Source organism: Heteronotia binoei, chromosome 17 (assembly GCF_032191835.1).
Source record: "Heteronotia binoei isolate CCM8104 ecotype False Entrance Well chromosome 17, APGP_CSIRO_Hbin_v1, whole genome shotgun sequence".
Taxonomy (NCBI): domain Eukaryota; kingdom Metazoa; phylum Chordata; class Lepidosauria; order Squamata; family Gekkonidae; genus Heteronotia; species Heteronotia binoei.
The window spans coordinates 42,968,826-43,039,662 of record NC_083239.1 but is presented as its reverse complement, the minus strand read 5'-3'; the positions used below and the strand labels follow the sequence as shown (position 1 = coordinate 43,039,662).

Genomic DNA, 70,837 nt, shown 5'->3' with positions numbered 1-70,837 from the left:
ACCAGGCAGGAGGTGATGGGAAATATCTCCGCTTGTGACCAATGTTCCTCTAAGCTGCAGAGTCTTGCGAGCAAAAATTCTACTTTGTGAGCTACCGGCATTCAAGTTGTGAGCTACTGCATACATTAGTGTGCTCTGGGGTCATCCTTCCTGAGCTAAGACAAAAATGTGTGAGCTGGAGGCTAAAAAACTGTGAGCTAGCTCACGCTAACTCAGCTTAGAGGGAACACTGCTTGTGAGCCTGGAAAATTGCTGCCAGTTTAAGTAGACAATACTTTGATGAACTAAAGTTGCCAGTTGGAAAATACCTGGAGATTTTGGGGGTGGAGCCTGGGGTTTTTTTCCGGGGGGGGGGGGAGAAACCTAGCAGAGTATAACTGATCTTGGTTATCTGGAGATCAGCTGAAATAGCAGGAGATCTCCAGGTGCCACCTGGAGGTTGGCAGCCCTATCAGATGACCTGAGGGTCTGCTTCATTATAAGGCAGCTTCATGTGTTTGTGTGGCTGCCAAGATGCAGAGAAGCTGGGATCCTATTCATCTTCCCCTCAGATAAACCTTAGACTAATCCCACGTTTGAGACAGACACAGCTTGAAAACCACTGCTTAAACAACAGTAACAAAAAACTCAGCCTCAGACTCTCCAGACAGAGGAGAATCTACTGTTGAATGTCTACCTGCAATATGACTCCAACTTTTAACGTTTTCTGCCCCTCTATATTAATTTACCGTCTTGTTTTCCTTCTCTATTCACCTTCCCCCATCTTGCCACCCCAAATGATAGTTATAGCATCATGCTGCCACTCTGTGACCCAGAACAATCCTATTGGGCGTCCTGAAAACCAACCTTCAGAAGTTCCCAGTGAGGGAAATAAAACTGCCCGTGGGAATCTTACAAGCAGTGTTCCCTCTAAGCTGAGATAGTGTGAGCTAGCTCACAGTTTTTTAGCCTCCGGCTCACCCATTTTCCCCTCAGCTCAGGACGGGTGGCCCCAGAGAAAACTAATTTATGCACTGGCTCATAACTTTAATGCCAGTAGCTCACAAAGTAGAATTTTTGCTCACAAGACGACTCCACAGTTTAGAGGAGTATTGTTTACAAGCAGTGTTCCCTCCAAGCTGAGTTAGCGTGAGCTAGCTCACAGATTTTTAGCCTCCAACTCACACATTTTTGTCTTAGCTCAGGAAGGATGACCCCAGAGCACAATAATTTATGCAGTAGCTCACAACTTTAATGCCAGTAACTCACAAAGTAGAATCTTTGCTCACAAGACTCCGCAGCTTAGAGGAGTATTGCTTACAAGATGTGCATTTTGCAGCCCAAACACCACAGCCTGGGCCTAAAACCACATAGGGATTAGCAGCTGTAATTGGCAGGCTCCAAGGATGATTCAACCTAGAAATAGGCCAGCAGGTGGTGTGAAATTTCTAGAAATGAACTAGGGATTAATCTTCCTGTGGCTGAAAGTAGAACTAATTTAGCCCCATCCTTTTCCCAAGCAAGACAGCGCACTGCTGAGGTATTCTACCTACTTATTTTCCCCTTCCGTGCCCGAGATGGGTGAGAGGGAGGTTGTATAGCCAGGAAAACAGAAATGGTCGTGAAAAGCCCATTCCACGCTCAAGTAGGTTTTCTAGGGCACTGAGAACGTCTTGTTTTTCCAGTGTATTTGACATAAACCCGTTCACCTTCACAGGGAGAGTCATTCTGGGTGGCTGCCTCAAACGTGAGTGGGAAGGAAACAAATGCTTTGCTCAGATGTGGGCGCTTTGTTGGAGTTGTTGGCCACGAGGGAGGGAATGGCTCATCTCAGTGAAACTTGGCAGGGCCCAGAAGGGTAGGAGGCCTTGCAGAGAAGCTGCGCTATCACTTTACTGAGGAAGGTAACAATTAGTCATCATGGGTATATGGAATCAACTTCCATGGAAGTTCTACCTGGCCTGGATTCTGCCATTACAGATATAATCTTTAGGACAGTCAACTGTGGGTTGGGAAATCCTTGGAGGTTTGGATGTGGGCCCTGGGGAAGGTGGAGCTGAGGAGGAGAGTACGGCTGCCAACTCCAGGTTAAGAAATACCTGGAGATTTTGAGGGCAGAGCCTGAGGAAGGTGGGGTCGGGGGAGGGAAGGGACTTCAGTGGGTCGAATGCCATAGAGCCCGCCTTCCGAAGCGGCCATTTTCTCTAGGTGGACTGATCTATGTTGCCTGGAGATCAGTTGTAATCCTAAGAGATCTCCAGCGAACACCTGGAGGCAACTCTAGAGGAGGAAGACCTCAGCAGGGGATAAGACAGAGATGGGCGAACTTGCTTAGCGTAAGAGCCACACAGAATAAACGTCAGACGTCTGAGAGCTGCAAGACATGAATATCAGATGTTTGAGAGCAGGAAGGAAGGGTGGAAAGAAAGCAAATAGATGGGGGGAGAGAGAGGTGGAATGAAAGCAACTTTAAATGCAGTGATTTAAAGAGACAAACGATTTAAGTGATTTAAAGAGACAAATGCCTTCTCCAAGACAGCTCACAGAGCCGCACAATATGTGTGAACAAGCTACAGGTGGCTCCCGAGCCGTAGTTTGGCCATCCCTGCTATAAGGCCGTAAAGCTCGCTCTTCAAAACAGCCACTTCCTTCAGGGAACTGATCTCTGTCATCTGGGGATCAGCTGAAATTGAAGAGCTCTCCATTGCGCACCATGTGCGTCCAAAAAGAAGACTGGAGAGGGAGAAACATTACCACTAAATACCAGTTAGTCCAGGGCTTTTTTTGTAGCAGGAACTCCTTTGCATATTAGGCCACACCCCCCTGATGTAGCCAATCCTCCAAGAGCTTACAAAAAAGAGCCTTGTAAGCTCTTGAAGGATTGGCTACATCAGGGGCTCTTCATACAGGGCCTACTGTGAGCTCCAGAGGGATTGGCTACATCAGGGGTGTGTGACCTAATATACAAAGGAGTTCCTGCTACAAAAGAAGCCCTGCCCGTTACTGTCCAGTGAGAGGGAAACTTAGGCCTTTATGCATTACTTGTAAGCTTTCTTGAAGCTTTTGGTTGGACTCTGTGAGAAAACAAGATGGTTGAGTAGCTGGACCTCTGCGTTGGTCTGAATCAGCAGGGCCTTTTCTGTGTTGGAGGGGAGGATTCTTTGCTACTTTGGAATTCTCAGAGATCCTCATAGCAGTGGCAGACACGTGGCTTCCATTCTGCAGAAACAGCAAAGATAATGTGCTAAATTTTCCATACGAAAGCGTTTCTCTTTTAAAAAGACAATTCCTGTTTGCAGGAGTGGAATTCTAGCAGGAGCTCCTTTGCATATTAGGCCACACACCCCTGATGTAGCCAATCCTCCAAGCGCTTACAAAAAAGAGTTTTGCAAGCTGTTGTAGGATTGGCTACATCAGGGGTGTGTGGCCTAATATGCAAAGGAGCTCCTGCTAGAATTCCACCCTTGCCTGTTTGAGAGCTATGGTTGCTGCTCAAGCAAATATCTGACAATTATGGATGGGCATGGACCAGGAGAATGTGGTTCGTGGCAAGCCCGGTTTGCTAGCCGCAAACTGTCACGAACGTTTTGGTGCCAAACAAAGCAGTTCAGTTTGTGAACTTCGTGAAGTGGTACAATGACATTCCCACTCACCCCGGTGTGCTAGAGACAGCAAACTCACAGTGGATCTCTGGCTGACTCTTTTCTACCTGCCCTACATGTTTGGTGAAGATTGAATGAACAGGATATGAGTTCTGGCCATCCAGCGAAGGCACCCCCAGGAAAGTGTTTTGTAGGGAAATGACAGGTGCAGGTTCGGGGTGTATGGAACAAACCCTGGGCAAGCAAAAGAAATCAGACTGGCAGGAAATCTCCCTTGGATGCTCCTTTACATGCCCTCCAAGTTCCACCCCCCATTGCTTTGAACTTTGGTGAACATTTTGATTGGGTGGAGACAACCTGGCCTGGATTCCACCATGACAGAATGGAAACGCAGATAGATCCCGGTGGGCAGCCGTGTTGGTCTGAAGCAGTAGAACAAAGCAAGAGCCAAGTTGCACCTTTAAGACCAATAAAAGTTTTATTCAGAGTGTAAGCTTTCGTGTGCTCTAAGCACACTTCATCAGAAAGCAGGATGGAATGGCAAACAGTCCAAAATATAAAGTGGGCAGTGAATCAGCATGCAAAATCATGGAAATGTCCCTTAGCACAGCGATCCCCAACCTTTTTATCACCTTTTAGTTTTGTGGAAGACAATTTTCCCCCGGACCAGGGGTGGGGGGGATGATTTCTAGATGATACAATTGTGCACTTTATTCTATTAGTTTGGTGTGGTGGTTAAGTGTGCGGACTCTTAACTGCGAGAACTGGGTTCGATTCCCCACTCCTTCACTTGCAGCTGCTGGAATGACCTTGGGCAGGGCTTTTTTTGTAGAAAAAGCCAGCAGAAGGAACTCATTTGCTTATTAGGCCACACCCCCTGTTGTCACCATTGTTTCACGCGGGTTTTGCAGGAAAAGCCCTGAAGAACCTCATTTGCATATTAGGCCACACCCCCTGACACCAAGCCAGCCGGAACTGCCTTCCTGTGAGTTCCTGCTCAAAAAAAGCCCTGACCTTGGGTCAGCCATAGCTCTCTCAGAGTTGTCCTTGAAAAGGCAGCTTCTGGGGAGAGCTCTCTCAGCTCCACCCACCTCACAGGTTGTCTGTTGTTGGGGAGGAAGGTAAAGGAGATTGTGAGCCACTCTGAGACTTATGAACATATAACATATGAAGCTGCCTTCTACTGAATCAGACCCTTGGTCCATCAAAGTCAGTATTGTCTTCTCAGACTGGCAGCAGCTCTCCAGGGTCTCAAGCTGAGGATTTTCATGCCTACTTGCCTGGACCATTTTTGGAGATGCCAGGGATTGAACCTGGGACCTTCTGCTTCCCAAGCAGATGCTCTACCACTGAGCCACTGTCCCTCCCCTTGACTCTGAGATTCAGAGTGGAGGGCAGGATAAAAAATCCAATGTCATTATTATTATTATTACTACATTGTAATATATAATGAAATAATTATACAACTCACAGCCCAGTTGCTAACAGGCCACGGACCAGTACCGGTCCACAGACCAGGGGTTGGGGACCCCTGACTTAGCAGATTAAAAGAATCACAAGCTGGGACCTAGCGACTGCCAGCCTGGGTCCACTGGGCTCAAAAAACAAAAACAGCAATAAATGCCAGAATAGCAGATTGATGTCCATTAAGTATCCTGGAACAAATGAGAGTCTGCTCTAGGTTAAAAGGAGGGCATAAGATTCTCAGAGGCTTAATTTAAACATGTAACACACATATAAAAAATCATTCTAGTTTGCCATTTTTAAAAATATGCATTAAAATAGTGGATTAGTATATGTAATAAGATAAACAGCCAATGTCTCTTATTTGAGTATGTCGATACAAAAAGCATTTTTCTGATACACTATTCTAAAAGAGAAATACATTGGAATATTGTGGATATATAGCTATACTTGGTGAAAGTGGGTTTAGTATATGTAATGGAAATGCATCCATTCACGGACACCCCCAAAAAGTGCTTGAAAGTTTGTGGAAAGTTCATGCTGGCTGACCTGCCATGAACTTCACAAACTGAGCAAAATTTATCATTTTGTGAGTCGGTTTGGACACATCCCTACTGGTATTCCCTCTAAGCTGATTAAGTGTGAACTAGCTTGGAGTTTTCTAGCCTTCGGCTCACACATTTTTGTCTTAACTCAGGAAGGATGGCCTTGCTTGCTCATAACTTTAATGCCAGTAGTTCATGAAGCAGAATTTTTGCTCACAAGACTCAACAGATTAGAAGAACATTGAATGGCCGGAATCCAATTTAAGAGGATAAACACAATAGGTAACAGATACTCTCAGGTTTGTTCCAGTGTCCCCTTTTTCGTCAACCTCAGTCTGTACACCTCATAGTATTATTAACTTTTAAAAAAGGGAGCTCTAATCCTGGATCTCTGATTGTTGCGCCCAGTTTGCCCCATACTCACAATTTGCCTTCCCTCTCTCTTGCCCTCTCAATGCTTATGTTTGGCTGAGGAGGGGATTCTGGTTCAGTTTAAGGAATATGGCAATTGTTCACGTAGCAATGGAAAGGATTGTGTGGCGGATGCATGCACTATATAGGATTATCAACTCCAGGTTAGGAAATTTCTGGAGATTTGGGGGTGGAGCCTGGGGAGGGCAGAGTTGTCTTAGCAGGTTATAAAGCGAGTCCACCCTGCAAAACAGCCAGTTGTAATTCTGGGTGATCTCCATACGCAGGGGTGGAATTCTAGCAGGAGCTCCTTTGCATATTAGGCCACACCCCCCGATGTAGCCAATCCTCCGAGAGCTTACAAAAAAGAGCCTTGTAAGCTCTTGGAGGATTGGCTACATCAGGGGTGTGTGGCCTAATATGTAAAGGAGCTCCTGCTAGAATTCCACCCCTGTCTATACCTCATCTCAGGGTTAGTGACTCTAGTGCTGCAGGTCTCCACTACAACTGTTAGAGAAGCAGATACCCAACCAAATCTCTTTGACATGGCATCTTCCCAGCTCTTTCCTTAAATTGTCACCTGGAGACCAAGCCCTGTGAAGAAAGGCTGAGGGACTTGGGAATGTTCAGTCAGGAGAAGAGGAGGTTGAGGGGTGGACATGGCTGCTCTCTTGAGGTATTTGAAGGGGTGTTACGTAGAGGAGGGCAGAGAGCTGTTCCTGTTGGCAGCAGAGGAGAGGACTCGCAATAATAGGTTACGTAAGAACATAAGAGAACATAACAGAAGCCATGTCGGATGAGGCCAATGGCCCATCCAGTCCAACACTCTGTGTCAAACAATGACAAAAAACCCCCAGGTGCCATCAGGAGGTCCACCTGTGGGGCCAAGACACTACAAGCCCTCCCAATGTTGCCTCCACCCAGCACCAAAAATACAGAGCACCACTGCCCCAGACAGGGAGTTCCATCTATACTTTGTGGCTAATAGCCACTGATGGACCTCTGCTTCATCTTCAAATTTCTTACAGACAGAGTTGCTCAACAGTGGAATCAGTTACCAAGGGAGCCTGTGAGCTCCCCCTCACTGCAGTCTTTAAGTAGTGGCTGGACAAACCCTTGTCAGGCATGCTTTCTAACCTGACTCTGCATGGAGCTGGGGGTTGGACTAGATGGCCTTTGTGGACCCCTTCTAACTCTGTGATTCTATGATTTCCTTTTGGAGTTCAGATCAGGGGTTTGTTAAGCCAAGAAGAGCACTGAGTTTTGTGAGAGTTAATAGTGGGTTAGGGTAATCCTCAGAATAGCAGGGATATCACCAAAGCCTTTCCTTGTGCCCTGCTCACACTTTCCATTGCAGAAGGGGCCACTGGAGCAGGTCACTCACACAGGCACCAGAGCTTCACAGAAAGCAGCGGCAGAGCTGGTGACTGGATTTTGCAACCATGAATATAATCTGTGCTGGAATTAAGGTTGCCAGGTCTGTGTTGGAAAATAACTGGAGACTTTGGGGGTGGTTTTGGGAGAGGGCGGGGTTTGGGGAGAGGAGGGGTCTCAGCAGGGTAGAATGCCATAGGGGCCACCCTCCAAAGCAGCCATTTTCTCTAGGGGAGCTGATCTCTGCCAGCTGGAGCTCAGTTGTAAAAGTGGGAGGTCTCCAGGCCCTACCTGGAGGCTGGCAGCCCTAGCTGGAATACAGGAATAGGAAGGGAGAAAAACTGCTGGCATATCTGAAAAGAGAGCTTTGGCTCATGAAAGGTTATACCCTGAGGTTTTGTTGGTCCTGGCTGGATTCAGCTCTAGCTGCCCATCGGGTAATCATCCAGCCTTCTGTGCTTCCACAGCCTGTTTTGCACAAAAACCCTATGTGGCCTGGAACCTACACACTGAAAAAAATTGTCTCTCCCTTGTGTCAGCCCACGTGCCGTTCATGACTGGCCGTCCACATTATTTCCTTGCATCAGATAAGGGGGTTGGGAGAGCAAGTCTATAAACGCTGTAACTCCCCAGGCTATGAGAATGCTTTGTTATTATGGAATTTTCCATAATGGCTGTAAAACTTTTTATTTCTGTCTGCTTCTCATTGATTGTATTTGCGTCTCTGTGTTAAAGTTTCATTTCTGCTTCAGCTGTCTGGGATTGTTCTGCTCCACAATATGTATCTTTTGTTAGCTGCAGCGAGCTGTCCGGGGAAGCAGATAACCTTTTAGAGAAAAAGAAAAACAGATGACTGTTCAGCAGATAGGTTGAAGATGTCTTTCCCGTTGTGGAGAAGAAATGACTGGGGATGTCTCATTTGTAAAACTTCTACTGGATACAGAACCATTGTTGTTAAATATGGGGGGTTGTTCCATTGTCCCATATGGGGGGGTTGATCCATTGTTGTTAATTATGTTTTTTTTTTGTTCTAATCAATCCAGTCATCAAGACCAGCTCTAGAATAAGGTGACAAAGTAAGGGCTGACAACCTCCAGGTAGTGGTTGGAGATCTGGGATTATAACTGATCTCCAGGCAACAGAGATTAGTTCATCTGGAGAAAATGGCTGCTTTGGAAGGTGGACTCTGACATTATACCTCAAGCCCATCCACTCCCCAAACCCTACCCAGATCTCCAGGTATTTCCCAACCCAGAGCTGGCAACACTACCTGAGGTGGTCACCTCAGACTGCAGGTTTTGTATCCCAACTGCCACCCCTGATTGTGGCTAAGGAGGTAATCCTGTTTACCATCACTTCCCTCCTAGCCTCTTTAAAAGCACCTGGGACAAGCTGATCTTGCCAGCACCCAAATTCTCACCAGGCGCCTGTTGTCAGAGCAAACAAAATGGTGGCAGAATTCTTGTGAGAGAAAGCAACCTAAGGGTTCAGGGGAGGCCCTAAAATAGCACGCAGGGCTCACCACACAGTATTTATTTAAAGGGGTCAGGAATGGCAAGAAGCTGGGTTATCCCCTCTGGCTCCTTGATGTAGGGTTTCCAACCTCCAGGTGGTGGCTGGAGATCTCCCACTATTACAGCTGATCTCCAGGCGACAGAGATCAGTTCACTTGGAGAAAATGGCTACTTTTGAAGGTGGACTCTATGGCATTATACCTTGTTGAAGTCCCTCCCTCTCCAAACCCCACCCTCCTCAGATTCCACTCACAAAATCTCCAGGTATTTCCGAACCCAGAGCCGGCAAATTGACCTCGGTGAAGGAGCCATGAAGGGGGTTGTGGTGACGGCAACCACAGTTGCCTCAGCCAGTTAAACACCTTTGAGCCAACACTGACAAGAATCTGTAGACTCAAACTAGATGACGCTAAGAGGCTGATATTTCGAGGTGTTGCTGTAAAGGTAAACATTATTTCCCTTTAATACTTTTTGTAGCGAGGAAAGAGGCAGACCTGTCTTTGAAAAGGCTTAGAATCTGGGGTTTGCTTTCTAAGAGATCCCAGGGGAGAAATCATATTGAAAAATTCTCCCTCAGTTTCTCAAGGAGAATTGAGGAACAGCCTTTCCCCGAAGGTTGCACTCCAGGTTTTATTTGTTTAAAATATTATTTATGGATCGCTTTCCCACTAGGTGGGTACTAAAAACAAAGTAATGAAACCACTGCTAAACTGATTGATGGTAAATAGCCAGAGGAAAGCAGCAGACAAAACTGGACCACCTAACTCATGGCCGAGTGGGTTCTGGAAGGCTTTGCAATCTTTCCAGAACCTCAAGAGGAGTTTCCTAATTTCTCCTCGCAAAGAGTTCCAGAGCTTTGTTATACCAGGGTCAGTGCTTTGTGGATTGATAAGAATTTACATGTTGGCTCTGAGTAGCGTTGCCAAGCGCCCCCCGCCACCTGCGGTTGCACGCCGGCTGCTCTCAGTGTTTCCAGGAAAACTCTATGGCTTTCCTGGATACTCTAGCATTTTGGGAGGGGAAAACTCTATGGTACCTATTGTACCATAGAGTTTTCCCTCCCAAATTGCTAGAGCATCTGGGAAAACCATATCGTTTTCCTGGAAATGCCTAGAGCGGCCGGTGAGCGGCATCGCACGCGGAATGACGTCACTCGCGGGTGATATCATCGCGCCGGTGACGTCAGGGGAGGTTCCACTTGCTGGCCCAGTGTGGGCTTGCGAGTTGGGAACCTCCCGAGTGGGAGAACCCCTGCCTCGACCGAGGGCTTGGCAGCCCTAGCTCTGAGAGGAAAATGTGTGATAAAAGAAGATCGCCTTGCCTATTCTGCTGAGGATTATCTGCCTCTGCTACCATTAACATTTGGTTCCAAGTCCTGTCGAATGGGTTGCTATAAGTTTATTTACTTATTTACCTTTCTCTCTAATGGGGACCCAAACTGTTTTACCTCTTTCTCCTCTCCCTTTTATCGTTAGAACAACCCTGTAAAGTAGGTTAATCTGACTGACCCCAGAAAGTGTGTGGCTGTTCCAAGGTTGCCCAACAAGCTTCCATGGCAGATTGGAAATTCAAATCCGGGTCTCCAGATCAGACACTCTAACACAGGGGTGTCAAACATATGCCCTGGGGGCCAAATCAGGCCCTCGTAGGGCTCCTATCAGGCCCCAAAGCAACTGGCTGTCTTCTGCTTCCTTTTCCCTCTCTCTTGCTTCCTTCTGCATAACAGCTTGCTTTGCAAGGCTTGCTCAATTGCATAAGAACTACAGATCAAAGCCTCTATTTTCTCCATTGGCTGAGGCTCCTCCCTTGGGGAGGAAGGGAGGAGGGAGAGCTTGCTTTGCCAGGCTGTCTTAATTGTACAGCAGAGCTACTGAGTCAAGCGTCTCTTCCTTCTATTGGCTGAGGCTCCTCCCCCTCCTGGTCCCCTGGAGAAGGAAGGAAGGAGTCAGAGCTTCCTTTGCCCAGTTCCCTGGATCCCATGGGAGAGTTGAAAAGAAAGCACTTTTAATGTTTATGTTTATGTTTAATTCGATTTATACCCCGCCCTCCCTGCCAAGGCGGGCTCAATGAGTGTTAACGTTTTAAGCATGTATTATTTTAAGTTTTGTTTTGTTTTAAAAAATCTTTGTATTCATCTGTGTCCTTTATGAAGTTTATATCTCTGCTACCTAATCTTAAATAGGTACACACACAGCCCGGCCCAACATGGCTCAGTCTGACAAGGTCTTATTTATGTCAGATCCGGCCCTCATAACATACGAGTTCAACGCCCCTGCTCTAAGCACTACACCAAACTGGCTCTTTCTAGGTTAGTACCAGGTCACCCGGAGTCCAAGTGTGGTCATACTCCTGATAGCCACATAACTGATCTTGTCTCCCTTGGGGTGTAGTTTCCACAGCCTTTCATTATGGGCTGCACTGAGCCAGTCGCTGTGGAAACAAGGCCATGAAAAATCCTCCCCTTTGGCAATTCCAGAATGTTCCTGTGTGAAGAGATGGATTAATCACTCTGCTAAGCATGCCCTAGGCAGTAGGGTGGTGGCTTTCCATTAACGCTGTTAGAAAATTCTAGAGTTTTTAATATCTGGGGTTTCTCATTGAAAGGTTCAGTAACAACACACTAGCTTCTCCAACAGACAGCCTGTACTTTGTCGCCGGTCTTCTTTGCAGTGCATACCAGCAGACTGCGTAGGGTTACCAGCCTCCAGGTTAGGGTTGCCAGGTCCGTGTTGCAAAATACCTGGAGACTTTGAGGGTGGAGCCAGGAGAGGGTGGAGTTTGGGGAGGGGAGGGGCTTCTATGGTACAATGCCCTAGAGTCCACCCTTCAAAGCAGCCATTTTCTCCAGGGGGAACTGATCTCTGCCAGCTGGAGATCAGTTGTAAAAGCAGATCTCCAGGCCCCACCTGGAGGCTGGCAACCCTACTCCAGGTTTCCTCATGGGTTCTTGCAAAGCAGTTGATGAGAAAGACTGTTCTTTGGCTGACACCATAGATGGCAGCTGCCAATCAAAATCCTGATATTAAGGGCCCCATGATCCGACTTGATATAAGACAGTTTCATGTGTTCAAAATATATTAATATTCAGGGCAATCCATATTCTACACATGGAGAAGCCAGATTTTTTTTTAAAATGTATCAGTAATGCAAAATAAAATGACTTGTTTTATTTTGATATTTTTACTCTACTCTACCCTGCAAACGGGCTCAGGGCAGCTTACATCATTTCATACAATCAGAAGTTAATTCTATAAAACATGACAGTATTAAAATAACATTAACCAAATTAAAATTAAATAGCCTAATTAAAACCTATTAGTAGCTCTGTAAACAGCATCCATTCCAATGACCACTTCACCTTATCACAGGGGTGGAATTCTAGCAGGAGCTCCTTTGCATATTAGGCCACACCCCCTGATATAGCCAATTGGCTACATCAGAGGTGTGTGGCCTAATATGCAAAGGAGCTCCTGCTAGAATTACACCCTCGCAACTATGCCTGGAAGGGTGGTAGATGATGATCATTTGCTGGAATAGATCTGTTGTTCTGGTCGATCTAATGGCACATGAACCAACTGGTTTAAGGCCTCAGGCAGGGGTGGCTGAAGTTGCTGGATGTCTGCTGCCTCAACCAAAGGCCGTGAGGAAAAACTTCATTTTGCAGACCCTGCAAAATGGCAACAAATCCTGCAAGGCCTTGATCTCAATGGAGAGCACGTTCCATAGGGTTGCCACGTCTTACCCAGCAGCTGGTGGGGGATTCTCTTTCACACACATTGCGAAGATGGCACCCGGAAGTAACATTATCTCTGTGGGCACATCGTGGGGAAATGCTCTAGCACTTGCAGGGGGGAATCTATGACTATCATAGAATTTTTCCAAATGCTAGAGCAAGTGCTGCCAAGTTCCTGGGATGGGCGGAAGTTTCCGGGAGGATCCTCCCCTGACATCATTGGCATGATGACGTCACTTGCAGTGACATCATTGCGTCGGCAACGTCACGCGCCGGCCACTCCAGGAGCTTTTGGGAAAACTCTATGGTTTCCCCAGATGCTCTAGCAATTTGGGAGGGAAAACTCTATGGTACAATAGGTTTTCCCTCCCAAATTGCTAGAGCGTCTGGGAAAACCATAGAGTTTTCCTGGAGGCCCCTAGAGCAGCTGGTGCACGATGTTGCTGGTGCGATGATGTCACCGCACATGAGAAAACAGTCCCCTGCCGGAGGCTCTGGAGGACTTGGCAACCCTAGCTAGACCGTCCCCCTGCAAATATGCACTCTTCAGGGGTGGGGTTTTTCAGGGGCAGGATTCCTCCACAAGCCAATTCTGTGCCAGTGAGTTGGAGATCCTGAAATCAGGGGATCCCAAATCGGGAACCCTAAAGTTCTACCGGGCTGGGGCCAGAGCTAGGGATGCCAAGTCCAATTCAAGAAATATCTGGGGACTTTGGGGGTAGAGCCAGGAGACATTGGGGTGTAGCCAGGAGCAAGGGTGTGACAAGCATAATGGAACTCCAAAGGGAGTTTTGGCATCATAGTTAAAGGGACCGCTCACCTTTTTAAATACCTTCCTTCCATAAAAAATAATGAAGGATAGGGGCACCTTCGTTTGGGGCTCATAGAATTGGGCCCCCTGGTTCAATCCCTTTGAAACTTGAAGGGTATTTTTGGGGAGAGGCTCTGGATGATATATAGAAAATTTGGTGCCTCTATCTCAAAAAATAGCCCCCCAAGAGCTTCAGAAACCCGTGGATCAATTCTCCATTATTTCCTATGGGAATAAGTCTCCATAGGGAATAATAGAGTTCCCAGCAGACATTTGCCTTCCCTCCCCCATTTTCTGATGACCCTGAAGCGGGGGGAAGACCTCCAAACTGGGGGATCCCCTGCCCCCACCTGGGGATTGGCAACCCTAGCCGGAGCTGAAAAATACTCAGTGAGTTTTGAATATAGTTCCTGTGAGTAGTGGTTAAAGCAAATTATGGAGAAGATTAAGGATTTGGCTCTGTACCGAAACCTAACCTCACGTCTGCTGGAACTCCTACTGCTGGGGTGCGGCCACACCTCACATTAAAAGCGGGTGTGTAGCGCTCAAATTTGAACCGCTGAATATTGATTCGATGCAGAGCTGTTCAGACGAGCATCCAAGAATGCGACTCACTGTGTTGTTGAGCGATCACACATCCAAAACTATCACGCTCTTTTCTTGGAGCATGAACATATGAACATATGAAGCTGCCTTATACTGAATCAGACCCTCGGTCCATCAAAGTCAGTATTGTCTCCTCAGACTGGCAGCGGCTCTCCAGGGTCTCAAGCTGAGGCTTTTCACACCTATTTGCCTGGACCCTTTTTTGGAGATGCCAGGGATCGAACCTGGGACCTTCTGCTTCCCAAGCAGATGCTCTACCACTGAGCCACCATCCCTCCCATGCGTGATCAGATGTTGATTTCTGGGAGGGGGGGTCCACTGAACATGTGCCTAACTGTTTGGAGGTGGGAAATCAAACAATGCTTCAGAGGCAGGGGAGAAGGGGGGAAATTTCCGGAATTAACATTGCGGATTCAAACCAGGGAACCGCCAGGAATTAATTTCCTAGAAATTGGCAGTGACGATGATATCTGGAAATCCTCCACATTGGAAAAAAAAGATTTTTTTTCCTGTTCTGAAGAGTGGGATAACGTCCCCCCCCCCCCCGATCCTGTGTTGATTGGAGAAGCAGGAGCGTCACCTCAGATTCCCGGATGATCTGGCAATGCGCATGTCTGCTGCGCCTTTAAAAAAAAAAAAAAAGGTGGGAGGGGCGGTAAACATTCCAAGGGGCCGTATCGTGCGTGAGCTGTCCAAACAGGAAAAAGCTGATTTTGTGCCGCTGTTTTGAAAAAGGGCTGGACTTTCTGCGCTGTCAAATTAATGCGGCACTGATCCGCAGCAAGTCGGAATGACCCTGGATGACACTCGATTGCCAGATGTCTGAATGAACACATTTAATCCGTCAGCGAGACGGAGCTGTGTCGCCACTAATGGTACGTCTGGCTGCACCCCTGGTGTATCAGTTGGCATTGCCCACTGGCATTGCAGGCTAGTAAGAAGTCGACACTCTACCATAATTAGCGACAAACTCCTGTGGGCGGACTGGAGAAGAAGAACTGATTTCATATGTAGAACAAAGTTTGAGTCCAGTGGCACCTTCACCCACAACATTTTATTCGCAGGATAAGCTTTCGTGTGCAAGCACAGTTCTTCAGAAACAGGTGTACCACACCTGCAGGGCTTTTTTTTTGGTAGCACAAGCTCCTTTGCATATTAGGCCACACCCCCTAATGCAGCCAATCCTCCGGAACTTACAGTAGGCCCTGTACTAAGAGCCCTGTAAGCTCTTGGAGGATTGGCTACATCAGGGGTGTGTGGCCCAGGGCTTTTTTTGAGCAGGAACTCAGAGGAACGCAGTTCCAGCTGGCTTGGCCAGGGTTCAAAGGGTGTGATGTCTATCCATGCTAGTTGTCATATTTGCATTCCTGCTTGGCTTGAAGGCAATGGCATGGCACAGTGTCTGTCCCAAAGGGCCATCAAACACTATGCTTTGATGATAAAAAATTCAAATGCTTAAACTTGGTGGGGAGGGGGGGGAGTTTATAAAAAAATCCTTGTTTCCAGGGCTTTTTCTGAGCAGGAACGCACAGGAGTGTAGTTCCGGCTGGTTTGGTGTGAGGGGTGTGTAGCCTGACACGCAAATGAGTTCCTGCTGGGCTTTTTCTACAAAAAAAGCCCTGGTGTGGCCTAACATGCAAATACAGGAGACTGACTTCTGTCTGGCAGCACTGTGGCTAGCAGCGATTTCCCAGGGTCCCAGGCGATACCCCCTCTAAGCTGTGGAGCCTTGTGAGCAAAAAAATTCCACTTCTTGAGCTACTGGCATTAAAGTTGTGAGCTACTGCATGAATTAAATTGCTTGGGGGCCAGTTTTCCTGAGCGAAGACAAAATTGCGTGAGCTGAAAGCTAAAAAATGATGAGCTAGCTCACGCTAATTCCGCTTAGAGGGAACAGTGGCCCCAGGTAAAGAAAGGCCTTTTGTGGAATCTGCAGTCCTTCAATATCTAGACCTGAGACTGAGAACTTTTCTGTGTAAAATCTATGAAATCTGTTCCTCCTGATTTGTAGTACCTTCTTGCTGGGGCTGCAGATGTATATAACATTAAGCCAGATCCAAAAGGGTTTACCTGAGCTGCCATACATTTCTTTGGCTTCAGGAGGTGACAAATTATGCAGGCTTAGGCTGGAACCAAGCCAAGGATCTCCTTATCACAAATCTATTATTACTTCTTTCACTCTGCCTCTGACCTTAGCTAGCTCGCTTTGCCTGCAGGCGAAGAGGGTCATTGGTTGCCCGTTCAAGGGCTTTCCAACTGGACGTTTTCCCCTCTTCTGTTTGTTGCTCCAGTGGTTTATGAGCTGTTTGTATAAACGAAGCATGTGATTGACTATAAGTCAAGGCACTTTGGCCCAGCCTCCGGGTTACCAGCATGTATGAAAACAGAGGTCACTCCAGGGAAGGGGAGATTTTTGGGAAATGGAACATCCCTTTAGCTAGGGTTACCAACTGCACGAAGGAAAAATGTCCAGTTTCTTTTGTCGTTTTTTGCTGTCAAGTTGCAGGCATCTTCTAGCGACCCTATAAGGTTTGCAAGGCAAGAGACAAACAGAGGTGATTGGCCATTGCCTTCTTTTGCTTAGCAACCGGGGACTTCTGAGTGGTCTCCTATCCAAGGATGAACCAGGGCCGACCCTACTTATTGCCTTAGATCTGACAGGATCAGGTTAGCCTGGGCCATCCGCATCAGGGCAGTTCAGTTACCTTCAGGGGTCGTTTTGTAGAAAAATAGGTGGTGGAGCTCATTAGCATAACTCATTAGTATATGCTGCCCCCCCCCACCAAAAGCAACCCAATTCAAGAAAGGAGAGCCACAGGTGAGTGAGGCCTGCTTGGGCTGGCTAGAGATCCAGCCAGCCCAACAGGCCTCACTCAACTGGGGCTTTCCTTGGCCGAACCCCCAGAACAGTCAAAAAGCCAGCAAGCCACCCTCCACCCAAAATCACATAAGTGGAGAAAGGGTGGTGTGGGCTTCTCCAGGGGTTAATGAGGGCTGCTGGGGTGTGGCAAAGCCCCTGGTGGCTGTCTGTCTGCCTGCTCTCCTAATCCAAGGATTGTTATGCAGCTGTACCTCCTATTCAATGGACAAGGTAGGTGGGGAGGAAGAGGGGGAACCCTCAAAAAGGTGTGCTCCTGAGAGCTCCTGCTGAATTTGAGGCCTGACGAAAACAGAGGTCAGTCCAGGGAAAGTGAGATTTTTTTGGAAGTGGAAGATCCCTTTAGCTAGGGTTGCCAACTGCCTGGAGGAAAAAGAGCTGGTTTCTTTTGTTGTTTTTTTGCTATCAAGCTGTAGCTGACTTCTGGCAACCGACCTCGTAAGGTTTATAAGGGAAGAGAGGTGGTTGGCCATTGTCGTCTTCTGCTTAGCAACTAGGGACTTCTGTGGTGTTCTCCCACCCAAGTATGAACCAGGGTCGACCCTTAGGATTGCCAGTCCAATTCAAGAAATATCTGGGGACTTTGAGGGTGGAGCCAGGAGACATTGTGGGTGGAGCCAGGAGTAAAGGTGTGACAAGCATAATTGAACTCCAATGGGAGTTCTGGCCATCGCATTTAAAGGGACCACATGCTTTCTAAATGCCTTCCCTCCATTTGGAATCATGAAGGATTGTGCCATCTTCTTTTGGGGCTCATGAAATTGGATCCCCTGGTCCAATCCTTTTGAAACTTGGAGGGTGTTTTGAGGAGAGGCATTGGATGCTGTGTTGAAAGTCTGGTGCTTCTACGTCAAAAAACAGCCCCCAGGCCCCAGATAACTGCAGATCAATTCTCCATTATACCTTATGTGAATTGGTCTCCATAGAGAATAATAGAATGCCCAGCGGACAATTCCCTCTCCCCCTCCCCCGGCTTTCTGACAACCCTGAAGCGGGTGGGAGGGCCTCCAAACCAGGGGATCCCCTGCCTCCACCTGGGGATTGCAAACCAAACAAAATACATAATACAATTACAAAAACCATAAAAAACAATAAGAACATAAGAGAAGCAATTTGGATCAGGCCAATGGCCCCTCCAGTCCAACACTCTGTATCACATGAGAACATAAGAGAAGCCCTGTTGGATCAGGCCAATGGCCCCTCCAGTCCAACAATCTGTGTCACATAAGAGAAGCCATTTGGATCAGGCCAATGGCCCATCCATTCCAACACTCTGTATCACACAGTGGCCAAAAATTTATATATATACACACACTGTGGCTAATAGCCACTGATGGACCTCTGCTCCATATTTTTATCTAACCCCCTCTTGAAGCTGGCTATGCTTGTAGCCGCCACCACCTCGTGTGGCAGTGAATTCTACATGTTAATCACCCTTTGGGTGAAGAAGTACCTCCTTTTATCCGTTCTAACCCGACAGCTCAGCAATTTCATTGAATGCCCACGAGTTCTTGTATTGTGAGAAAGGGAGAAAAGTACTTCTTTCTCTACCTTCTCCATCCCATGCATAATCTTGTAAACCTCTATCATGTCACCCTGCAGTCGACGTTTCTCCAAGCTAAAGAGCCCCAAGCGTTTTAACCTTTCTTCATAGGGAAAGTGTTCCAAACCTGTAATCATTCTAGTTGCCCTTTTCTGCACTTTTTCCATTGCTATAATATCCTTTTTGAGGTGCGGTAACCAGAATTGCACACAGTATTGCACAATGAAAATGAACTTTTGTCGCTTTAGTATATAAGCATCTTTTGTACTCAGCACTTTATTGTGAGAATTTCATTCTCTTTAGTATTGTATGTGCTCAGTTGTGAATGGACTTTTATGGCTTTTATATGAATTACTAACCTTGTTGCAAAAATGTTCGAAAAGTTGTGAAAATATCACTATGTAAGATTTTTTGATATATTGTGGTTATTGTTTTCCATGGTTTTCACAACTGTATCACGGTATTTTGTTTGGTTTGCTGTCTCCCTGTGATTCTCCCTTGTATATCTACTTCCACCTGGGGATTGGCAACCCTATTGCAGAATTTTGACTTCTTCTGGCATGTAGTTCATAGTCAAGCCCCTTCTTAATAAAATTTTGAAAACGAAGTTTCCTGTGTGGAAAACTTTGGCCAGCGAATGGCAGGGAAGCTTCGCTGGGTGAGAGAGTGTGTGTTTATGTGTACACAAGGCTGAAGAATGCCACCTCGGTAGCCTTTATGAACCGTAACCGCAGAATTAAATCTGCAGCGCCTCAAGGTGGGACAACCTGCTCCATTCCTCTCCCTCCCTTTGCATAATTAGAATGGATTTTTTTCACCCTCTGCCTAGCATCGTCCTGTTAACAAAATCTTCAAGAAGGTGGGGTGCCCTGGGAGAAAGTTTGTTTTATGGCTCTGAAGAATCCAGTTTGGGTTTTTATAGATGGCACACACTGTTGTTGTGCTGTGTGCACAAGAGGGTGGTTGTGGGGGAAGGGTGGCACTGACTTTAGTCAATTGCTTGGTCTGATCCAGCAGAAGCACAACTGGGGGTGGGGGGGGCATGTAGGGTTGCCAAGTCCCTCCCAGCCTCCAAAGGAGGGAACCTATTGTACCATAGAGTTTTCCATCCCAAATTGCTAGAGAATCTGGGGAAACCATAGAGTTTCCCCGGAAATGCCTAGATCGGCCGGTGTGCGACTTTGCTGGCATAATGTCACTCGCGTATGACATCATCGCGCTGGCGACATCGGAGGAGGTTCCCCCTGCTGGTCCAATGTGAGCTGGTGGGTTGGGAACCTCTCAGATGGGAGAACTCCCTTCCGGACCAGGGGCTTGGCAGCCCAAGCAGCATGTAAAGTTCACAAAGGTTAATGGATCTCGTCTGGTGCTCTAGATTGATGGCCTAAAAGGTTAATATTCAACTTAAGGACCAAGCATGAAAAGCTAAATCTGAAATTAAGCTGTAAACAAAAATTAAAAGCTTAATCTGAAATTAAATCATAAAAATACAAAAATCAAAATATGAATACGAAATTAAACCATAAACAAAAATACAAAAGTTAAAAGCTGTATAGGAAATTAAATCATAAACAAAAATATAAAAATTAAACGCTAAATACATGCATTTTTGCTTATGATTTAATTTCATATTTAGCTTTTAATTTTTGGCCCTTAAGTTCAATGTTCCCTCTAAACTGTGGAGCAGAAATTTTTGTGAGCAAAAATTCTACTTTGTGAGCTACTGTCATTAGTTGTGAGCTATTGCATAAATTAGTTTCCTCTGGGGCCATTTTTCCTGAGCTGAGAAAAAAATGTGTGAGCCGGAGGCTAAAAAACTGTGGGCTAGCTCACACTAACTCAGCTTAGAGGGAACACTGTATTTACAGCTGATCTCCGGACTATAGCGATCAGTTCCTCTGAAGAACATGACTGCTTTAGAAGGTGGATTCTGTGGCATTAACTTCCACCCTTCCTGGGCTTCACACCTCAAATCTCCTATCTATATTTGGCAACCTGAGATGTGCTATATCCTTGAGGTATGGAATCTTTCTGCAATGATGGGGTGTCAACAGGGTTTAAACCTTGTTGGGAAATATTCAAAGGTGAAGGCATGGGGTATTTCACACCCCATGCCTTCACCTTTGCATAAATACGTTTGGAAGGCAGATGATTCATTTAGAAGTAGGAAACGGTCCACACGCAATGAAGTCTGTAGACATCTTTATAAGAGTCTCTTCCTCTGTCTATGTGGGTGTTGCCAGCTCTAGGTTTGGAAATCCTTGTAGATTTGGGGGTGGAGCCTGAGGAAAGGTGGGGTTTGGGGAGGGGTGGGACTTCAGGGCGGTATAATACCAGACCGTCCATCTTCCAAAGCAGCTGTTTTCTCCAGGTGAACTAATCTCTGTTGCCTGGAGATGTTATAATCCCAGGAGGTCTCTAGCCACCACCTGGTGGTAGGAAACAGTATTAGACATCTCTTGGTTTTCCATTCCAGAGCTACATCCCATGAAGCTGAAGGGAACTGGTTTGGAGAATATTTTCAGCAGCTGAAGCTTACTGAGTAGAACGATAAACTGAAGCCTCGCTAGCCTTCTCCTACCAGATTCGGGAGACGGACAGCGGCAACTTCTGCAACAGGGAACAAGCTGTATTTTCCACCCTGCTTTTGGCTCAATTCTCCTCCTCGGATATTGGATTGCAACTTTTCATGGGAACTCACGGTTGGCTTTAGGCCATCGAGCAAGTCAAACCTAGACAGGGCAGCGGTTGCAAACACACCTTTATTGTGAGCTGAAGAAACCTCTTTCCTGGCTCAGGCGGAGGAAGATGGAGCGCGAGAAATGCCAGCAGGGAACCAAGGCTGTGCTGGGGGTGGCCGTGTTCTTCTCGATCTTGGTCACAGGTAAGAACGAACGAACCCAGCACTGTACAAGGGGGTTATCTGTGAAACACAGGGCAGGGCTTGGAGAGGGGCAGCCATCCTTTCACTGCAGTTTGTCCACCTATGTAAAAATAAGTTTCTTCTCCAGGACTCATTTTGGGCAGGAGCTCACAGGAGCAAAACGCTGGAAACTAGGGTTTCCAAGTCCAATTCAAGAAATATCTGGGGACTTTGGGGGTGGAGCCAGGAGACTTTGGGGGTGGAGCCTGGAGCAATGGTGTGATAAGCATTGATGAACTCCAAAGGGAGTTCTAGTCATCACGTTTAAAGGGACTGCATACTTTTTCAATGCTTTCCCTCCATTGGAAATAATGAAGGACAGGGGCACCCTTTTGGGGCTCATAGAATTGGACCCCCTGGTCCAGTCTTTTTGAAACTGGGAAGGTATTTTGGGGAGAGGCACTGGATGCTATGCTGAAAATATGGTGCCTCTATCTCAAAAAAGCCTCCCCAGAGGCCCATATATCCGCAGTTCAATTCTCCTTTATACCCTATGGGAATTGGTCTCCATAGGGAATAATGGAGTGCCCAGCAGACATTTCCCTCCCCCTCTCTGCTTTCTGATGACCCTGAAGCGGGGAGGGCCTCCAAACCAGGGGATCCCCTGCCCCCACCTGGGAATTGGCAACTCTATCTGGAACGTCTAAATTTTATTCTGCTCTTTCTTTCTCTCCCTCCGTCAAATACTTGATTCCGGGCTCCATTGTTCAACCATATCCACATGACTGTGTGTCCTTTCCCTGCCAGCTTGTGAGATCTCCCACTTAGACATGGTAACTCTGGGATGGGAAATGCCAGGAGATTTAGGGGGTGAAGTGTGGGAACAGAGGGGTTTAGGGGAGGGGAGGGGAGGGATGTCAACAGGGTATATTGCCATAGGGTTCACCCTCCAAAATAGCTGTTTTCCTCAGGAAAACTGATTTTGTTGTCTGGAGATCAGTTGTCATTCCGGGAGATCTCCAGGCCCCACCTAGAGAGGTCACTAACAGACTGAGAAAAAAATACAGTCACAAAGTTATAGTGACCAAATAATGAAATAATCAGGGCTTTCTTTTTAATCAGGAATGCAGTTCCAGCTGGCTTGGTGTCAAGGGGTGTGGCCTAGTATGCAAATGAGTCCCTAATGGGCTTTTTCTACAGAAAAGCCCGGTGTGAGACAATGGTGATGCCAGGGTGTGTGGCTTAATATGCAAATAAGTTCCTGCTGGACTTTTTCTACAAAAAAGCCCTGGAAATAATAAGACAAGGTACAATTGCAATAACTAACAATGATTAACGACAACAAGGAGGAGTCCTGATGTGCAGGGGGTTGACTTGAAACATCCTGCTTTGATCATTCTTCATGTATAGGGTGCTCTATTAGTAATTATGCAAAAAGACTCCAGTTCAAATCAAAATTAACACTGATATATCCGCAGCGTTTCCTGACTGCAAATAATATTAATCCTTCTGTTCCTTCACAAGGGAACAGAAAGTGTTTCCAAACAATATTCAAACACAGGCACTGGAGTCAGCTGCCCTACCTCCGGGTATCCTGGTGCCAGTGTTAAATAAAGAATTGTAGAGCATCCTACCTCCACTCCTTTCTCCCATGTGGCATAAATGAATGAAACAAAGGGAAGGGGGCTACAACTGGGCAGGCCACGTTAGGGTGGGACATCGGCCAGATCCTGTTCTCCCAAGTTTGTCTGAGGGGGAGGAATACTGTTGAGCAGGGGCTTTTTTGGGTAGAAAAAGACCAGGAGGAACTCATTTGCATATTAGGCCACACCCCCTGACATCACCATGGTTTCACACAGGGTTTTTTTTAATAGGAAAAAGCCCAGCAGGAACTCATTTTCATATTAGGCCACACCCCTTGATGCCACCATTGTCTCACACAGGGGTGATTTTTTAATAGAAAAAGCCCAGCAGGGACTTAATTGCATATTAGGCCACACCCCCTGACATCACCATTGTTTCTCATAGGACTTTTAAATAGAAAAAGCACAGCAGGAACTCATTTGCATATTAGGCCACACCCTCCGGTGCCAAGCCAGCCAGAACTGTGTTCCTGCTAAAAGGAAAGCCCTGCTGTAGAGAATTTTCCGAAAAAGCTGGTGCTGTCTGATGCCCGTCAGTGTTCTCTTATAATGTTCATTGGGTTGGGCTGTCTTGGCTCCTTTCTTCACTGTGTGTGATTTGGAACTGCCCGGGCAAGTCAGATTTGGCCCTTTGGGGCACTTCATTAAGGTCTGAGGGGTGTCTTTGGAAGACCAAATCCTGCAGAGGACACAGGGGGATACAGAGATCAAGGATAAGCAGAGAGAATTCTTTAGCCCGCCAACTGCTTCGTGTTCTCCATTGAACTCCTCTGGATAAGCGGGAAGACACGGACTCTGAGGCCGCATCCCATGTGACTGAGCTATTTTAGCTCTCCTCAGTGTTCATAATTTTGTCACTCAAACCGCAGGCAATGGGAAATCACACCACTAGCGCTGCCAATCTCCAGGTGGTGGCTGGAGATCTATCACAACTGATCTTCAGGCGACAGACATCGGTTCGCTTGGAGAAAACGGCCACCTTGGAGGTGGACTGTGGCAGTATGCCCCAGTGAAGCCCCTCCCCTCTCCAACCCCTCCATCCTCAGGCTCCTCCCTCAAATCTCCAGGTATTTTCCACCCCAGAACTGGCAACCCCTACTCCACTACCCACAATCTTACTGATATGCATAAGGCAGCTATGTCCCCTACTAGAGTGGGAGACTTCCCATCCTGGACTTTCCATTTAGGGTTGCCAAGTCCACACCGGGGATGTTGTTGCACAAGGCATGTTATGCAGGGATGCTCTAGCAATTTTGGGGAAAACTCTATGGCACCATAGAGTCCCCCCCAATTGCTAGAGCATCCCTGCATGAAACCATAGAGTTTTCCCTGAATTGCTAGAGTGTCCCCATGTGACATACCTCATGTGATGAGGTCACCTCTGGGTGATGTCATCATGCCATGTGTGCCACATATGATGGAGCTCTTTGGGAAGGGGGGTCCCCCTAGTGGCCCACTCCGTGCTGGCGGGTTGGGAATCCCAAAACCAGGGGAACTGCTGCTCCCAGCGGGAGCTTGGGAAACCTATTTCCATTTCCCACTGCCACTCAACAGGGCAGGGGTGGAGAATATGGGAGTGATTCAGCATTGTACCAACACTGTAAGTCACTGCTTAAAGGTGAACTGGAAGTGATGTCATTGTGATGGCACCACATTGTGGGATTCACCCTAAACTCTATGGTTAAACCATAGAGTTCGGGGTGAATCCTAGAGCATTGTGGCGAAGTAATGATGTAACTTCCAGGTTGTGCTGGAAGTGATGTTGTGGCATTGGCGTGATGCTGATCAGGTAGGTTCCTCCCCCCACAATCCCCTGCCTGATAATATAGAACTGGAAACCCTAGAATATGCATGGCCATCATTTTGTGTGACTATAGCAATGTACATTTTTTCCTGCATTGTTCTGCGTATGGTTGCCATCTCTGTGCTGGGAAATTCCTAGAGATTTGGGGGTAGATCCCGGGAAGATGCTGGGATTGGGGAGGGACCACAGCAGCACATAATGCCATGGACTTCACCCTCCAAAGCTGTATTTTCTCCAGGGGAATTGATCTCCGTAGCTTGGAGATCAACTGGGATTCTGGGAGATCTCCTGGCCCCACTTGGAAGTTGTTAGGAGATTGTACGTGCAGTCAGTATTTCAGGTTTCTGAAGGGTGTTGATTTCACATTCTGAAACTGAAAAATACCGCTGTTGTGGCAAAACGGGGGACTAGGGGTGTTGGGAGGTATTGCAGGTAACATTCTCTCCCTTCGCAGTTTGAACAAAACTGTACTAACAGAAAGAGGGCATTTTCAATGGGGACACCTCACAAGGCTGCCTGAGGAGATTGCAGGGCCGGCCCTGCCACTAGGCAAACTAGTCAATTGCCTAGGACGCCGGCCTTCTGGGGTTGCCAAATTGGGCATCCCCCATGTCAGTGCCTCCCAACCTTTTTGGCACCAGGGACTGGCACCAGGGCTAGCCCACCCACTGTGGCCCCAGGGCCCCAAATCTGGCCTCCTCCCACGCCCCGTGGCACCTCCTCCCCCCTCCATTTTCACAACGTTAAGGCCTGGAAGGGGCGGTGAAGGGTCTCCCGGGCTCTTTAAAGGCTGACCCCCCCCCCCGCCGATCAGCTGATCAACATGGAAAACCACGGCATCAGCAGTGAGCGACCTGCTGAAAAAGTGGTGCCTCCTCCCCACTTCCTTTAGGAAGTCCCGCCTTCCTGTCTTCCTTAATGTTGTGAAAACGGAGGGAGGAGGTGCCGCTGTGGGGGGGTGGCGAGGCTGTGCAGTGTCGTGGGGGGCTGGGGCAGAGAGGCTGGGCGGCCCAGTTGCTAACATGCTGTGGACCGGTCCGCAGCCCAGGGGTTGGGGACCCCTGCCCCATGTGACTCAATGATGTTATCAGTGCGGGGGGTGGGGGGAGGCGCCAGAAGTTAGCCTTGCCTTGGGTGCCAGACAGTCTAGGGCCGGCCCTGGGAGATTGTTTGCTCAGACTTATGTTCACCTGTTCCATTCTTCTGCAGCTGGCAGCCTGCGATGCTACCAGTGTGTGGGGATGTTCCAGGAATGCATCGAGACGGAGCAACAGTGTACGAACAAGGACCGCTCCTGCTTTTCATCCACTATTCAACTTTTTGGTAAGGTCCTACCAAAAGTCAAAAACACAAACATTAACTGTTGATTTCGTAATGTGTTTCCCTCCTAAGTACAAGCAGGGATGGAATTCTAGCAGGAGCTCCTTTGCGTATTAGGCCACAAACCCTGATGTAGCCAATCCTCCAAGAGCTGACAAAAAAAGAGCCTTGTAAGCTCTTGGAGGATTGGCTACATCAAGGGATGTGGCCTAATATGCAAAGGAGCTCCTGCTAGAATTCCACCCCAGAATACAGGTATGGCCCAGGGATCCTAAGAAGGCTTGAGGGAGCTGGAAAATGCTATCCATTTGGTGCAGTTGGCTAAGAGCAGTGGACTCTAATCCAGAGAGCAGGGTTTGATTCCCCACTCCTCCATGTGAAGCCACCTGGGTGACCTTGGGTCAGTCACGAGTTCTCTCAGACTTTTCTCTCAAGAGCAATTCTCTCAGAGCTCTCTTAGCCCCACTGACCTCACAGGGTGTCTGTTGTTGGGAGAGGAAGGGAAGGAGATTGTAAGCTGCTTTGAGACTTCAAGCGAATGGTGGGGTATAAATCCAATCTCTTCCTCCAGTTTGGAGGACAGCCAGTTTGGTGTAGTGGTTAAGTGCGTAGACTATTATCTGGGGGAACCGAGTTTGATTCCCTGCTCCTCCACTTGCAGCTGCTGGAATGGCCTTGGGTCAGCCATAGCTCTTGTAGGAGTTGTCCTTGAAAGGGCAGCTTCTCTCAGAGCTCTCTCAGCGCCACCTACCTCACAGGGTGTCTGTTGTGGGGGAGGAAGATAAAGGAGATTGTGAGCCACTCTGAGATTCAGAGTGGAGGGTGGGGTATAAATCCAATTTCTTCTATCTTCTTCTTTGGTATAGTGTCCCATCTATGTCCTCAGCCATTTACTAATGCAATCGTTTTCTGAAAGCAGTTACAGTACGCATCCCTGATTCTCTTCCAGATTTAAACAAGAATGACAGCGGGGTCTTCATGCTGCCTGGTGAGTCAGACGTGTGTGCGCGTTGTTTTGTGGCTTAGAGCTGAAAGTCTGATGCAGTTCCACAGGGCCTATAAGGTAGAGATGTTCCACCAGGTGTTTGATTGAGGACAGCGATAGTTCCACCTTCCTGGTACTCCCACCCCGCTGCCTGCCTTCCTGTGAGACAGGGGGACCGTTAGAATTTTTAGTGCTGTCTTTTGGCTATTGCTGTGCTTTATTGGCTTTAATCTGTTGCTTTAATGATGTGTTATGTGATACTGTGCTGTACTATCACATCGTGTTCCAAATCTTATGTGCCTTGCTGTACAAAAGGATAAGTTATTTGGAGCATCGTTCTCTATTTGAAATTCTTCAATGCAAAAAACCTTCTTCTGGAAGCATTGTTCTTCATGAAAGACTTGACCGTTTGAATTTCTGCCTTCATCCATCCTTTGGTATTTCCTGGACATTGATTTGTCTGTAAATGACTTTGGGTGAAGGTTTTTGTTCTTTATTTGCCATTTATATATGGAATGCTTTTGCACAACTGGATATACATTTCTAGTATTTGTATTTATTTGGTATTAGTATTTGGCAATTTGAGGCTGGGTTTTGTGGAGGTTTTTTACCTTAATTTCCTGCCCCACCTGCGGATTGGAAACCCTAAATTCTGGGGTTGTGTCTCCTGGCCCCACCTGGAGACTGGCAACCCTGACACATAGACTGTAGATGGAAAAGCACACCAAAATACAAAACACACAGAAATGAAATAATAGAAGTGTAGTCAGTCATTCCAAACGACAGGACCCAACACCTGTATGTTTTAAACACCCAAACTTTGACATTTCAAGGGGCAGAATTTCCAGTGGACAACCCTGAATGGCGAAGAAGACTGGCTGAATGCTTATCTTTGCAGCTGGCATGTGGAGTTTACCAGGGTGGGGGGATGAGATGGCTCTTTTCTTGTGCAAACAGCTGTCACTTTGGATTCCTAATCCCTTCTTGTCTTGGTCTTCCCAGACCTGGAATTGGCTGAATACGTGATGAAAGGCTGTTCCGGGGAAGGTGTGGCCAACCGCACATCCAACGTGCACTCGGATGAGGAGCGGGAGGTACACAAGACATACTACTGTGACTCGGACCTTTGCAACACGCACTTCACAGACAGTAAGGCGGCAGGGTTAGGAGGCGTCTCCTTTCTGACTGGGGAGGGGCGGGAATATGAACAGGGACGTCCCTAGACTGTCTGGCACCCTAGGCAAGAATAACTTCTGGTGCCTCCCCACACTGATAATGTCACTGAGTCACATGACAAGCGTCCAATCTGGTGCCCCCAGAAGGCTGGTGCCCTAGGCAGTCACCTAGCTTGCCTAGTGGCAGGGCTGGCCCTGAATATGAAGAGCTTGGCTCCAGGGATCTTTGCTTTCCAGCAGAACGTGAGGCATAGAATGTGCATGTAGCACGGAAAACCCAGCTCCCTAAGAATCTTGGCTTTCAGGTTTGTAGTCCTCGTGGCTGCTAAGCTATGTTTGTGGGGGCAACTCCTACTGCGACCTGAGAAGCCAGAGAAGTGAGATTTTGAGGGTTGGGGGGGGGAGGGGAGGGTGACATCCTCGCCTCCTGCTGGGACGACAAGACCAAAGCAAATGATGGAAAGTAGCAGAACAATCTAGAATAAATTCTGCAAAATACGACAGGAGCATGGCATCCAGGGGCATTTGCACGTTCTGGCCAATTAGAGAGCTAAGCGCCAGCACAATCAGGGAGCCAACTCCCTGCTTTCCTGGACTTCCAAGCAGCTGTAGGACTGTGGGAATAATCAAAGTACAGCTCCAGAGGCCAGAGTTCAGGGCCAGCGGAGATGAAGCATAGGTCACTGTCCTCAGGACAGAGGGTTGTGTGATTCCACTCTAGTGGTGATCTGTTGTTCTAGGTCAGGGGCAGGGCTTTTTTTTTGAGCAGGAACGGAATGCAGTGGTGTCAGGGGTGTGACCTAATATGCAGATGAGTTCCTGCTGGTTTTTTCTACAAAAAGCCCTGTGTGAAATGAGGGTGCTGTTAGAGGGTGTGGCCTAATATGCAAATAAGTTCCAGTTGGGCTTTTTCTGCAAAAAAAGCCCTGGTCAGGGGTGTCAAACGTATGGTCTGTGAACCAGAACTTGCTCATCCAAGGCTCTTATTATCTGGCTCTTGAGCATCTGGACACTACATTTATTTCCAGATGACATTTTGATTCTGCCTATTGTCCCAGTGCAAAGGAGTAATGGGCCATGGAAGAGGGAGGGTGGGCTTCAGGGCGATACTTTAATACTGTAAAAGTGTTAATGTTTTAGGCATGTTTGTATTTTAAGCAGGGCTTTTTTTGTAGCAGGAACTCCTTTGCATATTAGGCCACACACCCCTGATGTAGCCACTCTTCCTAGAGTTTAAAGCAGGCCCTGTAAGAAGAGCCTTCTAAGCTCTTGGAGGATTGGCTACATCAGGGGATGTGTGGCCTAACATGCAAAGGAGTTCCTGCTACATAAAAAGCCCTGATTTTAAGTAAATAATAATGTTCTTGATAGAGTTTGCCTGTATATTATGTAAAGTTTATATCTCTGCCTATTGTACCATAGAGTTTTCCCTCCCAAATCGCTGGAGCATCCGGGAAAACCATAGAGTTTCCCCAGAAATGCCTAGAACGGCTGGCGCGCGGCACCGCTAGTGTGGTGATGTCACATTTAGGTGACATCATTGCACTGGCGATGTCGGGGGAGGTTCCCCCCGCCAGCCCAATGTGGGCTGGTGGATTAGGAACCTCCAGGGCGGGAGAACCCCCTCCCAGGCCGGGGGCTTAGCAGCTCTAGCCATGAGGTTAGGAAGCAGCTGCTTTGGAGACTGGGGCAGGTATATAGCCTTCTCTGTGGGGCAGCAAGATAAGGACTTTCTCAGGCAGCCTGATTCTGCTGCAGTCTTTCCTAACACATCATGGCAATGCAGATTTGGAAAAGAGAGAGAAAATAGTCAAGTGAAACCTAAGTGATGCATAAAAGGCACTGAGATGCTACGGGGAAGGATAAAAACAAATCTTCACTTCCCAACAACGTTGAATCCTGGGCCAATCCCACGTATGAAAACTACCCGAATCTCCTGTCATTGCATTTCCTGGGACAGTTTTCTTCTGGCTTCTGGCTAGAATTCCTCTGGGTGTGTGCAGGTGTCCTTGTGCAGCTGAAATGCTGAAGACAGAATGAGAAGAAAGGGAATCTGGACTTGGGCAAAGAGGCAGCCTGATGGGCAAGGTTCCCCCGGGAGCTCTCCTCTTTCAAAGCAGCAACTTCTGCAGGATTCCTGCAGGAGGGTGAGATGGGTTGGGTTGTTTCATATTTTGTGTGTGTGTAGGTGTGTATGCATGCACATGCCTGGAAGTCTTGGCTGGCTTCTGGCGACCCCTCAGGGTTGCCAAGTCCTCTGCGCTCTGCAGCAGGGGACCTATTGTATCATAGAGTTTTCTCTCCCAAATGGCTAGAGCGTCCGGGAAAACCATAGAGTGGCCACCGCGTGCTGATGCAATGATGTCACTTCCAGGTGACATCATCACACTGACAACTTTCGTTGGGGGAGATTCCACCTGCCGGCCCGATGTGGAACCTCCTGTGTGGAGGAACCCCTGCCCGGACTAGGGGCTTGGCAGCCCTACGACCCCTAGTGGGGCTGGGAAGCATGGACATTCCAAGAAGTGGTTTGTTGCCCGCCTCTGCCTCCCAGCCCTGGTATTCCTTGGAGGTCTCCCATCCAAGTACTTGCTGGAGTCAGCCCTGCTTAGTTTCTGATGAGATCAGTGTTGCCTGGGCTATCCAGGTCAGGGCTGAGGGTGGGATGGGGGTTCGACCTGCAGCTAGGGCCTTTCTCCATCCCCCTCCCCAATCCTCCTAGTACCTTCTGGCGTCAAACGCCTCCCTCCTCCTCTGCCTTCCCAGGTCCTGCCAGCAGCCCCCCGGTGGCCAACGGCATGGAATGTTACAGCTGCTACGATCGAGGCACAGGCGAGTGTGCCCAGGAGAATGCCACCCGGGTCACTTGTGTGGGCGACATGGACCAGTGCATGGATTTCTCAGGTAAAATTGGAATGGAGCCTCTCTGGAATAATGCAAGAGGTTGCAGAGAGGATGGGCAAGGGGGAATTCATGTAAATCCCAATTCTGCCTTGGCCTTTTTTCAGAGATCTCCTTGAGCGCAGACAATGCCAGGCCTCATTTTGAGCAGGGGTTTGGCGCAAAGTGTTAAAGCTGCAGTACTGCAGTCCTAAGCTCTGCTCACGACCTGAGTTCGATCCCCGGTGGAAGCTGGGTTTTCAGGTAGCCGGCTCGAGGTTGACTCAGCCTTCCATCCTTCCCAGGTCAGTAAAATGAATCCCCAGCTTGCTGGGGTGAGGGAGGGAAAGCGTAGATGACTGGGGAAGGCAATGGCAAACCACCCTATAAAAAGTCTGCCGTGAAAACGTTGTGAAAGCAACGTCACCCCGAGTCGGAAATGACTGGTGCTTGCGCAGGGGACTTTTCCTTTCCCTCCTGAAGCTCTAAAATTTATTGTGCTCTTTCTTTCTTATCCCTCCCCCCCCATACTTCCTTCTGGGCTCCATTGTTCAACCTCCCTGTGAGAATTTTGCTGAACTCTAAGATTTGACAAAATTTGTAATATTTTAGAAAGAGAGGTGATATGATCACAATCTTCAAGTACCTGAAGGGCTGTCCTATAAAGGATGGTGTGGAATTGTTTTCTGTGGCCCCAGAAGGTAGGACCAGAACCAATGGGTTGAAATTAAATCAAAAGAGTTTCTGGCTCAACATTACGAAGAAATTCCTGACAGTTAGAGCAGTTCCTTAGTGGGACAGGCTTCCTTGGGAGGTGGTGGGCTCTCCTTCCTTGGAGGTTTTTAAACAGAAGCTAGATGGCTATCTGACAGCAATGAGGATCCTGTGAATTTAGGGGGAGGGATTTGTGAGTTTCCTGCATTGTGCAGGGGGTTGAACTAGATGACCCTGGAGGTCCCTTCCAACTCTATGATTCTATGATTTCCCCCCACAAAAAATGGGAAAATAACCCCAACATATAAAGCAGACAGGTGGAAATCTTCCTCATGCCACTGTGGCCACACAGGAGAAAGGAATTTTAAAAGTATGAGTAAGGTTTTGCTATGACAGTTATAATTCAAGAAGCATTTTAAGGTAGACGCTGAGCTGATATAATTCAGTATGCCGTCCGGTGATGTCAGGGTGTGTGGCGTATGCAGATGAGTTGTGCTAATGAGCTCCGGCACCTTTTTACAAGACCCCTAGACAGTGCTGTTCATTCTTGCCTCTGAAAATTCAGGGTGCCCTGTTGTCAGAGGCTATTTAGAGAACGGTCGTGTGATGACGGGGTAGGGGTCTCCCTAGGTTGTGGCTGTGCTAAAGAAATGGGTCATATACTCAGAGGAGCAGCTAGAGTGGAATCCCTTTGTCAGATAGCTTTGACTCCCAAAAGCTCCAGCTGTTCTACTCAGGGGGTCATTTCGTAGAAAAAAGGTGCCGGAGCTCATTAGTACAACTCGTTTGGATACGCCACCCACCTCTGACATCACTGGACGGTGTGCTAAATTATATCCGCTCAGCATCTACCTTAAAATGCTTCTTGAATTAGAATAGTCAGCAGGGCTTTTTTGGTAGAAAAAGCCCAGTAGGGACTCATTTGCATATTAGGCCACACCTCCTGACACCACAATTGTCTCACACACTCATTTGCATATTAGGCCACACCCCTGATGCGAAGCCAGCCGGAACTGCGTTCCTGTGCGTTCCGGCTAAAATAAAAGCCGATTGTCATAATAAAACCTTCCTCCCCTCATACTTTTAAAAATGACTTTCTCCTATGTGGCCACAGTGGCCTGATGAAGATTTCCATCTGTCTGCTTTATATGTTGGGGTTATTTTCCCATTTTTTGTGGGTAAAAACATTAGAAAGTCTGTCAAATCAGCAAAAGTTCAGCAAAAATCTCACAGGGAGTTCGAAGAGTGGAGCCCAGAAGCAAGTATTTGGGGGGGGGGAGGGGTAAAAAAGAAAGAGCACAATAAAATTTAGAGGTTCTGGAGCTCTGCTCCTGTGAGATCCTGCCCAAAATGAGGCCTGGTTCTACTACTGGCCGACTTAGCTGCCCTCTAAAATCCATCTATAAAGGGACTAGATGTGCTGTGTACATTCAAGGATACTAACTGGGGGTGGGACTTATTTGATGGGGGGGGGGTTCTTTAAGGGTGGAGTGACAGGGTCAAAGGTATGTTGATTTGGGATTTTTATGATTAAATTGATATTAGAATGGGCTAAGGATTTGGGGCTGGTGAAGAGTTTCTTTTAGCAGCGGTTGGCTGAGCTGCTGTGATGTCACAGAGGAATGGGGGGAATCTGGCAGAAGGCTCTCTGGCTACCATTGGCTGTGCTGCCATAATGTCACAGAGGCATGTGGGTCTAGTAGAATACCCTCAGACTGCCATTGGCTGAGCTGCCTTGATGTCACAGAGGCATGCAGGTTCTGTTCTGATCTTAGAGAGAGGGGGAAGATAAGGGGCAAGGGAGGAAAGACAGAAGGAGCAGAGGCCTAGGAAATGCAGTGGATGAAGGAGATTCAGGGTGGCTAAGAATAGGGATTTAAAAGAGGGTATGGTCCAGAGGAACAAGGGGGGAAAGTCTGGTGGGAAGGAGAGAAAAGAAGATCGTAGATTTATACCCCACCATCAGAGTCTCAGAGTAGCTTACATTCTTCTTCACCTTGTTTCCCCACAACTGATACCCTGTGAGGTAGGTCTCCCAGAAGCTGCCCTTTCAAGGACAACTCCTGTGAGAGCTATGGCTAACCCAAGGCCATTCTAGCAGCTGCAAATGGAGGAGTGGCTATTAGCCACAGCTTATGGAACTCTCTGTCTGGGGTTTGGTGCTTGGGGGGGCACAGTGGGAGGGCTTCTAGTGTCCTGGCCCCACTGGTGGACCTCCTGATGGCACTTGGTGTTTTTTTGCCACTGTGTGACACAGAGTGTTGGACTGGATGGTCCATTGGCCTGATCCAACATGGCTTCTCTTATGTTCTTATGTTGAGTAGGGAATCAAACCCGGTTCTCCCAGATAAGAGTCTGCACATTTAACCACTACCGGGGTGGAATTCTAGCAGGAGCTCCTTTGCATATTACCCCTGATGTAGCCAAATCCTCCAAGAGCTTACAAGGCTCTTTTTTGTAAGCTCTTGAAGGATTGGCTACATCAAGGTGTGTGTGGCCTAATATGCAAAGGAGGTCTTGCTAGAATTCCACCTCTGACCACTACACCAAGGTGGATCCCAAAATGGGAGAGACTGTGGGTGGAAAGGAGAGGCGTACTCACCCCTAGAAGCTACAGAGGGAAGGTTGTTTATATTTACACAAGAATCAGAAGGAATTAGTCAATTTATTCACAGCTGGTTACCAAATCCACATTTTGATATATTTTGTGTTGCTTCCTAGTGATTGACGGCGCTCAGAAAGCAACCTACCGGACGTGCGCCCTGGAGACGCTGTGCCGCCGGCAGTATGTGGTCCCGGAGCTCTCCGGCAGGGTGGAGATCAGCTGCTGTTCCAGCCCTTTGTGTAACGATGGCCGGCCTGGCCTGAAGAGTATCTGCAGCCACTTTTCAAAACAAGGTAGGGATTTCTCATCCCCTGGACATGGGCACCACTCTACGATGAAATTGCTATTTTAAAGATGGAACTCGGCAAGGAAGAAAATAAGTGGTTGAAGGAGAGTGGGTAGGACCGTGTGTCTGGGCCAGGGGTGGAATTCTAGCAGGAGCTCCTTTGCATATTAGGCTACACACCCCTGATGTAGCCAATCCTCCAAGAGCTTACAAAAAAAAGAGCCTTGTACACTCTTGGAGGATTGGCTACATCAGGGGTGTGTGGCCTAATATGCAAAGGAGCTCCTGCTAGAATTCCACCCTTGGTCTGGGCTAAAAACTAGAATGCTGACCTATGGGCCGGGGAAACCTGCCTTCCACTCTCCACTCAGCCACACTGCTCCCGTTGGTGCCCTCAGTCTGGTTGTTTTCTCCCCTAGGGTTGTGGAGGATAGCAGAATCATGGCTCAGTCATAGAGCATTTACTTGACATGCAGAAGTGCTGGAAGACGCAAGTGTAGGGGTGTCAAACGTGTGGCCCAGAGGGTTGCTATCAGGCCTGAGAGCTGCCCCAACCCCAGTCAAAAGGCCAGCAAGCCACGCACCACCCAAAATCACATAAGAAGTGGAGAAAGGGTGGTGCAGGCTTCTTCATGGGCTGCTGGGGGTGTGGCAAAGCCCCTAGTGGCTGGCTGGCTGCTCTCCTAATCCAGGGATTGTTATCCAGTTGCACCCACTATTCAATGAACAAGGTAGGTGGGGAGGAGGAGGGGGAACCCTCAGAAAGGTTCAGGAGCTGGGCTCCTGTGAGCTTCTGCTGAATTCAAGGCCTGCTGATACCCATCCACCTTTGCAGCTGTCTGGTGGTAGGCATTTAGGGCAATGGCTTTCCAGCTGAGTTCTGCAGTTTTCCAGAAAGAGTTCAGGAGTTCCTCCCCTGAGGAGATGGGTGATGGCAAGCAGGCAATATGCAGTAGTCCCCAGGGGACCACTGAGTTTGTGCCAGGTTCATGCAGGCCAACAGCAAAGCCCATTAGAGTGGAGTGTGAGCCCTGTGCCCCATAATCCTTTGCAGTGCTCACAGTTCCTCAGCAGGCAGGCAAACGCAGATGGGTTTCCCTTGGTGCTGAGCAGTTCGGAGATCGGTGCAGTGACATGGATTTTACCCTCTGCTCTTCCCTCCCCCAGGGATCAAGCGACAAAACTGGAATGGGTTGGAATGCGCCAGCTGCTGTGAAACGGGGCGCGGCGAATGTGCCTCGGGGAACTGGACTAGCATCAAGTGTGTCGGGAACCAGCACATGTGTGTGAACGTCACAGGTGAGCTTGTGCAATGTGGTGGGGGGAATTCAGGCGACTCAACCCCTTTGCTGGGGGAAGAAAGGAAAGCAAAATAGCAGAGTAGAATCTGGAAAGAAGAGATACACAGAACCTTTTCACATGTGACCCTAGAAACACTCTGGAGGATTCTCTCATGCTGTATTAGAGCCGTGTGAATGACATCAGCGTAGAATGCGCCAGAGAAGATATAATTCAGGGGTGGCCAAACTGCAGCTTGGGAGCCACATCTGGCTCTTTCACACATATTGGTGTGGCTCTTGAAGCCCCCACTGCCCCGTTGGCCAGCTTGGAGAAAGCATTTGTCTCTTTAAATCACTTCTCTAAGTTAAGCTAGCCAGCAGCTTGGAGAATGCTTGTAAAGTTAAAAGTGCTTTCTTTCCACCTCTCCCCCCTCCCCATCTCCTTCCTTCCTCTGTCTTGCGGCTCTCAAACAGCTGACGTTTATTCTTTGTGGCTCTTATGTTAAGCAAGTTTGGCCACCCCGGTGTGCAATGTGTGAAAATTGTAACTATAATATTAACAAACAGAGATAACCATGAACTAATATATCCTGCTTAGCATGCAAAATAATCTCGAATATTCATAATTACAGAAAAGCTAACTGAATTCCAATATCACAATAGTTTCCGACTCTAGTACAGTCTCTGTAGCACTGTTTATAACAGCCAATCCAAGAAGAAGATATTAAAAGATATTCCAATCGTAGTTTTCACTCCGCTGTATGTGAGTGAAATGAGAATTCTGTCTCTCTAAATCACTTCTCCAAGTCAAGCTAGCTGGCAGCTTGGAGAATGCATGTAAAGTTAAAGTTGCTTTCTTTCCACCTCTCCCTCCCCATTTCCTTCCTCCCTCCCTCCCTCCTTCCTTCCTTCCTTCCTTCCTTCCTTCCTTGCTTCCTTCCTCTGTCTCGTGGCTCTCAAACATCTGATGTTGATTCTGTGTGGCTCTTTTGCTAAACAAGTCCTGATCTGTCATTCCCACCGGAGCATTGAGTATCGTGGTCTTTGTTTTCAGAGAATGGCCAGACGCTGTTGCGTGGCTGCAGCTTGAAAAAGCTCTGCTGGGAAAAGCCGCACCTGCTGGGACTGAGCCGGAACGCCTCCATCCAATGCTGCTCCGGCATCCTCTGCAATGGCAGCGAGGGGCCAGTGGGAGGTGCTGCGCTGATACACGTGTTGCTGTTGAGTGCTTTGCTGATGGCACGTCTGCTCTGATGTACATGCGAGGTTGCGCTGCCTCCAAGAAAAGATGGAAAGGGCAACAAGCCAAGACCCACACGGTGTGCATGCCGCCCATTCTACTAGCTGGTGTGCCCCCAGGACCCTTTTGACGTTACTGACATTTGCCGTGGGTTGCATGCACTGTTGCATCGCAACTTCCAGCGCAACAGTCTTGCACTCAAGGGTGTGGCTGCTCAAAACTGAATGTCTGCGCCCTCATGGATCTGTGCTCCCCAATTTCCCAAGCAGCAGGAAGTTTCCCGGAAGGTTTCTTTTGAAGAAGAAAGCAGCGTTTGTGTCTTTTTTTGTATAATATCAATTAACAGACAGGTGGGGGGAGGGGGGGTGCCCAAAGAGGCAATATGCTACATGCTCCAGCATATATATGGATCTTCTCAAGCTGTTCCTAGCTGATTAGCAGCAGAATGACATAGTTTTCCTTCTCGGCCCTTCATGCTGCGAGACCGTCTCCTGCGTCGCAGAGTACTTCTCCGGTCCACGTTCTGCAAAGTCCCTCTTTGTGAAGAAACACTGGAGCCTTTTTTACACGCCCAGGGAAATGCTGTTCATAACTTTGGGATCAGGCAGCCATTTTTATCCAGGCTGGTTTTGCCAGGGATCCTGGAGGGGTTTTTTGTCATGTTCTGGGCATGGAGTAGGTGTCGTTGGGGGCGGGGTGTGTGTGCGTGTGCGGGAGGAGGTATTTGTGAGTTCCCTGCATTGTGCGGAGGGTTGAACTAGATTACCCTGGAGGCCCCTTCCAACTTTATGATTCCACAGACGTGTAATTAAATAATGTTCAGGGTGAGCTACAAAACTGCAGGGCCAGAGTTTTTTTTGAGCAGGCACGCACAGGAACACAGTTCCAGCTGACTTGGCATCAGGGGGTGTGGCCTAATTGTTACCTCAACCAGCTTTTTATTGGGGGATATGGATTCTTTTTAGCTCAAAATGGCCGGCTATGAGAGGTGAGGTAACACAGGATCTCTGCCAGTGTTTACGGAGATAGACCGCTGAAATCCTTTGGTTAAATGAATGATTTTCAAATAGTTACATCCCAATCAAAGAATTTTCAAGCATACAAGAGGAATTACAGAGGTTAGCCGATAGGTAGGAAGGGGGGAGTGATGCAGTTACCTCGTTCTTGCAGTGTAGGCTCAGTCAGAGTGGGAGAGGGACTTTCTCTCAAGAAGGGACGGAGGGGAAGGCAGGCTGCTAGAGATCCCTCTTGGAAGGGAACCCAAAGAGGACTCCCAGGGAACTTCTCCTAACAGGTAAGATGGCCTGTTAAATTACGTAATTACTAGGGTTAAATTACATCACCTCAAGAGGTTCCAAGTATCCAATGAGAAAGCAGGATGTCATAAGAGATTTTAATTTCTGTGGACAAATGGTTTTATGGCTTATGTTATTGCAGAGGCTGGTTCCCTTGAAGCTTCATGAGAGGTGATGGATCTCTGTCTATGTGTCAAGATGGACATCCATTCATCACATGTTCAGAAGATGGCTTAACTTTGATAGCCTTTAGCAGTAATGAAAGAAAACTATAGATTCTATAGAACCTAGTTTCCCTGGCAGAAATGTGAGATCAGATTAGAGACATAGCACACATTCACACAACAAGATGGCATCGAGCCTTTAGCCTTTGTGTTTCTGCTGTCTTTCCTGAGGGATAGCAAACCATGCATGCAGACCATTTGTTTAAGTATTGCAGGTTTTACATTTTGAGAACAGGACTTGAAAGAGGTTGCCAAAAAGGGTGAAGGAATTTTTTTACAGCTTTGCCCGCTATAGTTCCTTATCCGGACCTGGGTCTCTTCATCCCCAGGATCAGAAAATGGATGCCTCTTTAGCCTTTCAGCACAGCCGAAATGTTTGTTAAGCCTGTGAACCAGACTCAGTGTCATTTTGGCCAGCCAAGGGGCCTAGAGATTGGACTGGGTTTGCCTCTCTTCTGCAGAAAAGAGACCATCCCAGTTCAGGCGGGCATTGCTGTGTAATAGTCCAGGGGCACAGAGTTGTGTAACATAATATGCAAACGAGTTCCAGCTGGTTTTTTCTACAAAAAAGCCCGGCGTGGAACAATGGTGACATCAGGGGGTGTGGCCTAATATGCAAATGAGTTCCTGCTGGGCTTTTTTCTACCAAAAAAAGGCCCTTTGTGTCTCTTGAAAGTGGTCAGACAGTTCGAGGGGGGTTCAGTTGACTGACAGTGCTGGGTGTGTGATAGGTAAATTGAACTTCCATGTTCAGAGATAATGTATCTGAGCGCTTGGTATGGTTTTATGTGTGTGTGTGTGGCAAACACCAGGGGATGTCATCACCTTCCCACTCATACATCTGGTAAGCTTCCAGAGCAGGGGTGGCCAAACTGTGGCTCTTCCACACATATTGTGTGGCTCTTGAAGCCCCCACCACCCCATTGGCCAGCTTGGAGAAGACATCTGCCTCTTTAAATCATTTGTCCAAGCCAGGCCAGCCAGTGACATGAAAAAATGCATTTAAAGTTGCTTTCTTTCCACCTCTCTCCCATCTATTTTCCTTCCTTCCTGTATTGTGGCTATCAAACATCTGACGCTCATGTCTTGCGGCTCTCAAACATCTGACATTTATTCTATGCGGCTCTTACATTAAGCAAGTTTGGCCACCCCTGTTCTGGAGGTATCTAGTTGACTACCATGTTAGATTAGATCTAACTGTCTTCACCCCAAAAGCTGAGGGGAGGGACAGTGGCTCAGTGGTAGAGCATCTGCTTGGTAAGCAGAAGGTCCCAGGTTCAATCCCTGGCATCTCCAAAAAAGGGTCCAGGCAAATAGGTGTGAAAAACCTCAGCTTGAGACCCTGGAGAGCCGCTGCCAGTCTGAGAAGACAAAACTGACTTTGATGGACCAAGGGTCTGATTCAGTATTAAGCAGCTTCATATGTACCACTAGGTGGATCACAAACCCCTACTGATCTGACATTTTGGGGCTGCTTTTTAAAATTTTTTTAAATTTTACTCAAAAATTAAAACTGGTGCAGCAAAACCAATAAAGTAGAAAAGGAGCTTAAATGAAATATAACAGGTATAAAGTTCTTTTGGAATTTCTCTGTTTCTTTGCCAAATATTTTAAAATAGGAGAGCAGGTTCTTTTAAACTTGGTAACCGTGGCTGGTGAAGGCAAGGAATTAAGATTAAAAGTTAGTATGGCTAAAACATATTGTTCCCAAAGTCTGGAGTGCCAAGCCGAAACTGTAGGAGCTGAAGGGGGGTTCAATTGAGTCGCGATTGCAAGTTTTGCAGCTGCTAGTAGGATACCAAGAATTGATTGTTTCTATGTTGATAGATCATCATTCTGAAGTAGTCCCAAAAGTAGATATTCAGGTTCAGGGGTGGAATTCTAGCAGGAGCTCCTTTGCATATTAGGCCACACACCTCTGATGTAGCCAATCCTCCAAGAGCTTACAAGGCTCTTTTTTGTAAGCGCTTGGAGGACTGGCTACATCAGGGGTGTGTGGCCTAATATGCAAAGGAGCTCCTGCTAGAAGTCCACCCCTGAACTCCACGCTGAAGATTTCTGAACTTAGCCTCACTAAAATTCACGTCCTGGTCCCCAGCTAGTACTTCCTGTCCCCAACTCTCTTGGTCTCCAGCCTGAGTTGTTGGTCTTTGATAAAATATTTGCATGGAGTGTTCAAGGGCACATGTCACGGCAGAATTACACCTGGTACGCATGCGCGCGCTGCTGAGGAAATAAAGTTACACACGGAGTCCTTTTGTGTTAGCAGACTGATATGAGTCCTTTCTTGGTAAGGGATTCCATTCTAGACAGACTAGAGCAGATACAGGATCCTAATTCAATATAACTAGGTTGGGTGGAAATGCAGAAAGCATGTCCTGCTCTCATGTAGCAGGATGGAGAAGAGGAGAGAGAAGGTGTGAGCTAGAAGGAAGATTCCTTAAGTGTAGCAATCTGTACATTAAAGGGATAGTAACAGAGCAGTAGAAAGGAAGCATGTACAAGTCCTAACCAGGGCTTTTTTTTTTTTTGTAGCAGGAGCTCTTTTGCATATTAGGCTACACCCCTCTGATATAGCCAATCCTCCAAGAGCTTACAAGGCTCTTCTTACAGGGCTTACTGTAAGCTCTTGGAGGATTGGCTGCATCAGGGGGATGTAGCCTAATATGCAAAGGAGCTCCTGCTACAAAAAAAGTTATGGTCCTAACCCAATATTCCCTCTAAGCCAGGGGTGTCAACCATGTGGCCCGGGGGCCAAATCAGGCCCCTGAGCAACTGGCTTTCATCTGCTTCCTTCTCCCTCTCTCTTGCTTCCTTCTGCATCACAGCTTGCTTTGCCAGGCTTGCTCAATCACACAGGAGCTACAGAGCAAAGCCTTCATTGGCTGAAGCTCCTCCTTTGGGAAGGAGGGGGGAGGAATAGCTTGTTTTGCCAGGCTCTCTCAATCACACAGCAGAGCTACTGAGCCAAGCCTCTCTTCCTTCTATTGACTGAGGCTCCTCCCCCTCCTGGTCCCCTGGGGAAAGAAGGAAAGAGCCAAAGGTTCCTTTGTCCAATTCCCCAGATTGCACGGGAGAGCTACAAAGAAAGCACCTTTAAGACCAACGAGTGTAATGTTTTAAATGTATTTTATTTTAAACTTTTTAAAAATCTTTGTGTTTGTGTCCTTTATAAAGTTTATATCTCTGCTACCTGGTATTGCATTTTATGATACACCCAGCCCGGCCCGACGAGGTCTCATTTATGTCAGGTCCGGCCCTCATAACCAATGAGTTTGACACCCTTGCTCTAAGCTGCAGAGTCTTGTGAGCAAAAATTCTAGTTTGTGAGCTACTGGCATTAAAGTTGTGAGCTACTGCATAAATTGTTTGCTCTGGGGCCATTTTTCCTGAGCTAAGACAAAAATTTGTGAGCTGGGAGGCTAAAAAACTGTGAGCTAGCTCGCACTAACTCAGCATAGAGGGGATGCTGGTCCTGACCAATACATCTCCCTGGCTTTCTATAGCCCCCCTCTGAAGTCTGAGGCTAAGAAACAGCTCAAAGGCCTTCACTTCCAACAGCCTTTATTTTGGAGAGGTCATAATGCTGGTTCAGCCTCTTGCTGTCATGTGACTGAGATGCCACCTGATTTCCTGCCATGTGCTTACAGCTCAGTGGTGGCCACGTTCATTGGGTCTGGAATATGGAAATACTGGAGACTAGAGCACGTGGATTAAATTTTAGAGATATTTCTGTTATTTTGAGATCAATTCTATTCTTAAATGGTTTATTGATTAGTTCTTGCTTTTGACTTGTACTGGTCGTTGGCCAAATAAATTGAGAGGCTAGGTCTTAGAGTTGCCAACCTACAGGTGGGATGCAACAGGTACACAGTAATAAGCCACAATACAAAATACAAACTGTGTGTATATAAGTTACAACGAATTTATCAATACTTAGAAAATATTGATGCACGCTCACAAAAAGACATAAGCTCTTAGAAGGCAAACAGCAAGGTGTGGAATTCACATTCAGGTATGTAGCTTACAAGGACATGTCTGTTTCCTCTTCAGAAGTCCATATAGGTGTCTCTTCTAGTTATCTTCATAAGGATACAATCCTCCGCTGACTGACCACAGAGAAGGATCCCGTGGTTCAAAGAACCTCCACACACAATAAACGACGATGGAATATCTCTTCTCCTCTTTGCGCTTATCAGCTATTTCCTTATTGCATTTCGGGGTTGCACAAGGTAACTGTAATGTACTCAGAGACGAGACGTGCTGAAGGCAACATGCTTTAATGGGTGGTACATCACAGAGACAAACACGCGGGCCGGGACCCGCTTTATATACAATAATCCCAGAACAGCCCCCTAGCTGGCCAGCCCAATCCTGGCCAGTCAGACTTCCCGCCGCTGATGTAGATAGGCGGAGTCTTTTTCCGCGCTGCGCAGGGTGACCAAGGGACTTCCCCTGGTCGCCTTTTACTGCGGGGCCGCGTGGTGCTTTGTTTAAGCACAAGACACTACAGTAACCTAGGTCTTGGTGGCATCACTTTGGTGTGTGAGAAATAGTGAATGTTTTTCCTCTGGATTTCCTGTTTGCTAGGGTTGCCAAGTCCTCTTCATCCCCTGGTGGGGGACATCGCATGCACAACAAAATGACGTCAACCGGAAGTGACGTCATCAAAATGGTGCCCGTGCGGGGCCACTCTAGGCATTTCCGGGAAAACTCTATGGATTTCCCAGACGCTGTAGCCATTTGGGAGGTTAAAATTCTATGGTACCTAGTTTTACCTCCCAAATGGCTAGAGCATCCGGGAAAAACATAGAGTTTTCCCGGAAACACCTAGAGTGGCCCACATGGGCCCCGCCATTTCGACGACGTCACACCCGGGTGACGTCATTGCACCAGCGACTCAGGGGGAGGTTCTCTGCCCGGACCAAGGGCTTGGCAGCCCTACTGTTTGCTCTTGACAAAGGCTAGCTTGCCTTGTGCAACCCTGAAATGCCAGCCGCATGGGTTCCTTTGACACTGAGACCGCAGGCTGGTTCTTCAGTGGTCTTGGAACTGACCTTTTTGGGACCTGGGTAGTGCCTGATCTTGCCTCCTGTTAATAGTAGTCATTGTAGTTGTGGCAGAACAGGGGTGGCCAAACTGCAGCTCAGGAGCCGCATGTGGCTCTTTCACACATATAATGTGGTTCTGGAAGCCCCCACTGCCTTGTCGGCTGGCTTGGAGAAGGCATTTCTCTCTTTAAATCCCCTCTCCAAGTCAAGGCAGCCGGCAGCTTGGAGAATGCATTTACAGTTAAAGTTGCTTTCTTTCCACCTCTTTCTCTCTCACCCTTCCTTCTTGTCTTGTGTCTTTCAAACATCTGACATTCATTCTGTGTGGCTCTTACATTAAGCAAGTTTGGCTACCCACGTAGTAGTAGTAGAAGAAGAGGACGATTGGATTTCTGTCCTGCCCTTCATTTGGAGTCTCGGAGCAACTTACAATCTTCTTCCCTTCCTCTCCCTACAACAGACACCTGGTGGGGTAGAAAGAGCTCTGAGAGAACAGCTCTGAGAGAACTGCGGCTGACCCAAGGTCACCCAACAGTTACATGGGGAAGGGGAGGAGTGGAAAATCAGGGCAGGATCTAGGGAGGGGCAGAGGGGGTGCTTGCCCTGGACGCTGCCAGAGGGGTGTGTGTGCCAAATTGGGTACAGAGTCCATTCTATTCTATGGGCCCATAAGATAAAATGGGCCCATAAGGGGGCATCATTTTTTAATTTTGCCCCCCCTCAAAAAAATCTAGATCCAGTCCTGTGGGAAATAGGGTTGCAAAGTCCCCAGCGTTCTAGAGTGGGGGACTTTCGCGTGCACGCTCTATGGTACTCTATGTATACCATAGAGTTTTCCCTCCCAAATGGCTAGAGCATCTGGGAAAACCATAGAGTTTTCCCAGAAATGCCTAGAGTGGCCTCTGCCACATCACACCGTTGCCACTGTGATGACATCACTTCCGGGTGATGTAATCGTGCTGGCGAAGTAGGGAGAGGTTCCCCCCCGCTAGCCCAATGTGGGCCGGTGGGTTGGGAACCTCCCCGCCCAGACAGGGGCTTGGCAGCCCTAGTGGGAAATCAAACCTGGTTCACCAGATCACAGTCTGTGCGCTTAACCACTACACCAGACTTTCAATGCTCTTTAGAGATAGCTTTTCACACAGTAAAATTCTGTTGCACAGTGCATTGAAAATGCATTCTTCAGCACGTGTGAAAGTGCCCTAAGCTTCCTGCCCATCCCATGACAAAGTCTGGAAGTTTAAAGCGGGACCTACCCCTTGCCAAAGTTGTCTCTAAGCTGTTGTGCAGCACAGACAGCCCAGTGGATCAGATTCTTTCCCTCTGCCTAGGTTGACCTCAATCTCTCCAGCCTGGCATACAGTAACCTTTCTGGTCAGACCTGTCCACCCAGATTCTCAGTATCTTCTGTGCCACTGTACGAAGGGAGGGGTGGTTTCAGTTGGAAGCGAGCAGCAATCAGAAGCAAAATGCAGCTGTTTTCTCATCATCAGAAAGAACTGCATCTCAGATCTTGGTTGTACTTTGATGCAAGGATCTCTGGACTGTGCGCTTAGATGTCATCAGATCTCCAGATGTGTATCTTGGCAGCAAAAGTGTCTGTAAGCAGCCAGGGAAGAAGGGCGTGTGTCTCCCTCTTAAGGGGCTTAAGAAGAAGAAGAAGAAGATATTGGATTTATACTCTACCTTTCACCCTGAATCTCCGAGTCTCAGAGTGACTCACAAACTCCTTTACCTTCTTCACCCACAACAGACACACTGTGAGGTGAGTGGGGCGGAGAGAGCTCTCTCAGAAGCTGCCTTTTCAAGGAAAACTCTGCCAGGGCTATGGCTGACCCCAGGCCATTCCAGCAGGTGCAAGTGGAGGAGAGGGGAATCAAACCCAGCTCTCCCAGGTAAGAGTCCGCACACTTAACCACTACATCAAACTGGCTCTCATTGGCATGTGTGTCAAATCAAAGAGAAGGACATCACAGAAGGGCACAACCAAAATCCCCTTCTCCAGCACAGCAGTCCCAATCAATTCCTCAAAGCAGATGGATAAGTAGGATTGCTGCCAACTCCAGGTTGGGAAATACCTGGGGATTTAGGAGTGGGGCCTGGGGAGAGGAGGGTTAGGGGAGCGGGCAGGATCTCAGTAGGGGTGAGCCATGGAGTCCAGCCTCCAAAGCGGCCATCTTCTCCAAGGGAAGTGATCTCTGTCGTCTGGAGATGAGTTGTAATTCTGGGAAATCTCCAGGCCCCACCTGGAGGCTGGCGACTCTATAACAGGATGGTACATTGAAGACTATTTTTTCCCAAGCAGCCAAATTATAATTTTCCCCACTTGGACAAGACATTTGTTGGCGCATATTAACACAGCGGCCAGGATTCTTCTGGCACAGAGATGGAAACTTCAGGAGATCCCCACAAGAATGGACTTGGTGGGGGAAATTCTGGAAACGGCTGAGCTGGACTACTTATCCCAGTTGTTGGCTGGGAAATCTAAGGAAGAAGCAAGAAAATATTGGGCGAAACTGTATATTTGGCTAGATACTCAAGACTCTTACGATTCTTTGGTGTGAACTTATACTTTCTTTCTCCTGTATCTTTTACTATAAGACTGCTTTCGTTGGAGATGTTAACTTGAATAGGCACTGCAACAAGAAGACTTACAACATAAAATGTATCAAAATGTCGATGATTTAGTTAAGAGATAATAACATGTGATAATATATGTATTCTAAGGAAGTATATTAGATGTAGATCTGTATTCTAAGGAAGTATACTACATGCCGATTAAGATATATTTGATAACTATAATTTTCTACTCCCTCTTACCCATTACCCCCAACTTTTGAGAAAAGAAGAAGATATTGGATTTATATCCCACCCTCCAATCCGAAGAGTCTCAGAGCGGCTCACAGTCTCCTTTACCTTCCTCCCCCACAACAGACACCCTGTGAGGTGGGTGGGGCTGAGAGAGCTTTGACAGAAGCTGCCTTTTCAGGGACAACCTCTGCAAGAGCTATGGCTGACCCAAGGCCATTCCAGCAGGTGCAAGTGGAGGAGTGGGGAATCAAACCCGGTTCTCCCAGATAAGAGTCCGGACACTAAACCACTACACCAAACCAATAAAACTTTTAAACACACTAATTTTCCCCACTTGAATTAAAGTGGAAGTCACACAAACACTCCGAAAGTTCAAAAGTGCAAATGAAATGAGAATGACGTGCCCTCAAAAGGGCACCCCTCTGGTGCTTTTGCATGAGACAGTACAATTTTCTAACCCCACATCCCCCCCGGAAATGTCTTTTTCCAGTTTCCCAGCTGGGCTGCTGGTGGCATGCAAGGAAGAACCAGCTGGTAGAAAAAGGGTTAATCACTTGCCACATTGCCTGATGATGCTCTTGCAAAAGGCCTTACCACCGCCCCCCCCCCCCACACGTTAATATTGTCCAAGCCTCAGATTCAACAGGAGCTCACAGGAGTGCAGCTCCTGAACCTTTCTGAGAGTTCCCCCTCTTCCTCCCCACCTAACTTGTCTACTGAATAGTAGGTGCAGCTGCATAACAATCCCTGGATTAGGAGAGCGGGCAGCCAGCCAGCCACCAGGGGCTTTGCTGCACCCCCAGCAGCGCTCATGAACTCCTGGAAAAGCCCACACCACCCTTTCTCCACTTCTTATGTGATTTTGGGTGGCAGGAGGCTTGCTGGCCTTCTTACTGGGGGTGGTGGCTCAGGAGTGATGCCGTGCTCCAAAGGAGCTTGGGATGGGGGGCACAGCACAGTGGTCTGCCTTGAGTGGCAGAACCCCTAGCACTGGCCCTGCATAGAGTCCACCCTTCCAAGCAGCCATTTTCTCCAGGGGGGCTGATTTCTGCCAGCTGGAGATGAGTCGTAAAAGCAGGAGATTTCCAGGCCCCACCTGGAGGCTACTTGACAATGAAAGTATTCATGCGTCAGTCCCAACGAAACACAAAATAGTCACTGTGGTTATAAGTACTATGAAATAGAAAGATATCCATACAAATTTATTACAGTCTTATTGCAATCTGTGACCTCAAGCAGTATGATAAGTTCCAAATACACAGGGTGTTTTCAGTCATTGTCTATATTGACCTTTGGAAGTTTGTAAGCATTTCTGTTCCGGAGCTTTTTTTGAGCAGGAACACACAGGAACACAGTTCCGGCTGGCTTGGCATCAGGGAGTGTGGCCTAATATGCAAATGAATTCCTGCTGGGCTTTTTCTACAGAAAAGCCCTGTGTGAAACCATGGTGACACCAGGGGGTGTGGCTTAAAATGCAAATGACTTCCTGCTGGGGTTTTTCCTACAGAAAAGCCCTGTGTGAAACCATGGTGACACCAGGGGTGTGGCTTAAAATGCAAATGGCTTCCTGCTGGGCTTTTTCTTCAAAAAATCCCTGTCTGTTCCTATTCTAATTCTTTTTGGATGTGTAGATAACATTACAGGCAGATGTTTATTGCTTTCCCGTGCCTGAGGAGATCATCTTTGAAACAGGCGAAGGAAGTTGACATGCCTGTTGCACATTTTTAAGGGCTTAATGGAGTACAATCTTACATCTTCTGTTTGATTTGAACTTTCTTACATCGAAGTTTGAAGCTGCCAAACAGAAGTAGTGTTCTCAATGGATTTTCCAATTTGCATCATGGTGTACCCAATAGTGGGGATTTTCTAATAGCGATCTATTTGGAACTTGTCATACCGCTTGGGGTCACAGATTGCAAAAAGATTATAATAAATTTGTATGAATGTCTTTCTAAAGGTAAAGGTAGCCCCCTGTGCAAGCACCAGTCGTTTCCGACTCTGGGGAGACATTGCTTTCACGACGTTTTCACGGCAGACTTTTTTATGGGGTGGTTTGCCATTGCCTTCCCCAGTCATCTACACCTTACCCCCCACAAGCTGGGTACTCATTCTACCGACCTCGGAAGGATGGAAGGCTGAGTCAATCGTGAGCCGGCTACCTGAACCCAGTTTCTGCCGGGATCGAACTCAGGTCGTGAGCAGGGAGCTCAGACTGCAGTACTGCAGCTTTAGCACTCTGCACAGTTCATTGCAATTATAATCACAAGTGACAGTTTTGTTTTTTTGTTAGGACCTACCTGGAGACTGGCAACTCTAGCTCCGCCCACTTCCCAAAAATACTCAGTGAGCACAATACAGTGGTGCCCACAGGGAACCCCTGCGTCACACATTTGCTTCCTTCCATAGCCGCGGGGAGAGAGGAAACTTTCCTAGGAAATATAAACGTCTCTGAAGTCCTGCAGGCTTTTTAAGAAGCCTCTTTAAAAAAAATCTCCCCTTAGGTCTTGCTTGACGCATTCAGATGTTCCTTGTGAACATTTAATGATGTACCTTCAGGGCTTTTTTTTTGAGCAGGAACGCACAGGAATGCAGTTCCAGCTGGCTTGGTGTCAGGGGGTGTGGCTAGGGTTGCCAATCCCCAGGTGGGGGCAGGGTATCCCCCGGTTTGGAGACCCTCCCCCCACTTCAGGGTCGTCAGAAAGCGGGGGGAGGGGAGGAAAATGTCTGCTGGGAACTCTATTATTCCCTATGGAGATTTATTCTCATAGAAAATCATGGACAATTGATCCATGGGTATCTGGGACTCTGGAGGGGCTGTTTTTGGGGGTAGAGGCACCAAAATTTCAGTATAGCATCTAGTGCCTCTCCCCAAAATACCTCCCAAGATTCAAAAAGATTGGACCAGGAGGTCCAATTCTATGAGCCCCAAAAGAAGGTGCCCCTATCCATTATTTCCTAAGGAAGGAAGGAATTGAAAAGGTGTGCTGTCCCTTTAAATGTGATGGCCAGAACTCCCTTTGAATTATGCTTGTCACAGCCTTGATCTTGGCTCTACCCCTAATGTCTCCTGGCTCCACCCCCAAAGTCCCCAGATATTTCTTGAATTGGACTTGGCAACCCTATGTATGGCCTAATATGCAAATGAGCTCCTGCTGGGCTTTCTCTACAACAAGCCCTTTCTGAAACAATAGTGATGTCAGTGGGTGTGGCCTAAGATGCAAATGAGTTCCGGCTGGGCTTTTTCTACCAAAAAAGGCCCTATGTAGCTTGAAGGCGGAGGGAGATATATAACTACTCTGAAGTGACAAGTTTTGACAAGGGAAGAGGTGCCGGTGGGGTTTGAGGCTGGGACACAATTTACAGAGGTTAAGTTCTTTCCCATCAATATAAAGTTGGCAACTTGCATAGAGAGAGCAGTGAGATAGTTCTGTGGAAGGAGAGATGGATAAGATCTATTCAACCTCCCGCAGGTTGTTTCAGCCTCTGGCTTCATGGAGTTTTCCACTGAACCAAGCTATTCCCTGCCCACCCAAAAGCCAACCACATACTGGATGTTTTTACATTCAGTTTGATCCAGAGTTTTAGAGTCTTCAAATCGCCTCCCACTGTTCCACTTTAATTATTTTCCTTTTACATTTAAGCATTTCAATTTTTTTTTTGGGGGGTGTTTGTTTCTGATCAGAGGGCAGCCAGAATACCAGTGCTTAGTTAAATGTATACGATTGCTTGGAAATCATGTCAACACTGCAAAAATAATACAAATTTAAATTACTAGATGAGGCAAGCAATGATGTATAAAAATTTCAAGCGCTGTCAGTTCTCATGCAAGTTACTGCACCTTGTGGTGGCTTTTGGAGGAGTCTTTTACAACTCATGAAAACTTCTATGATACAAGTTTGAAATGCCTGTAGAGAAAAGACCAGATCAAAACTAGTGTGGAGAAAAATGTTGCAGTAGCAGCTCTGAAACCCATCTCACCAAAACAAATGTAGATGCTTTGGGTAGCAATGATGCAAAACAGTTATGAGAACATTAGGTAATGTAAATGGTGAGTTTCCAATGCGGTGATAGAGAATCACAAACTGTCAGTGTAAAAACACCCGTAATCTATTTATTTAGATTCTCACCCCCTTTTCAGTGAGTGAGGGCCATAGAATGAATTAAAAAATCACTAACTAAAAATAACTAAGAGAACAGACGAAAACTAAACCACAGCTTAGTAGTATAGTGGTTAGTGTGTCAGACTAGGGCATGGGAGACCCAGGTTCGAATCCCCACTCTGCATGGAAACATGGACCGATTTCCCACTAACCTTATGCCGCTCTCACACTCCTCTTTTCTAAGGGGCTTCTGTTGGCTATCACCCTATCTGCCCCGGGGCTGCAACTAGCTTCACCTTTTTTGCGTTCAATCCCTGGCTTCTCCAGTTCGAGTTATCAAAGGCAGAGCTTCTGTTTGGCACACAGAAGCCAACCACACATGATTCGTGTGTGTCCAAACAGAACATTTCTAAACCGATGGCTGTGAAGTCGAGTATTGTACAATAGATGATTGAAGCTGCACCACCAAAAAAAAAAAAAAAAAGCTAGAGAATTTGCAATCTAATGCTTCTATTTATTTAGATTCCCTCCCTCCCCCCCTTTCAGCAAGCGGGGACCATAGAATGAATAAAAAATCAGGTTATCTAAAGGAAAAAAGAAAAGGAAAGGTCCCCTGTGCAAGCACCAGAAGGTTCCGACTCTGGGGTGACGTTGCTTTTACAACATTTTCACGGCAGACTTTTTACGGGGTGGTTTGCCATTGCCTTCCCCTGTCATCTACACTTTCTCCCCAGCAAGCTGGGTACTCATTTTACCGACCTTGAAAGGATGGAAGGCTGAGTCAACCTCAAGCCGGCTACCTGAAAACCCAGCTTCTGCCGGGGATCGAACTCAGGTCGTGAGCAGAGCTTAGGACTGCAGTACTGCAGCTTTACCACTCCGTGCCATGGGGCTCTTAAATAACTAAGACCGTTTTCGCACACAGCTTACCTCGCAGTCACAATCCTGTTCCCTCCGCAGCGTCTGGTTGGATTTCCCACCATCTGTGCCGAAGTTACAGGAAGTGCCACAGCTTTTGCGTAGCAAACGTAAACCGCTAAAACCCAGTTTACATTTGCTACACAACAGCCGCAGCACTTCCTGTAACTCCGGTGCAGATGGTGGGAAATCCGACAGACGCTGCGGAGGGAACAGAATTGTGACTGCGAGGTAAGCTGTGTGTGAAAATGGTATAAGAGAACAGATGAAAACTAAACCACAGTGAGTGTGGAATCGTGGTTAATGTATCAGACTAGGGCATGGGAGACCCAGGTTCAAATCCCCACTCTGCATGGAAACTTGCTGTGTGACCTTGGGCCACTCACAAGCTTCTAGCCTAACCTCTCTCTCAGCCATACTGGAATGGTTCTAGAACTAATTTAAGTCTAAACGGTTGCATTTCTTCCCCCTGTTTTTACAGCTGACAGCATCTTCTGCTTCAAGTGCACCAGTAGTCACGGTTATAACTGTAGCATGACCCAGCAAGAATGCACCTCTGCAGTCAACAGCTGTATCACCATTGCCCAGACTGAGGACACAGGTAAACTGCATGACTCCTGCCCTCTGAACCTTTCCATTCAAACAACATTTTGAGATCTGGTATAGCTAATGGTAGCCATTGCTATAGCAGGCTAATGGTGGCCTCCTGTATTCCCACGTCTTGATTGCTTCAACAAGACTCCTCCAAAAGCCACCACAAGGTGCAGTAATTTGCATAAGAACTGACAGCACTTGAAATTTTTACATATCATTGCTTGCCTCATCTAGTAATTTAAATTTGTATTGTTTCTTCCTTTATGGATTTATTATTGGGCAAACTGCTTTGGGATTCCTGGGTGAGCCAAAAGTTAAGTTGCACACACCATCAGTGCTAAGAGCTGAGTCCCCAGCCCAATTTAAGAAACTCAACAGCCAGAGGTTTAAGTGAGGTAGGGTGTTTTTACATTCAGTTTGATCCAGAGTCTTCAAATCGCCTGCCATTGTTCCGCTTTAATTATTTTCCTTTTACATTTAAGCATTTCAATTTGAAGGCGGGGTGTGTGTCTCTGATCAGAGGGCAGCCAGAATACCAGTGCTTAGTTAAATGTATACGATTGTTTGGAAATCCTGTCAACACTGCAAAAACAATACAAATTTAAATTACTAGATGAGGCAAGCAATGATTTCAAGTGCTGTCAGTTCTTATGCAAATTATTGCACCTTGTGGTGGCTTTTGGAGGAGTCTTTTAAGACGCTTGAAAACTTCTACAATACAAGTTTGAAATGCTTGTAGAAAAAAGACCAGATCAAAACTACTGTGGAGAAAAACGTTGCAGCAGCAGCTCCAAAACGCATCTCACTGAAACAAATGTAGATGCTTTGGGCAGCAACGATGCAAAACAATTGTGAGAACATTAGGTAATGTAAAAGGTGAGCTTCCAAAGCGGTGATAGAGAGTCACAAACTGTCAGTATAAAAATGTCCTTAGTCCAGAGATTCTTTTTATTGTGTATTGATAGGCAAGGAGGAAAAACAATTCTTATCTCTCTATACCAGCATCCTCCCTGAGTTTTCCCTCAGGTTTCCTTCACAAAACATAACATATTTATACAATTTTGATAACAAAGCGGATCTAGTTGATGGGTCACAAAGTTCTCGCTTCTAGTCTTTTAGTTTACCCTAGTGGTTTAAAGGTAACTGTAAAGATTTTGGCCAAAATGGTAGACTGTCCACTTGCGAAGCACCCAGTGTGTTACTTCCACGTGATGTCATCATGCTGACATAGACGTGGGAGGCAGCGATTCAGGGGTGGAGCTTCCCCTGCCGACAAGCTGGCCAGTGGCAGATTGGAGCCCCTGGAACTGGGGGAAAACCCACCCTAACTGGGGGACTAGCAACCCTACAAAGAGTCCAGTCTCAGTGAGCAGGAACTTCCCGGAACAGACCCGGGAGCCCCCTGTTGAAAGCCAGGTAAGACCAAGCAGCTTTCACTCGTGCCAAATAATGGAGCTTCAATCCACTTCAGTATCTGTTTGCAAGTGGATTTTGCCATTTCACACATTAAGATCCAGCGGCAAAGTGCATTGAAATTGGATTGAAAGTAAGAACATAAGAGAAGCCATGTCGGATCAGGCCAGTGGCCCACCCAGTCCGACACTCTGAATGTGAATCTGCGTGCTTTGCCTTCAGGAAATGCACATGTCTTCTGTACAGTACCTAAATGGTGGCCCTGGGAAGGGAGAATTCCCTTTTTGCCCTGCAATTGTATTCCCAGGTGCTGAAAGATTCTGCCCCAGCTTTAACAATGCCTCATTGAAGAGGATGTTCAGGGATTCTGTATACACCATTGCTGGGACTCAAAAGCACTCCCCCTGTCCATCTGCCACAGGAGCAGGGGTTTTTATTGTAGGAGGAGCTCCTTTGCATATTAGGCTGCACCCCCCTGATGTAGCCAATCCTCCCGGAGCTTACAGTAGACCCTGCACTAAGAGCCCTGTAAGCTCTTGGCGGATTGGCTACATCAGGGGTGTGTGGCCTAATATGCAGGGGTGGAATTCTAGGAGAGCTCCTTTGCATATTAGGCCACACCCCCTGATGTAGCCAATCCTCCTGGAGCTTACAGTAGACCCTGCACTAAGAGCCCTGTAAGCTCTTGGCGGATTGGCTACATCAGGGGTATGTGGCCTAATATAAAAAGGAGTTCCTGCTACAAAAAAGCCCTGCATAGGAACAAGAGTATGGAGGTGTATCCTTCCTTACATGCAAAAGAAAACTGCATGCGACGGGCCTCGCTTCCTGATCTTTTCCATTCCTAGGACCCCTGGACATAGAAAACCCAACTTATGAAAAGAAGTGCAATTCTGACGATCGTCTGTGCAACCAGTTTGGTGTAGTAGTTAAGTGTGTGGACTCTTATCTGGAAGAACCGGGTTTGATTCCCCACTCCTCCACTTGCATCTGCTAGCATGGCCTTGGGTCAGCCATAGCTCTGGCAGAGGTTGTCCTTGAAAGGGCAGCTGCTGTGAGAGCCCTCTCCAGCCCCACCCACCTCACAGGGTGACTGTTGTGGGGGAGGAAGGTAAAGGAGATTGTGAGCCGCTCTGAGACTCTTCGGAGTGGAGGGCGGGATATAAATCCAATATCTTCTTCTTCTTATCTTCAGTTCTACGGCCTGGTGGCTGGGGATTTCCGCCTGCGTTGGAACTCCAGCTGCTGCCGCTCGGATAGCTGCAACAACCAGAACATCATAGGTAGGACTTTGTGCCAGGAGAGCTGGTTCTCATGAGAAGGCCACATGAATCATTATACCAGCCCAGGGCTGTAGCCAGGGTTGGGCTAGTAGATGCCCTACCCTACTCGGAACACTGTATTGCTCCACCTAACATTTTTCTTCCCCAAAACAGGTTCTTAGATTTTGTGACATGACAGGTTCTTATTAAAAGAACAAGAACTTCTTTTTGGAACAGAAAATTTATGGTAGAGATGTTGGTGCCTCTCCAGAAATGCTTAGAATAAACTATGAGGGATTGTTGTCATAGAGTTCCCTCTTTGCGTCCAGGTGCAGTCCTAGGAAAAGGTAGTGGGTGTCAAGAAAACCACTTTCCGGTACTTGAGAAACCCCTGGAACGTTGCGGGAGTGAGAGCTTATTTGTTTCGTTTGTGTTCATTTCTGTCTGCAGTACAAAAAGCATCTCAAGTTCTCAATGGCGTTCGTTGCAGCTCATGCTTTGCTCGAGGCCCGAACGTGTGTCCGGACGCCACCCAAGTGAACTGTACCGGGCAGCTGGACCAGTGCATCCATTTTGTTACCATCGCTAAGGAAGGTAAGTAAAGCGAGATAATGTAGATGCAAGCCTTGCCCACTCCTCTGTGGAAGCCCTGCCCCCTGGCCAACAGAAATTCTGAAATAGGCCACACCCCTTGTGCAGTATGAAGATATATCATGCCCAGCACATGTCATGTTCCATTCATGTTCCGCCTCAAGCAACCCATGGAAATGCCTCCCCCCCAAAAATATTGCTGTCCTGTCTCCACTTATGGAGGGTCTCCACCCTCCAAAAGAGATCCAGAGTCAGCCTGTGTCACTTCTGTACCTCAAACAACTCACCAAACAACTCACCAAAACAGCTTTTGTCCTGCTTTGGACTGGAAATGTATATAAAAAAAGGAATTCTAATTGGCATTGGGAAAATAATTGTCCCCCTGGTTTGCTGATTTTAAGAGGCTTTTTTATGGTTATGCTAATCCTGAACAGTGGGGAGCGGTGCAAACGAGGATAGAGGTTCTACCCTTTGGAAGGGGAAATGTTGGCACGTGTAGAGCCAGTTTGGTGTACTGATTAAGAGCAGAACTGGGTTTGATTCCCCACTCTTTCACATGCAACTGCTGCTGTGACCTTGGGTCAGTCACCAGGGCCAGCGTGTGGGAGTAGGCAGGGTAGGTGGCTGCTTAGGCACTACCCCGCCTAGAGGCGCCACCAGGAGCACCCTTACTCCTCTTGCTCCTTCCCCTTCCTGGGAAGGCGCTGCTTGGCCGCTGTGCTCTTCGGTCACTGTGCTCTTTGGTCACTGTGCTCTTCCTTGGAAGTCTCTGAAGAGTGCGATGTTTTAGCGGCATCAACCGCTCAGCTGCTTTCAACTAGTGACATCATTGCGCCGTGCACGTACTTTGCACTCGCACAATATAACCTTTGTTAAGGGAGATTGGGGGGGGGGGCTCGATGCAGGGGTCTGCCTGGAGCAGCAGAACCCCTAGCACCTGGCCTGTCAGTCACAAGTTCTCTCAGAGCTGTTCTCTCAAGGGCAGTTTTCTCAGAGCTCTCTCAGCCCCACCAAGTTCACAAGGTGTCTGTTGTAGGGAGGGAAAGGGAAAGGAGATCGTAAGCCACTCTGAGAGAAGGGCGAGGTTTAAATCCAATCTCCTCCTCCTCCCCCGGAAGAGCATCCTTAATTTTCAGTATTCGCAAATGGGTATGGGAAAATTCGGGCAAACACTCTATGCCTACCCGTGAGGGTGGCAGTAACAAGATGGCGCCCATTCACTCAGCTGGGCTAACCTTTTTCCCTACCTTTCACTACAGAGAAATACAAGGACCAACAGGTGACCATCAAAGGCTGTGCCACCAAGAACATGTGTTCTATGGGAGCTACCGCGCTGTTTGCATCTGGCCGCCAGGTCTATGTCAAGACCATCACGTGCAGTGGGGCTCCAGAGGTCCCTTCCCAGCACAGCCTGTCTCTGTCTGCCCTCGTAGGATTATTCTTTCTTATCTACCAGTCCTGATTCCTTTTTAAACCTGCCCACTATTTTGCTCTTTGTATGCCTTCTCAGTTCATAGGAATGCAGGCCTCTAGCAGAGCCAGTTTGGTGTAGTGGTTAAGTGTGCGGACTCTTATCTGGGAGAACCAGGTTTGATTCCCCACTCCTCCACTTGCACCTGCTGGAATGGCCTTGGGTCAGCCATAGCTCTGGCAGAGGTTGTCCTTGAAAGGGCAGCTGCTGTGAGAGCCCTCTCAGCCCCACCCACCTCACAGGGTGTCTGTTGTGGGGGAGGCAGGTAAAGGAGATTGTGAGCTGCTCTGAGACTCTTCGGAGTGGAGGGCGGGATATAAATCCAATATCTACATCTTCATCTTCTAGGTGGGACCTGGGGATCCCCCAGAATTACAGCTCATCTCCAAACTATGACCTTGAACTCCAGTGAGGTCCCTGTCCTCCCCAGGCTCCATCCCCAAATCTCCAGGAGTATTCCAACCTGGATCTGGCAAACCTACTATCCCCTGGTGGTGGCCAGGGGGGACCTGGCAACCCTACATATGTCCCACTCTCTCTCTTGGAAGATGTGTTCTCCATAGGGTTGCCAAGTCCTTCACAGCGTCTGGCAGGGGACTCTCTTCATGTGTGCAAAGCGCACGCAGCGCGATAATGTCACCTGGAAGTGATGTCATCACGCCGGCAACATCGTGCGGTGGCCACTCTAGGTGTTTCCAGGAAAACTCTATTGTACCATAGAGTTTTTCCTCGCAAATGGCTAGAGTGTCCAGGAAAACCATAGAGTTTCCCTAGAAATGCCTAGAGCGGCCGCCAGGTGATGTCATTGCATCGGCAACATCAAGGGAGGTTTCTCCTGCCGGCCCAATGTGGGCCAGTGGGTTGGGAACCTCCCAGGCGGGGGAACCCCCGCCCAGACCGGGGACTTGACAGGCCCTAGTTCTCCACCTTTGTTTCCTCAACTGAGAGCCAGTTTGGTGTAGTGGTTAAGTGTGTGGACTCTTATCTGGGAGAACCAGGTTTGATTCCTCACTCCTCCGCTTGCAGCTGCTGGAATGGCCTTGGGACAGCCATAGCTCTGGCAGAGGTTGTCCTTGAAAGGGCAGTCTCTTATCTGGGAGAACCGGGTTTGATTCCCCACTCCTCCACTTGCAGCTGCTGGAATGGCCTTGGGTCAGCCATTGCTCTCACAGAGTTGTCCTTGAAAGGGCAGATTTTGGGAGAGCTCTCTCAGCTCCACCCACCTCACAGGGTGTCTATTTTGAGTGAGGAAGGTGAAGGAGCTTATGAGCCACTCTGAGATTCAGAGTGAAGGAAAGGTAAGCCGCTCTGAGTCTCTGATTCAGAGAAGGGCGGGGTATAAATCTGCAATTCTTCTTCGTCTTCATAGAAGATGGTGGCAAACACTCCCTGTTCCATAGTGTGTCAGGTTCGCCACGCCAGCCTAAGGGCTCTAAGCCCTGATGGAAAGCTGTTTGTGTTTTATTCATCACTTTTCCATCTGCCTAATAGATTGGTCACCCTCCAAATAGAGTTGCCCATCCCCAGCTGGGTAACCAAAAAAAGAGTCGCACAGGATTAGATTCCCTTTTAGAATTAGATTCCCTTTTAGAAATGCTTTGGGTTGAAATAGAGGGCCCAAAAGGAAATTTAACTATAGGAGTTTGTTATCGCCCACCAAATCAAAAGAGAGAGGACGATTATAATATGATGGAAGGATTAAAGATAGCGGCTAAACGTAAAAACTGTGTCGTAATAGGTGATTTTAACTACGCGCAGATTGATTGGGTCAATATGTGTTCTGGTCGAGAGAAAGAGATTGAGTTTCTTGATGCTCTCAATGACTGTGCTATGGAGCAGATGGTCTCAGAACCTACCAGGGGTGGGGCGATCCTGGATCTGGTCCTAAGTAATGCCCAAGACTTGGTGAGAGATGTAAAAGTGATTGCACCGCTTGGGAACAGTGACCATAATGTTATTGATTTCACCGTTTGTATAAATAGGGAGTTGCCCAAAAAGACCGCCACAACCCCATTTAACTTTAAAAGGTGTAAATTCTCTGCGATGAGGAGGCATGTGAGGAGGAAACTGAAAGGAAAGGTAAATACGGTCAAAACCCTTGGGGAAGCTTGGAGACTATTTAAAACTATAATCCTAGAAGCTCAGATAAAATACATATCACAAGTTAGGAAAGGCACAAACAGGTATAAGAAGAGGCCAGCATGGTTAACAAACAAAGTAATGGAAGCTGTAAAAGGTAAGAAGGACTCCTTTAAGCGGTGGAAAACCAGTCCTAGTGAGATTAATAAAAGGGAACACAGGCAGTGGCAAATCAAATGCAAGACTGTGATCAGGCAGGCAAAAAGGGACTATGAGGAGCATATTGCAAAAAACATAAAGACCAACAATAAAAATTTCTTCAAATATATTAGAAGTAGGAAAACAGCCAGGGAAGCAGTGGGGCCCTTGGATGACCATGGGGTAAAAGGATTACTGAAGGAGGATGGGGAAATGGCTGAGAAGCTGAATGCATTTTTTGCCTCTGTCTTCACCGTGGAAGATGAGAAGTGTTTGCCCGCCCCAGAACCACTAATATTTGAAGGGGTGTTGAAAGACCTGAGTCAGATTGAGGTGACAAAAGAGGAGGTCCTACAACTAATAGACAAATTAAAAACTAATAAGTCACCGGGTCCGGATGGCATACATCCGAGAGTTCTGAAAGAACTCAAAGTTGAACTTGTGGATCTTCTAACAAAAATCTGTAATCTTTCATTGAAATCTGCCTCTGTTCCTGAGGACTGGAGGGTAGCAAATGTCACCCCCATCTTTAAAAAGGGTTCCAGAGGAGATCCGGGAAATTACAGGCCAGTCAGTCTGACTTCAATACCAGGAAAGTTGGTAGAAACCATTATCAAGGACAGAATGAGTAGGCACATTGATGAACACGGGTTATTGAGGAAGACTCAGCATGGGTTCTGCAAGGGAAGATCTTGCCTCACTAACCTGTTACATTTCTTTGAGGGGGTGAACAAAGGAACAAAGGGTGGACAAAGGAGACCTGATAGATGTTGTTTACCTTGACTTCCAGAAAGCTTTTGATAAAGTTCCTCATCAAAGGCTCCTTAGAAAGCTTGAGAGTCATGGAGTAAAAGGACAGGTCCTCTTGTGGATCAAAAACTGGCTGAGTAATAGGAAGCAGAGAGTGAGTATAAATGGGCAGTCTTCGCAGTGGAGGACGGTAAGCTGTGGGGTGCCGCAGGGCTCGGTACTGGGTCCCATGCTCTTTAACTTGTTCATAAATGATTTAGAGTTGGGAGTGAGCAGTGAAGTGGCCAAATTTGCGGATGACACTAAATTGTTCAGGGTGGTGAGAACCAGAGAGGATTGTGAGGAACTCCAAAGGGATCTGTTGAGGCTGGGTGAGTGGGCGTCAACGTGGCAGATGCGGTTCAATGTGGCCAAGTGCAAAGTAATGCACATTGGGGCCAAGAATCCCAGCTACAAATACAAGTTGATGGGGTGTGAACTGGCAGAGACTGACCATGAGAGAGATCTTGGGGTTGTGGTAGATAATTCACTGAAAATGTCAAGACAGAGTGCATTTGCAATAAAAAAGGCCAACGCCATGCTGGGAATTATTAGGAAGGGAATTGAAAACAAATCAGCCAGTATCATAATGCCCCTGTATAAATCGATGGTGCGGTCTCATTTGGAGTACTGTGTGCAGTTCTGGTCGCCGCACCTCAAAAAGGATATTATAGCATTGGAGAAAGTTCAGAAAAGGGCAACTAGAATGATTAAAGGGCTGGAACACCTTCCCTATGAAGAAAGGTTGAAACGCTTAGGGCTCTTTAGCTTGGAGAAACGTCGACTGAGGGGTGACATGATAGAGGTTTACAAGATAATGCATGGGATGGAGAAAGTAGAGAAAGAAGTATTTTTCTCCCTTTCTCACAATACAAGAACTCGTGGGCATTCGATGAAATTGCTGAACAGACAGGTTAAAACGGATAAAAGGAAGTACTTCTTCACCCAAAGGGTGATTAACATGTGGAATTCACTGCCACAGGAGGTGGTGGAGGCCACAAGCATGGCCACCTTCAAGAGGGGGTTAGATAAAAATATGGAGCAGAGGACCATCAGTGGCTATTAGCCACAGTGTGTGTGTGAGTGTGTGTGTGTGTGTATATATATATATATATATTTTGGCCGCTGTGTGACACAGAATGTTGGACTGGATGGGCCATTGGCCTGATCTAACATGGCTTCTCTTATGTTCTTAGGATGTGGAGCTGGAGATCAAGCAAAAGCACCGTGTGCAACAGACTCCTGAAGCAAAATGAGCACTTAAAGATCTACAACTCAATAAATGTTTTGATAGAAAAATGTCCCAAACAACTTTGTTTATTCAATCCATGTGACTTGCGTCAGCAAATAGGTGTGGAAACTCCATCCATTCAATATATCATAAATTCATATGGGATAACTGTAAGTGGATCACTTATACACCTCATGGCACTCACAAAAGCACAAAGCTGGCAGGCAAAACTGGCCTATTCCCCTGCTTTGCTGTAAGCTTTATCTAAGAGGTAGCTTGTTCCTATAACAAAATACAAAATAGTTTACTTGTTACAAAATACACCTAAGGTTACATCATCGTTTTAAACATGAAGACAGTAAAAACATACTTACAATTATTACAGTTTATCTTCCACTCTCATATGTTTCACTTTTACACTTTCAAGAATCAATTTTCTAATACGTTATTACAAGAGTGCTACCGAAATGGAAACCCACAGGCGTGTTTCATTAATGCAACCCCACAATTAAAGCTACAACATATTCAATACTGCCCAACTTTACACAACCATATCTATTTACAGGAAACCCGACAAATCCCAGTTGTTCTTGGGCCCAAAAGGTTCTAATGTTTTTAAGTAGAAAATCAAACGCATTTCTTTTTGCAATAAAAGTTTGCCAACATCAGCATGTTGTTCATCCTATAATGCTGTTTCTCCCAAGACAAAAAAGGAATCAGGAATTTTTTTCCAAGACAAAAAAGGAATCAGGAACAAGTCCAAATTTAGAAAACTGGTCAAAAAGAGGAGCCTCAACTACAGAATTCTTCAACCTCGATCTGCGTTCCAGTACACATGCCTTTGCCATTCTCATGGTGCCTCCCATATAGACACGAGTAGCGGAACATGGACAAATAATTGCATAAATAGCCCATTCAGTGCAACATGAGGTATGCGGTCTTAATATGATTTTAGCCCATGTCTGAGGGTAAGGAAAGTCTTTTATCTGTAAGTAAAATGGACAAGTGAGGCAGGAACCACATTTTTAATTTCCTGGCAATGTATCACCATTCCTTTGTTTCTTAATGCACTAAGATATCCCAAAGGTGCCTAGTGTGTTTATATCAAATAGTAGGTGGTTTCTGACAACCCGGGATCTCTTCAACAAGGTGCCAATGCCTTCTAATAAACTTACTGACCTCATTGGCTATCGGGGAGAATGTCAAAGCCCATGAGAAATTACACAGTCCTTCCTGCTTTGTTTTATATTTTAAAAGATCCTTTCTTGGGATCTTTTTTTATTTTTATTTATTTATTTCTGCAGATTTATAGGCTGCCCTTTCTCACAGTGGGCTCAGGGTGGCTTCCAGCATAATAAAGCAATCAAAAACAGTTTAAAACAATTAAAACAGTTAAAACAATTTAAAATTAAAGCGATTAAGCCACCGCTCACATTAAGGCAGCATGGATGGTGTGGGCAGATCAGTGCAGGGGGGCCAGTCAAGATGGTAAGGATGTCCGCCCGCCTCAGCCATAGGCCTGGCGGAATAGCTCCATCTTACAGGCCCTCCGGAATGATAACAAATCTGGGAGGACCCGGACCTCTGTAGGGAGCTGATTCCATCAGGTTGGGGCCAGGGCCAAAAAAGCCTTGGCTTGGTCGAGGCAAGCCAGATGTCCCTTGGACCAGGGATGGTCAGAAGATGGTGACTGGCTGATTATAGTGACCTCTGGGGCTCATATGGGGAGAGACGGTCCCGCAGGTATGCCAGTTCCAGGCCACGCCAGGCTTTAAATGTCAGTACTAAAACCTTGAAGTGGATCCGGCACTCGATTGGTAGCCAGTGCAGATGTTAAGCAGAAGGTTAATAATGATCGGTGTGGGGGTGGGATGACCTGGCAATCGTGGTGGTGGGGGGGAATGACCTGGCAATCCAAAACAGTGGCTGGAAACCATTTCTACAGGGATTGTTCTCTTCCTACCAAAGAACAAGTCTCTTGTGAGTGAAGTGGAGCAGTTGTTCATACAGAAGATCTTGCCCACACGGCAGTTGCTTCTGGAGGGCTTTGGCCTAGCTGTCTCTGCTGCTGCTTTCAGAAGCAGTGCTTATATCATTCTGCAGGGGTCGCCAGCCCCCGCGTCCTGGATCAGAACCAGTTCATGGCCTGTTAGCAACCAGATCGTGAGTTGTATAACTACTTCATTATATATTGCAATGTAATAGGGTTGCCAAGTCCAATTCAAGAAATATCTGGGGACTTTGGGGGTGGAGCCAGGAGCAAGGGTGTGACAAGCAGAATTGAACTCCAAGGGAGTTCTGGCCATCACATTTAAAGGGACAGCACACCTTTTAGAATGCCTTCCTTCCATAGATAATAATGAAGGATAGGGGCACCTTCTTTTGGGGCTCATAGAATTGGACCCCCTGGTCCAATCTTTTTGAAACTTGGGAGGTATTTTGGGGAGAGGCACTAGATGCTATACAGAAAATTTGGCACCTCTACCTCAAAAAACAGCCCCCCCAGAGCCCCTGACACCCGCGGATCAATTCCCCATCATTCCCTATGGGAATCGTTCCTGGAGGTGCATAATGGCTGTGGGGGTGGAGCTTCCCCCGCCGGCCAGGTGGCTGGGGGAGGGGGGAAGCCTGTAAAACCAGGGGATCCCCCGCTGGGACCTGGGGATTGGGAAGCCTACAATGTAATAATAGAAATAAAGTACACAACGGTTATCATCCTGAAACCATCTCTCTCCCCCTGTGTGCCTTTAAAGTTGAGCAGGAAGCAGGAAATAGGAAGCACTTCATGGGGAAGGGTCAGCAGCAGTTTTGTCAGAGCACAGACCCTCCGTTTATTTTGCTTTCATTTTCAGAGCAAGTGAAGTTGTGGAGGAACCAGACCCAGTAAGTATGTGTATGTGTGTGTGTGAGAGAGGGAGGGAGGGGGCAAGGGATTCCCCGGTTTGGAGGCCCTCCCCCCACTTTAGAAAGCGGTGGGGGAGAGGGAAATGTCTACTGGGCACTCTATTATTCCCTATGGAGAATTATTCCCATAGGGAATAATGGGGAATTGATCTGCGGGTATCTGGGGCTCTGGGGGGGGGGATGTTCTTTGAGGTAGAGGCACCAAATTTGCAGCATAGCATCTGATGCCTTTCCTCAAAACATCCTCCAAGTTTCAAAAGGATTGGACCAGGGCATCCAATTCTATGAGCCCCCAAAGAATGTGCCCCTATCCTTCATTATTTCTAATGAAGGGAAGGCATTGAAAAGGTGTGCAGTCCCTTTCAATGCGATGGCCAGAACTCCCTTTGGAGTTCAATTGTACTTGTTCCAACCTTGCTCATGACTCCACCCCCAAAGTCTCCTGGCTCCACCCCCAAAGTCTTGAGATATTTTTGAATTGGACTTGGCAACCCTAACTCAGTTTAGAGATTATAACAGGTAACTTCAAGGATCCACTCTGTGGGTGGAGAAGCCAACAGAAATATTTAAATAATATATATGCATGTTGAATTGCTATTGCAGAATGTATTGGTGGCAGCACAAATTGATGGATGCAGTATTGCAAGACAGATACATCCCAACTGTTTCTAATTTGTTGATTCCAGTTTGGGGACTTTTTGGAATAGGAATCTTTATTCTCTAAAATAACGTTATTATTTGGTAGCCTCATAAAACAGGAGATGGAGAACCAGGATGACTACCTGGGGCTGACCCCAGTTCCAGTCTCCACCTAATGATGCCAACCCCCAGGTGGTTGAAAACACAGAGAGAGGTCACTCTAGATTGCAAAATGGAAACAACCCACAGGGCTATAATGACCACAATTACTAAAATGTCATGCACTATAATTCCAAATTTATAGGTGAAATGCAAAAGCACGCACACATTAAGTCATGGAACACTCTCAAAATTGTCTTAACACACTAGAAGTTCACAATACAAAGTAGAGTCCCATCGTCACAGGAGATCCAAAATAATTCATAAAATTTACAATCATATTACAGTCATAAAATACTGAGGTTTCCATTTCATACCCAATTAATTCATAATCATCATAAATTCATATTTACTTACACTACTCCAGTAATTTCAAGCACAACCCAAATGAAAGACAACTTCAAATTCTTCCTCCTTCAATTATTCTACTGAAACATAATATAAACCATTTACTATGCACCCACCCACCATACAGCCCTTTATTACAACCACATCCTCACCTAAACCTAAACAGAGATAGGCTTTTGGGCCCAAGCTCCTTATTGGTTTCTGAGGTTTGTTTTCTCACGTGGATGCATTTTTTGGATTATCCAGCAGATGGTGGCAAAGGACATCTCATCTGCCTTTGCCTGAAATTCTTGCTGTTTTGAGGGTTGGGGAGATTTTGGCTTGCAACCTGTTTTCCTTCCTGTTCTGTGGGACGTCAGCTGTTCTTAGAGAGGGGCTGGCAAGGTGGAACCTGAAGTTTGAGTGACATCTGAAAGAGCCATCACAAACTAAGTAATAATAAAGAAATTCTACTTTTGTGGGAAGGAAGAACTCCTCAGTCCCTTCTGCTGGTGGCTTTTCTGAATGTTCTGTAATAAGAGGACGGGGGACAAAATTCATTCTATTGTCTTTTGTGATGTGGGGCAGGTGGAACTGCTTTGAGGTATGTGTGTGTTGAGTCCAGCTGTTGACAAAGTTAAATGTTTCGAAGCAAAAAAGTCAGCCAAGGTGTTAAGCTGGATCCTAGGAAAATGAAGCATCCAAGAATTCAAAATCTGGGACTATGACAGAATGGAGTTGATATGTTGAGTCATAAGCAGGGGGTACAAACATAAGCTTTCGGGTATATTGGGTTAGAAGCTGTGAGAACAGGAGCATGCTTGGATCGGGAGTCATATCATGATTCTATAGACCAGGGGTGGTCAACGGTAGCTCTCCAGATGTTTTTTGCCTACAACTCCCATCAGCCCCAGTCATCAGCCATGCTGGCTGGGGCTGATGGGAGTTGAAGGCAAAACACATCTGGAGAGCTACCATTGGCCACCCCTGCTATAGACAACTGAATGCCCTACCCTGTGAACACATACATTTGGCAATCTTTGTCTAAAATCATGAAAGCTTAAAGCATGAGATTCTTTCAAACGAAAATTGAGTTCTTCCCAGTTCTACAGAAGCCGATCAATTCTGCAATGAAGGCCACATTGCTGTGCTGGTTGAATGTAGCATGCAGACCTAAGAACATAAGAGAAGCCATGTTGGATCAGGCAGCCAATGGCTGATCCGGTCCAACACTCTGCATCACACAGTGGCCAAAAAACTTGGGTGCCATCAGGAGATCCACCATGGTGGCCAGGACAGTAGAAGCCCTCCCACTGTTGCCCCCCCCCACCCCACAGCACCAAGCTCCTAGACATGCAAGCTAGGAGTGGAGAGACCTGGATTCAAACCCTCAGTCCTGAGCATCACTGGCAGTTCTGTCCTAAACAGAGTTATGCCCTTCTACTTCTTTTGATGTCTGTGAGCTTTGAAAGGCATAACTCAGCTTAGGATGGCACTGCCAGTGTCCTTGAGCCCAGTCTTATCCTCTCAGCTGAACCTCCGTCGTTGCTTTGTTCTCAGGAGGACAGAATCTGAGCTCTTGGCAGGAAGGGCAGAATATACATGTTATAGCCGGAGCTTTTTTTGTAGAAGGAACTCCCTTGCATATGAGGCCACACACCCTGATGTAGCCAATCCTCTTGGAGCTTACAGAAGGCCCTGTACTAAGAACCCTGTAAGCTCCTGGAGGATCGGACACATCAGGGGGGTGAGGTTTAATATGCAAAGGAGTTACTGCTACAAAAAAAAAGAAGCCCTGGTTAAAGCTAAATCTGCTTTCCCCCAGAGAATCATACAGTCAGTAGGGATCTCTGGGGTCATCTAGTCCAGTCCCCTGCACAATACAGGAAATTCACAAATGCCTCCCCCCTCATTCCCCAGTGACCCCTGCTCCATGCCCGGAAGATGGCAAAAAACCTCCAGGATCCCTGGCCAAACTGGCCTGGAGAAACATTGCTTTCTGACCTCTAAGTGGCAGTCAGCATTTCCCTGGGTGTGCAAGAAAGGGCCACAAGAACTGATACAGAGAAGGAAGCCAGAGAGAATGCAATCTCCCTGCACTCAGTCAAATGCATTATCTACTTGATTTTCTTTTACAGAAGCCTAACACAAGCATGTTTAAAATAGCCTTTCTTGTCTTTCCCTCATCCAAATTTGATATAGGTCCATTAAGAAATAAATTTCCATTTTTTTCACATATGAACATCAACTGTGGGAGAATGGCTTGTTTATTTAGCCTCCTCCCCCATTTCTGGAAAAGAAGCAAAGCCATTTGTAGGGTTTACAGTAAGAAACCTACAGATATCGAGCAAGAGAACACCTCTGCACAGTGTAACTTCTGAGAGAGAGAGAGAACGTTTGAGAGAGAGAGAAAGAACTTGTACCATGGAGTTTTTCCTCCCAAATTGCTAGAGTGTCCGGGAAAACCATAGCATTTCCCTGGAAATGCCTAGAGCAGCCAGAGTGCGATGTCACCAGCGCAATGTTGTCACTCGCAAGTGATGTCATTATGCTGGCGATGTCGGGGGAGGTTCCTCCCAGTGTGGGCTAGTGGGTTGGGAAGCTACCGGGTTGGAGAACCCCCGCCTGGACCGGGGGCTTGGCAGCCCTAGGCACCAGTCTGTAATACAGATATGCTTAATTTGAATAAGACTGATAGTGGCTTATGCAGAAGATCTAAGTTCTCTCTCTCTCAAAAGTTGCTCTGTTTTTATTTCAATGGCTATCCTGTTACAGATGCCATTGCTGTGTTTCCTTTTAGAGACTACAACTGTTGGCTATTTTGAGGACCCATACTTTAGATGGAAAGGGGAACAAAAATATGTAAGTAACATAAATGCGCGGTAAATTCTTATTGCAGAACGCACTGGCGGAAGGAACGATTGAGGAATTATATCATACTATAAGGTGGGCGTAATTCCAAAAGTTTCTGAATGACAGATTACAGTTTTTGATGTGGAAATAGGGACCTTTCTTCTCAAAAATACATCATTATTCTGTCATCTTTTATAGGAGCTCTATGTTGACTGTCTGGGGCTGACCCCAGCCTGGACTGTGTCTCACTATGCAGCCAGCCCTAGTGAGGAAGGATCCATCTGGGATGGAAAAGTCAGGGGAGAAGCAGAGAGAGATGGGAACGTTTGGACTTGTTGCCAAGACAGGTTGGTTCTGGGGTGAATGAGGGTTGGAGTCACCCCTTTAAAATGGGAAGTCCCCATGAAGGCTGAAGGCTGGAGGCAGTTCTGTGTGGGTGGAGGCATCTAGTAAGGGCAAGGGAGAACCAGGGTGAATCCAACCCTTGACCCAGCTGAAGTCCATGAGAAGCCTTGGGGGAGGGGTGCAGCATCAGGCTTTTTTTGTAGCAGAAATCCCATTGCATATTAGGCCACACCCCCTTGATGTAGTCAATCCTCCAAGAGTTTACAGGGCTCTTCTTAACTTACAGGGCCTACTGTAAACTCCAGGAGGATTGGCTACATCAGGGGAGTGTGGCCTAATATGCCAAGGCGTTCCTGCTACAAAAAAACCCCTGTGGCAGGATGGCTTTGGACGGTGCCCACAAATGAGGAGTCTCACAGGTTGGGCAATCCAGAGAGATCCACAGAACTGCAGTACAGCAAGGAAATCATGTAACCATGGAGAAATTACAAATAGGCACAATAAAGAATTCATTTAATATCTATTCAAAGACTTTGGATTGTGAATGTTTTCTATGAACTAATTCTATGTGGCGTTACTGGGCTTTAAGATATATTTGACATTGGACTTTGAATAGATACGGAATTGATTCTTTATTGTGGTGATTCATAATTTCTCCATGGTGATATGATTTCCTTGCAAGACCCGGGTTGGTTCTGGTGTGATTGGGGGTTGGAGTCACCCCTTTAAAATGGGAGGTTCCCATGAAGGCCAGAGAAGAATTATTTATTTATTATTATTTATTACTTTACATTTATATCCCGCCCTCTCCGCAAGCGGACTCAGGGCGGCTTACAGTATCATAAAAACAGTCAATTCCATAAAACATATAAAACCATAAAACATTTATCAAGTTAAAAACTAGTACGCTATCTCAGTCTAGTCTGGCGGTATTGGGGTCTGACTATGACCGCCAGCTTCTGTAGGATGTCCGGTGGCAGCCCATTTTCAGTCAACCAGAAAAGCCTGTCTAAACAGTTCGGTCTTACAGGCCCTGCGGAATGCCGACAAATCCCGCAGGGCCCTTATAGCTTCTGGGAGGGTGTTCCAGAGTTCTGGTGCTGCCACCGAGAAGGCCCTAGATCTTGTTGCGGATAGCCTGGCTTCTTTTGGGCCAGGGGCAGACAGCAGATTTTTTGTCCCTGATCGCAGTGCTCTCTGGGGGATATATGGGGAAAGGCGGTCCCGTAGATAGGCAGGTCCCTGACCATAAAGTTGGCTGGAGCAGCTGCATGTGGGTGGAGGTATCTAGTCAGGGCAAGGGAGAACCAGGCTGAATCCAACCCTTGACCCAGCTGGACTGCAAGGCAAGTCTTGGAGTGCAGCATGACGGCAAAGGGTTATCAGGTGGGGCTTTCAAATGAGGAGCCTTCCTCACACTGATGTAGCGATGTAGTGTCGGCTAGCATTATGGAGACCCAGATGCGAATCCCCACATTGCCACAGAAGCTTCCTCGGTGACTTTGGGACAGTCACATTCCCTCAGCCTAACCTACCTCACAGGACTGTTGTGTGGATAAAAGGAAAGAAAAAAGAACAGCATACACTGCTTTGGGAAGAGAGGCAGAATGCTGGGCCTCCGCCCCTGTGGTTCCTCCTTCAAAGGTTGAAAGCCAGAGGTCCCCCCCCTGCCCCGATACTTGAATCCCTTCTTTTCACAACACCTTGGGGCTCAGAGTTTCTCCCAGTTAGTGTGTGGAGTTAGATGCCTTGGCTCCCTGCTGTTAGGTGAGGGAGTTGCTATACTCAGGGAGAGTTATATTTCATTGCAGTCTTCAGTATTCTGCATGAGCAGTGGAAGAAAGGCAGGCAAACTCCAGTTCCAATCACCCACAAGCAGCACCTTCTTACATCAGGAAAAGCTGCACTTTCAAAACATACACAGGAAACACATCTTTTGTTTGCTGCAATATCGATTTATTTTGATCATATTCAATGGAAATTCAGCCCAGACACCAGATTTTCCTCTGCAGAAGCCTCAAGTCCCAAATATCTCCACCCCCCTCCGCCCCTTTGCCTCCCATTCACCTCCAACCAGGACGGAGAAGACAGCTATGGAGTCCTGAGTTGTCCCCCTTCCTTGGCCTCCTCCCCTAGATTCCAACTTCATTTCCATCTTCTTGAAATGATGGAACCCACTGTAGAGAGAGGAGTTTTCCATTTCACATCTACTGTTCAGGATAAAGCTCGTATAAAACCAGGTATTTGGGGCAGGAACATTCCGCTTCCGTTGTGTCTCTGGGTTTCAGCAGGCCATTTCCTTCTTCTGAGGCTTCCCTTAGGAAGTCA

At 47.2% G+C, this 70,837-nt stretch overlaps 2 protein-coding genes across 2 annotated transcripts; both read left to right on the top strand.

Annotated features, from left to right (window-relative positions):
- The first annotated feature begins 21,268 nt into the window (after positions 1–21,268).
- LOC132585857 (urokinase plasminogen activator surface receptor-like) lies at positions 21,269–37,561 on the top strand. Its single transcript, XM_060257733.1, has 8 exons — positions 21,269–21,344; positions 25,980–26,093; positions 27,040–27,078; positions 28,078–28,224; positions 31,017–31,154; positions 34,566–34,742; positions 35,903–36,034; positions 37,070–37,561. The coding sequence occupies exons 1-8, from the start codon at positions 21,269–21,271 to the stop codon at positions 37,267–37,269; spliced, it is 1,023 nt and encodes a 340-aa protein (XP_060113716.1). The 3' UTR covers positions 37,270–37,561.
- A 5,378-nt stretch (positions 37,562–42,939) lies between these two features.
- LOC132585856 (protein RoBo-1-like) lies at positions 42,940–56,978 on the top strand. Its single transcript, XM_060257732.1, has 6 exons — positions 42,940–43,006; positions 52,136–52,255; positions 54,510–54,583; positions 54,857–54,944; positions 55,374–55,517; positions 56,774–56,978. The coding sequence occupies exons 1-6, from the start codon at positions 42,940–42,942 to the stop codon at positions 56,974–56,976; spliced, it is 696 nt and encodes a 231-aa protein (XP_060113715.1). The 3' UTR covers positions 56,977–56,978.
- The last annotated feature ends 13,859 nt before the right edge of the window (positions 56,979–70,837 follow it).

Coding starts and splice junctions, on each gene's coding strand:
- LOC132585857 (XM_060257733.1), top strand. CDS start 21,269: ATGGAGCGCGAGAAATGCCAGCAGGGAACCAAGGCTGTGCTGGGGGTG. Junction 21,345..25,979: donor CTTCTCGATCTTGGTCACAG/GTAAGAACGAAC, acceptor ATTCTTCTGCAG/CTGGCAGCCTGCGATGCTAC. Junction 28,225..31,016: donor CAACACGCACTTCACAGACA/GTAAGGCGGCAG, acceptor CTGCCTTCCCAG/GTCCTGCCAGCAGCCCCCCG.
- LOC132585856 (XM_060257732.1), top strand. CDS start 42,940: ATGGAATATCTCTTCTCCTCTTTGCGCTTATCAGCTATTTCCTTATTG. Junction 43,007..52,135: donor GCATTTCGGGGTTGCACAAG/GTAACTGTAATG, acceptor CTGTTTTTACAG/CTGACAGCATCTTCTGCTTC. Junction 52,256..54,509: donor TGCCCAGACTGAGGACACAG/GTAAACTGCATG, acceptor TTCCATTCCTAG/GACCCCTGGACATAGAAAAC.